Genomic DNA, 72,089 nt, shown 5'->3' with positions numbered 1-72,089 from the left:
CCCAAATTTCAAGTATAAGAGTGGGGACAAGAGCCCCAAGTTCTCGATGGGTCAGACTCTGCAGAAAAGAAGGAGAGGAAAGAAATGGGTGTCCACAGATGTCAGCACAGGAGAAACTCTAGAGAGCCAACAGGAGCTCACTGGAAAGGACAATGGACCTGTGTGGGGCAGGAGGCAACAGTGGGAATGTTTGACCCCTCTAAGAGCCAGTGAGTGTCAGAGGTGATTGTGAGCTGCAGGGGGAAGATGACCCCAGGCTATACAAATCCTCAATGCTAACATCCCCCTCCAGGATTGAGCCACACCCCAAGGAGAGTCTAATAGGAAGAGAATCGAAACTAAAGGTTCAGATAAAAGTGAGTGTGTTAGGGAAGAGGGTTAGAATAAGAACCAAAAGAATCTCAGAAAGGAAGCTACCATACCTGCCATGTCCCCAAAAACAACAGAAGAGGAAGGAAGCTCTGTGGGACTGGAAAAATTGTCCCAAAGCACATTTCCTTTGGAAGTTCAGGAAAATTAATTTCATATAAAAGTGACAATGGAAAAGTATTGAGGTCAGATCCCTTCCAATATTACAAGAGGAAAAATAGAGAACCCAGAACCAGTAACATTCTTACAGAGATGAAAGCATGGCAGAAAGACATACCCACAAAACAGATCAAAACTGCAGCCTACTACATTATACAATAAAATTATATAGGACATGAAGAAAAAAAAAGGCAGAGCACAAATCAGAATGCAGTAACTCAAAAATGAGGTAAGAGAACACAAACAATATTTACAAATAAAAAATATCCTTTAAAAAATAAAAGCTCAGCTACAAAAATATGTAATAGTAAATTAATGAGCACAAAAATTAGCTCAATACGTAATGCCTTAAGAAAAATAAAATTTTTAAAAATTAAAAAGAAAAAGGAAATAAAACATTTCAAAAGAGAGGACAAATATTAAAGATAGGCAGAGAAGATCAAAAAAGAAGAAGAAGAAAAGGAAGGGAAAAGAGAATTCCCTGAAGAAGAAAATCAATGCAAGGGAACAAAACAAATTCTAAAGCACATAATTTAAGAACGTTTCCTAAAATTAAACAAGATATATATTTTAAACTAAATCTTGAAGAGGCACACCATGTACTTGAGAATAGCAAACTGGAATGATAATCTCTAAGGACTACTCAAATAAAATCTGTCAGTCCATCAAGCAATAGGAATTTCATTAGACCACTTAGACAAACAGAGAGAGTTATTTATAAAGGAAAGAAAATCATTGTCATTGGATTTTTTGACAGTAACATTTTATGACAGAAGAAAATGAAGTACCATACTTTAAGATATTTCAAGGCTAGAAAATGTGAGCTAAGGATTTTATATCCAGCAAAACTGACTTCCGCATGTGAGCAACAGAAATTATTATCATCAACAGGCAAGAACTCAGGGCAAAAATCAGAATCTCTACCAATCACAAAGTTCCAGTGTTCCCATGTGATGGGACAAGAGCCACAGTCCTAAGTGGCTCAGACTCTGGAAGAAAGAAGCAGAGGAAAGGAATGGGTTGTCCAACAGACTTGAGAATAGAAGGAACCCCCAGTGCTACTTGAAGAATCTATCAAACAATCAAAATGACAAGAGGCATCTACAGGAGGACTGGAAGCAGAGATGAAATATACAATCACTTACGGGTGTGAGGATAAGGAGGGTTAAGGGGGGAGAATATGGTACACAATGACCACATGCTCAGACCCTATGGATAGAGTTCAACAAAAATGGGAGGGGGTGTCAAATGGGGAAAAGATGTGAAAAATCATTGTAACACTTTTAAGTAATCACATTGGTTATAGTGGTATTAGTACCGTTGTTCCAAGACTGCTTGGAAATGGACATAAAACAAATCAGTAATTATGAGATATAATTTTATCATCCCTTATGTCCTTGAGAACCAAAATTCTCAGCAAGGAGGAGGCAGTACAGATGTAACATAGAAGAGGCTGAGCAAAATTCTACACAGCTGAATTTGAATTGCAAATATCAGTAGAAACTCATATGGTACTTTATCTTCCTCTTGGTCCTGTATACTGTAAAAACCTAAAACCAATGACCAACCAAGTAGAAGGAGCATCCTTAGCCCACAGGCTGTAGTTGAAATACCAGTTTTAGAAAGCTCAGGCCAGGGGGTAGGGTTCTGGAGGAAAGAAGGAAGGTGAGTTTAGAACATCTTAAGCACTAGAAAGTGAGCGACCTATCAGCCATGTCAGAAGGACTCAGGAACCAACTTGAAAAGTCTTCTACTGGGAAAAAAAAGGAATAATTTGAGCTTCAGTAAAATAATAATTGCAACGGATTGAAATCCATCACATCCCTCATTGTGTCATAATGACATTAGTAATAATAACAATAACAATACTACTACTAATAAAAATCAAATGGTCTCCTAACTAAATGGAGGATGAGGGGAAACCAATTCATTATCCCAAAAACCAATTAAGAGAAATAATGGCACATTCATCCTGCCTTTTCTTTATGAACTTGCAGGAGCTTCCAGGAACTCAAATGGAAGATGAGGCAAAGTATCCCTTTTTAATAGTATTTCAAGTTTTATATAAACTTCAAAAGTGTATATATGTGTATGTATATATATATATATATATTTAGTGTATATATTAAATATTATATTAATTATAATACATTTATATATCACTAATAATATAATTATAATATAGTTGATAAAACTTATATTAATATAATTTATATATTATATTTAATACTTATACTAATATATAATTGAGTCAATCAGAGTATCAACATTTTATAAGCCGCGATGAATAATCAATAGGCATTATGCATTAGGCTGCATCAACCGCTGTGACATTAGAGGACAGATGATCGCACATCTCATGCCTCCTGATGAATGGATACACCACCACCAAGACTCTTGCCAGAGAGACCAAATCCAAGTCTGATCAAGTCTCTAGATTTAAATGTCAATTTGCAGGAACTATAGTGGACATAGGAACATGTAGAGCTGTGCCAAGAGGATGTAATCACAAAATCCAGACTGTGGAAAACTATGGATTAAATGGCCTGGGTCCTGCACAGGTAAACTGCAGTGAAAATAAAGAAATAGAGGGGGATCCTGTGGATTCAGTGAGACTTAATAGACATAACAACCACAAAAGAGAGACAAGACATAGGGATGAGCACTTGAGGGACATGAGTATTTTAAAAACTCATCAAAACTGTGAAAGTTAAGATAGAGAATCAGAAAATTTTCCTGCAGTAAATATTTTTTAGGCTTTGAGGACCAGACAGTCTCTGTTGCAACCACTCAACTGTTATGATGCAAAAGCAGCCATAGACAATAAGGAAAAGGATGACTGTGGCTGTGTTCCAATAAAACTTTATTTATAAAAACAGGTGGCAGGACAATTCCTGGTCCAGACCATGGTTACTTTGGGCAGAACGAGCGAATTGGACCTGAAATAGAAAACACCAAGAGGCTTCTGGGGCAACAAACAGAGTTCTATTTCTTGAGCTGAGTGGTTGGTTGTTTATTATAAGGGTATTTTGCTTACATTATGGCATTAAGCTATATAATTCCTACATGAGTCACATGACTCATGCAGACAATGACTAAGGATCTGCTATTCCGTTTTCCAATGAAAGAGACAAACACTTGCCTTCCATGTAATACTTACTTTTCCAAGAAGCCAAGTGAGCAGCTAATGGTGGCCGAGGTAACGTGTCTGGACCATACTAGGATCTGATCCCTGTTTCACTAGTACTAACTGTGATGGTTACTTTGGTGTTACCCTGATTTAGCCATGATACCCAGGTATTTGGTCAAATACCACTCTAAATGCCTGCACGAAGGTATCTTTTTAGGTATGCTTAACATTTAAATCAGTAGGCTTTGAGTATAGCTGGTTACCCTCCTTTAGTGGGTGAGCCTCACCCAATCAGTTGAAGGCATTCAGAAAGAAGACTGACATCACCTAAGACTGAGGGCATTTTTCCTCCAGGTGGCCATCAGACTCAAGCTGTAACATTACCTCTTCCCTGAGTCTGCAGCTTGCATCTGGCTCTGCATGTTTCAGACTTAGCCCCATAATCCCTTGGGCTACTTCCTTAAAATACACCCCCTGTTGATTCTGTTTCTCTGGACAACTCTAACCAATACACTAACTATGTAACCTTGAACAAGTGACCTACCTTCTCTGTACTCTGGGTGCCTCATCACTAAAGCAGGACAATAATCACAACAGATACAAAATTTTAAAAGGTACTTCCTTGCCCTTCTTGGGAGAGGGCCATTTGATGCCCCCCACCACTGTCTTGACATAACAAAAGAATACCAAGAGGAGTAGCAGTCGTCTTAGCCATGAAGATGAAATCCACATGCCGAGGGACTGCAGAGGAGCAAAAGAGCCTGGGTCCCTGACATCATCACTTAGCCATAGCATCTGGTCACAAGAGAAAACTACTAGGATGAGCCACCAAATCACTACGGTTCAACTTTACACACCCAACCCTAACCCTCACCTTTGTAGCTAAGCAGGGAAAAACAGAAAGAATAACGAGCTAATATTCTGCCCTTGGAACAATGCCTAGAACATAGACATCATCATCATTGATATTGTGTGTTGTCCCTCCATGCTGGACACCCACCACGGCTCAGTGAGACCATAACAGCTCCAGGTAATCATCTCAGTCTCAACTCCAGAGTAATGAAAGTACGTCTCACCCTCCAGCACCCAACAAGAGTTTTGGTCTTGGTCCTCAGTGGCTGTCGGAACTGCTGCTCCAGCTCAGACCAGTTAGAGCCCAGGCCTGAGGCTGATAGTTGGGGTTAGGGTTGCCTGATTTAGCAAATAAAACCACAGGATGCCCAGTGAAATTTGAATTTCACATACATAGTGAATGGTTTTTAGTAGACTATGCCCCATGTGGTATATGGGAGAAAGTTGTACTAAAAATATATATATATATACACAGTTTATCTGAAATTCAGATGTCACTGGGCAGTCTATATTTTAGGACATTCCTAGTTGCGGCCCATCACATCCAAACACTTCAGCTGGGAGGGACTGGGAGCTATAATTCATTAAATGAAATTCTGGGACTGTCTTTTTTTTTTTTTTTTTTAAGATTTTGTTTATTTATTGGAGGGGGGGGGGGGGGGGGGGGGTGGGGAGCAGAGGTGAGGGACAAGCAGACTCCAGGCTAAGCGTGGAACCCAACACAGGGCTTGTCCTCAGGACCCAAGATCATGACCTGAGCCGAAACTAGGAGCCAGATGCATAACCAACTGAGCCACCCAGGCTCAATTCTGGGACTTTTTTTTACTGAAAACAGGTGAATCGGGCAGAAACACACACACGCTCACAAATGCCCTTGCAAACATCTTATTTTTCAAAATAAAACAACTTACAGAAACTGCAAGTTGAATGCCTACAACCTATAGATCTGGGGAGATAAGTGGGATATGAAAACATAGGATATAAAACATAAAAAAATCTTACTTGTATATAAGGTAGTTGTGATAAAACCACAATGATGTTTATGACAAAAATTTTCTATTTCTTTTCCTCCAGTCATTCAACTGCTCGATGAAACCCCCAATAAGACAGAAAGGAAATCATAGCACAGAGTATAAAGATTCAGAAAGAATATAATTATATGATAGGTGTGTGTGCTGTAAGCTTGCACATATCTATCTTTCTTAAAAATAGATTGCATAAAGAAAATCTCTGATTTCATTGAAAACAATAATTATGTCAGTTATACTAAGAAAAGGATTATAATACTCAGAATTTGGAATACTTGGTAACTCACAGCTTAGTATTCTACATATTTGTTGCAAACTGGAATATTCTGGTATGATAAGTACCAATGTGTCTATATGTATATGTGTTTGCACATACACACTTATACACATAGATGTACATGGCCTTAGCCTGTGATCCGCTTGGATCTAGAAAAATCTATTTTCAAGATATCATAGGAATTAGCAATATCATGTGAGTTTCAATGGTCTGAAATTAGCTCTTAAGATGCCGGGATTCAAGTCCTTTGATTTCATGTAACTGACAACGTCTTCACAGCATTTTCATCAGGCAAACTCTACAACAATTAAAGCAGAACAAAAGCCATCTAGTACTGACATTATCGCAAATATATACAGGATGTACACTTAATTCTCTCCCTTTATAAATCCCACTAACAGCCTAAGTCTAGCTTCAGTTTTCTTGTCCTTTGTGCAGACTCAAGCTTTGTGACCATGGGGGAATTTGATGCAATTCTTAAAAAAAAAGAAAGAAAAAAAGTGATATTCCAAAATGGAGAAATGGGTTTGATATAGGACAACTGAAAGTTGTTTTTGGTCTAAAAAGAAACTTGAAGGAAATCTGTTTTTAAAGCCTCCTCACTGAATGAGGAAGATGGCATTATTCATTGATTCATTTCCCCATTCATTTTTCCAGGATTAACTGAGCAGCTATTTTGTGCCAACCCTAAAGCCCTTGGGGACACAGGAGCATATAGGGCATGCTGTCTGCCCTTCAGGGAAAAGACCGCCCTACCCCAAACTTCCAGGCTGCTCGTTGCCCCAGTCCCTAAAGTGCTTCACATGTTGTGGTCTCTTGTCCACTGAGAAATGCTAAGAGGATCTCTTTCTAGTGAGCCATGTTCTGCCTTTGTTGTCCAAAGGGTAGTATGTTCCCTTCTTGTACACAATAGCATTTTAGGTGAGACACAGATGGATAGCTCTAAAATTTCACTAACTCCATATATTTTTTTTTTATCAGTGCATACCTTTTATATGGGTTTCTATTTCTATTTCCTCATACAGCAGATTTTTAAGTTATTTAAAACAGAGTTAGAGACAAAGGTCAAGTAAGAAATAATAGAGGGGACATATGGATGGGCAGCTCGACTGTGACTGACAAGTGGGAAACTCTGTTTCATGTTATGCCTGGGATCCCAGAAAGAATGTTGTCTGCCTGAATTCCTCCTGGTGTGTCTGCTTGGGGCTGAGACACCTTTCATCTGAGGACAAAGTCCCTAAGTCCTTTCGCAGGTATTTCAAGGTGAGATATAAGGGCAAATGCTCTTCAGAGAAAGACCACGTTGGCTAGTGTTTATACAAAAATAGAAGACTGGGTGACGTCAGGCTTTCTGACATTTTTAGGGCACGCCACTGGAGACCTGAAAGGTGTCTAGGAAGAGGTTAAAGGGCAAAGAGAAGTGGTGGGTGGGACCCCCACGTTGAGCTCTGAGTAGTGGGGCCCCGCAATCACAGAGTGATGCTTAGAGTAACCAAAAGAATCTAGAACATTCTCGGTTCTTTATGGAGAGCAAAGCAGTTTGCACACTTTATTCAATCTCCTTAAATAATAAAAGCATGAAGGGTGCCTGGCTGGCTCAGCCAGTTTAGCATTTCTTTGGTTCAGGTCCTGATCCCAGGGTTCTGGGACCCAGCCCCATGGTCAGCTCCCTGCTTAACAGGGGAGCCTTGCTTCTCTCTCTCCCCGCCCCTACCCATACTTCTGCTCCCTTCCGCAAGTGTGCTCTCTCTCTAATAAATAAAATCTTTAAAAATGATAATAATAATAAAACCACCAAGTGGTATTGGCATACTCTCATTGTACCTTTGAGGACATAGCTGACCAGCCATTATGGACTCTGGCTGATATCACTCAGCTAAGCCAAACTAGAACCCGAATGTCAGTTCTCTAATCACCTATTCTGCCTTATGTTTAAAGGAATGCGGTTAATGGCTCCTTGCTACCCTAGAGCAGTCTGCAGACCAGCAACATTAGCATCACCTGGGAGCTTCTTAGAAATGCAGCATCTCAGGCTCCACCCCCGACCTCCTACATCAAAACCCGCATTTCACAAACCTCCCAGGTAATTCACGAGCACATTAAAGTCTGAGAAGCACAGCTGAAACCCTTCTTCCATTCATCCAAGATAGGAAACTGATTTTTTTTTTAATTTATAATAACAAAATAAAGAACAAAACCCACAGATAGGAAGAGTAGTAAGGCAGGGAAGGAGGAGAGATGGGGAGGGAAGGAAGACAGGTATGAAAGGACAAATTCCTTAGCAATCTGGAAACATAGACCTTATTTTCAAAAATCACTCTGAAAATACCCTTTTCCCATTCTCATTTTGGAGCACCAGTGTTTCGTATTTCATAGGAAGAGGGGCCAAAAGCCAGAGCACTATAGATTTGGTACAGGTGAGTTCTGAATGTGCTACAGAACCCCCAGCGCCTAATGAAAGCCTTTTAAGTAAATCTCAGGAAGCTCTAATCTCGCGGAGCCCGTCTGTGTTCTTCTCTGCTGTTCTTATTTAATTTTTAATAAGAACACTTCCACGCGGCTCGAAAGCACGGCTCAATTAAGAAATATTCCTACCAGGCATCTTTGAAATCATACAGCATCCTCTTCCTTCTGTTTCCTGATGACCCACAATTTGGTTGTGGAGAACGGTGTATGGGAGGAGGGGGAACAACCAAAGCTTATTTTTTAATTGCAAGTTCAATTTCACACTGTTCTTTGTGAGACGGCAAGACTGATTTTCAAAGACAGAACTGCAACTCGTGCGTCTGCTGCCAGAAGGCTACATTAAAATATCTTAGGATTGTATTTTTGAAATTTCAAGTGGCATCTTTGATCTGATTCCTTAGGTATTAGATGTCCTTGAAGTTATATCGAGGTCATGGGATATAATTTTAAATGAAACAATGGTTTCTGAACCACAGAAACCCAACTACAAGTATCTTAAAATAATCTAAACTTAAGTCCCTTATAATGCTGTAAGGTTTATCATGGAGGAAATATCGCCTGGTGATTCCTAGCAAAATTTACCTTGCATTAACATTTCTTTTCTAAAGACCAGTTTCCCAAGATTTAAATCTAGCCACAAATTTTCACTATCTGCTCATATTTTCCAGCAGAGAATTCATGGTTGCATCTGTTATCAGCATATTTATACATTAAAGCACATACACACATGTACACGTGTGTGTGTGTGTGTGTGTGTGTGTGTGTGTGGCAACAACAAATGATTCTGCCCGTGTTGGTTCATTTCAAAAGCACAAAAGAATAATGTATAATGTATATAATTATCTATTCATTATTTTCATCTGTAATCCATTCTCTGCCTAAAATGTAAGCAGTCTTACCAGGCAAGGTATAAAAGGGACAATTATATATAGAATCATGGTGGGGAATGGAAACATTAAAAACAGCCGCGACACAGACATCACCATACACCGGAGCTGCAGGTGCGCTGCCCATCAGTTTTACCTTCGCCTATCCTCATGGCAAAGACAAAAAGAAAACATACTCTACTATATGTCTCACACTTCCTCATAGGAGAAAACGACCAATGCACCGGAAGTAAAACGTTTTCATGGATCAAAGGAAATATTCATGTGGATCAATATTTTGGAGACCTCAAGCAATCTGAGAGCCTAAGTCTTCATATCTGGCTATACCAAGACAAAATACAGCAATTGTGGATTTCTATTTGAATAAACCCTCTAAGAATACCTCCCAGAGGGGATTTCTGCAGGTAGATGAGGCACTGCTGTCCAAAGTTCGTAAAATGGGCGATGTCAGAAATCTTGGAGTAGATCTGGTACAAAATGTCTAAGGTCTCCTTCAAATATCAGGGGGTACCTGGCAAATCCATCAAGGCTACTTCTCAGTTTAGCTAAACTGCTAAAAGCCCAGTTGACTTTGCCAGAGATTAACTCAGCAGTTCATTGAGTGAAAATTCATATAACATAAAATTTACCCATGTCAAGAATTTTTAGTAAATTTACCAAACTGTGCAACTATCACCATAATCTAGTGGTAGAATATTCATTACCCCCCAAAGATCTCTCATAAACATGTACACGTCATGTCTACTTCTACCCCCAGTCCTAGGTAATTACTAACTCACTTCCGTCTTTTTGAAATAGCTTTTCTGGATATTTCACATAAATGAAATCACACTATAGGTGGTCTCTCATATCTGACTTCTTTCACTTTGCACGGTGTTTTTGAAATCCAACCAAGTCATAGTATATGCTAGGACTCACTTCCTCTTTACTACCAAATAATACTCCACTATGTGGTTATACCACATTTTGTCCATTCAGCAGTTGACATTTGGGTTGTTCCCCATTTTAGTCATGGTGAAGCTTACCCATCTGAAAGAGAGACCCAAAGATCCTGGAGATGGGACCCATATTTGCTCAAAAAAGTACACTGGATTTGTTCAAGCACTTGGACAAAGAAGGAACATCTAAATCTCCCAGTTTCCAGAGTCATGTGACATGCAAGAGATAAATTAGGAACAAGTTTTGCCAAATCATAAAATAATTTTCTACATACCCCCTTTTTTCCCCTTTCCCTTAGCTAATGTTTAATAATTGCTAGTAAGAGCTAACATGTATGGAAGGCTTATGATCTTTGAAGCTTATGATAAGTTCACGTGTACTATCTCATTTCATTCTTACAACAGCCTAAGAGGTCAGCATTACTGTTGCCCTCTTCTTGAGAAATGAGGGAATTGAACACTTTGGCAATTAATTACTCAAGATCATGCTGCTGGGAGCGGGTCTGAGGAGGACTCAGAACTTAACAGTTTGATGCTAGAGCCTGTGGGTAATTGTGGTGTACACTGTTTCTTCATATCTTAAAGCTGACCTCCCTTCCTCAGGGAGGTCTTTTGGTGTATTGTGATGATAAGCAGAGTCCTTGGAAGTGATTTAATCAATCGGTTCATTTCCTTTAATGGGGTGCACACTAAAACCATGTCACGGTCCTGAGAGAACGCGTTCTTCTCTCCTAGTTACCAGTTGGGAATGTTTTTGCCTACACACTTCAGTTTTGTGCTATTGACATTTGGGGCCCAGTCATACTTGGCTGGGGGTCTGTCCTATACATTGTAGAGAGTTTAGCAGCATCCCTTGTCTCTGCGTACTAGATGTCAGCCGCGGCTGCCCTTCACCCCTACCCCAGGTGACCATCAAGAACGTCTCCAGATATTGCAAGAATGTCTCCTGGAGGGCACACTTGCCTCAACTGGGAACCACTGGTCTAGGTCTTTTCCTGAGTGTCACATGTATTCTTACAACGAGTCATAACAACCTCATGAGGCAGGTATCACTATTATTCCCATTTCAGATTAAAATGAAATAAACTTTGCCACTGAGACATTAAGTAAAATTTCCAAGGTCACAGAATTGGCACCAGAGCCTACTCCTTATCCAAGCCACTCTATCCTCTATTGCCTGTCGCTGGTAGAGGGTAAAGCTGTTGTCGCTCTTCACTGCATGGGGGGCAGGGGGCAGTGATATCACATCTGGCTGATACTAATCCATTGCCTTCATATATTAAATGGGTAAATCCATGTTACTGGCTTAGAGCAGTGCCTGGGATATAGTAAGAACTATTTACTAGCTCTGTAATCATTATTATTCCCTGGGTCTGAGCACATGGCTGCCCAAATGAAACTCAGGTTTATTAACAAGAGATAAGCTTGGGCTGGATGTCGTTCTATAGTATATCCTATAATAGCATAGGACACTATTAGCAGCACCCCATTTCCTAAAGCCGGGGGACCAATTTCATATAATGGCTCTACTAAGATACTGAAATAGAAGTAAAATAGGAAAGAAGTTAAGACATAGTCTTCTCTTACATCGTTCCAAACTGGAAATCCATCTGTCATAAGAACTTAACTGCCTCCTCTGAGCTTAGAAGTAATAATATGTTAGAGGCTTTAAGAAACCTTAAAAGCTTGTGTTTTATTCAAATAATATCCACCTTACTTCATCTATTGCTTCTGTCCATGAAGCCAAAAACCAGGAAGAAAACCATGATGCAGAGAGAGACAGAGGTGATCCTTAACCACTTCCTACTAGAGTAAGGACTAGTGACTGGTAATTGTGCCCAAACTAGCTTGTTACCTATACAAATAAATAAGAAAGCATTTAAATTTATTCACTTAACCATATATATGTATCTAGTTATTCATATATGTAAGCATACGTGTGTATATGTGTGTGTATTTTGAGGTCATACTCTGAATCAGACACAGTTCATGATATTGAGGCTACAGCAGTAAGAAAAACAAACACAGTAAGAAAAAAATTCTTACCCTCATGAAGTTTCCATTGTAGTGAGAGACAGAAAATGAACAAGTATATTCAGCTAAGTTTTAAACACAGGATAGAAAGAGGCCATTACATTTTGTCTTCCTTCCTTAAGTGATATGGAAACAAAAGCTTAAATGAGATTGATGAAAGCTGGAAAAATGTTATAGATAGCATCAAGCATCAAGCCAAAAAATGCCGAGAAACCCCTCATAAATAAGAAAATTGAGTCCCAGAGAAAAGAAGTGCCTTGCGAAAGGTCACAACTGTGCATTAACCAGAAATACCCCTGACACAAAAAGCAAAACAGACAGAAATACACAGATCAAACTCACTTAAAACACAAAGAAGGTAAATCTGGCTCCTATTGTTGGCATGTCCAGTAGGTAAATCTGGGCTTCAGGTAAGGTTAAATCTAGGACTTTAAGTCATATTTTTAGGACACTGATTCTCTGTCCATCTCTCCATTCTGTTTTCTCCCTCTGATGGCTTCATGCTTATTAAAGTTCACTCTGTGAGTTTACAAAAAATGACTGTGGGCAGGTCCTGGCTTTCATGTCCCCCAAGAGTTCAGCTCTGTAATGGACAAATGCAAACCCCAGCTCTATTATTTGCAAGCTGTGTGACCTCAGGAGTATTCCTCTATCTCCCTGTGCTTCCGTGTTTCCATCTGTGAAATGGGGACAGATGAGAGTACCTATGTGGCGGGTTGGAGGAAAGATTGAAAGAGAAAATTCACCAAAAAGTGTATTCTTCAAGAAGGGCCTGACAGGCAGTAAACACTCATTAGCTCTTACTATTGACAGTTTGTCAATCCCAGTGGGAAGAGCTTCTCCTTTCTCAATACCTCATACGAGGCCAGAAAGGTAATTCATCCTGTCTGGGTCATGGTCCACTTTGCAGCCATCAATGCAAGGAAATGGATGAGTCTCTTTTGAATTCCATAAACTGAAAATGGGAGGGAAATGGATTCCCCCAAAGAACCGGGTTGATACAGAGGGCAAAAATGGATGCTATTCACTTCAGAGAGTGTTGGACATGTAGGGGACTGAGACATGGGCAGAGAGAGGGGCAATATACCAAAAGAATTACCAGTGGAAATGCAGTGAGCAAAAACAATGAAAGAAGAACCGGGGGGAGCTTCTGCTCATGGCTTCATGCCAGCACAGGAAAGAATGTCCTGAGAAGTGAAACTGAGTTCAGTGAACTCTTCCTCTGACATCTTTTCTTTGGGTTACATTTTTGGTGAAAGGGATGGGGTGTTGAGTTTGTGGTTAAATTTGCTCTGAGACTTGGCTATTATTCTGCCCATTTTCTCTGTCCAACATTTTGAGAAAATTCCTGAAACTTGATTGATCCCTGATGTGACCAAATGGTTTTTACATGGGACAAAGTCGACTCTCAGATGGCCTCTTTGACCCCATGATGTTTTGTAAAAGTGAAGGTAAGCTGTCCAATATTTAAGACTAAAGAGACTTTGGAGCACCTAGATGGCTCAATCAGTTAAGCATCTAACTTTTAGTTTTGACTCAGGTCATGATCTCAAGGTCATGAGATTGAGCCCCCTGTGGGGTTCTGTGCTCAACAACAAGGAGTCTGCTTCAGATTGTCTCTCTTCCTCTCCCGCTGCCCCTTCCCTGCTTTCTCTTGTGCTCTCTCTAAATAAATAAATATAAAATCTTAAAAAAAAAAAAAAGAATAAATAGACCTCAAATTAATCACAACTTCCTGGTTCCTCTTCTGACAAATCAAGACATCTGCACACTTTGGACTGAATTTCCACACGGACGTGGATGGAGCCATGTTGCTCCCTTGGACAAAGTTGTATGGTATGTTCTAGTGTCCCCCCTACTCAAAGTGTGACCCATGGCCCAGGTGAATTAGCATTACATGGGAATTTGTTAGGAAGGCAGAACTCATGCTCCATTCCACCTTCTGGATCAGAATGAACAAACTCTCCAGGTTAGCTGAATTCAAACCCCAGTGTGAGAAGCACTGCATGGTCCCCATTTGGTCCTCTCCCACCTCCCTCCCTGAAGGTCAGGACCAAGATGAGCATTCAACAAGAGGAGGCATGGGGGCCATGAAATATAAGAAGACCTCGTCCTCAGGCTCAGGCCAGTGCCTTCCCCTCAGGGTGTGCAAACACGACATTGACACTCACACACCCTGAGAGTGTATATTGCCTTCAGCTGTGTGCTTGAGACGCTTCTCTTACCTCACTCACGTCCAGGTCTCATTGAAGACCTTTGATTTACTGCCAGTGGCCCATTTCTATAGTGTTAGGAATAAAAGAGGACACAGAAAGTTCCAGTACAATTCCATATTTTTGTAATTGGAAGCCCAAAACTGAAAAAGGAAATTCAACTGGCCCAGAGTTGAGTGTCTGATCAGTGGCAGAGCAGAGAAGAAAATCTGAGGTCCTGTCATTAGGACCACTGACACCCTTCCCACCACACCACAGCTGCATCCACACTGGCCACCACTTCTGGATATGCCTGTAGAAAAGCAATGAGACCTTGGAGGTAGGTTAAGGAACGTGAAAGTATTATTTTGATTCCTGAATCAACAGATCATTATAAACGGTCACTTATTGATCAATAACGTGGTTGCCTAAGTCATATAGATATGCGTAAAGGAACTTGAGAGGGTATTTTCTTTTACTTGATGAGAAAGTCAATTTTTAAAATAATCAAAAGCGAAGATTTCTTAGATACAATATCAAATCCAAGCGTGGGGAGAGATGATAAATTATCCTGGATCAAAATTAAGCAAGATGCTGCGGGGAGAATAAAAAGACAAGCTTTTGGCAGGGAGAAATTATCTCTAAATCATGCATCCATGGAGGGCACGTGATGTAATGAGCCTTGGGTATTACATAAGACTGATGAATCACTGACCTCTACCTCTGAAACCAATACTACATTATATGTTAACGGCATTCAAGTTAAAAATAATAAAAAATAATGATAAATTAAAAATAAAAAATGTAAAGAAAGACTTGTATCCAGATTGGATGAAGAATACTGAAAATGCAATAATCAAAAACCAACCAGGCTCATACAAAAAGCAGGCAAAAGATTTGAAGAGATACTTCACCAAGGAAGACATACGGAAGAATGCAAATAAGCAGGGAAAAGTTGTGCGTGATGCTGGCCATTAGGGAAATACAAATTAAAATTTCAGTGAAGTGGTACTACATAATTATTTAAATATCTAAAATTATAAAGCCGGCCAAACGGAGAGTTGAGGATGGTATGAAATAGCCAGGACACACACTACATGGCTGGTGAGAAAATAAAATAATGAAATATCAATTATATCTGAATTACAAAACATACTGAGAGAACAGTAACAAAACTATATTTAAACTTCCCATCTATTTGATGCCCTTGCTGTTTCTTTAAACACAACACACTCTATTGTTCAGAGCCTTCACATTTGCTGTTCCCTCTGCCCGCAATGCTCTTCCCCAGATATTCAAAAAGCTTGTTCCTCGTATCTTTACTATATCTGTTCCAATATCACCTTCACTTCATACAAGCTTACTCCTTTCCCCCCAGTGACCCCTTTCCTAGTCCCAGCTGTATTTCACTGCTTCCCACTTAACATCTGACATCGTATATATTTTGCTTTTTTATCTAGCTAATCATCTGCCTCTGCCCTCTAGAATAGCAGCTCTCTTGGAGCTAGGAGTTTTTGAGTGTTTTTATTCAGTGCTCTATTCCCAGCACCTGGAATAATGCCCAGCACATATTAGAAGCTTAATAGTATTTGCTGAATACTGATCCAGTTAAGTCTTTACTTTTCATGGGTTCACGGGCACCTTACAGGGGCATTTTTGTGCCTGCAAAGCAGGTATATATCATCAGATTCCACCATGAAAAAAGAAAATCACGGACTGAAATTCTTTTTGAGTTAGCAGCTCATACAACATTTGAAATCCCAAATTAAATATGTGCTAAGAGACACTACAGCATTTTATAAGCTGCAAAGCACTATGTTATTATATTTTTAAGTCATCTCTACGCCCAAGGTGGGGCTCAAACTCACAACCCCAAGATCAGCAGTCACACGCTCTACTGACCGAGCCAGTCAGGCGCCCCAGCACTACATTGTTATTAATGACAAGACTTATGAGTGGCCTCTGGCGAATTTTCTGAGTCGAGGTAACTTAATTCTGAGCAAGTCACTGCAGAGTGTCTGGACCTGAGTTTACTCACCTGTAAAACAGTAGCTTAAACTCAACAGTAGCTAGCATCTTTAGGGCAGCTTACCATAGTGCCAAAGAATATAGATTTTTACCAGACAGACCTGGGTTCTAATCTTGACTATGCCCAAATACCCACAGATTGTCGGAAGTCTCTTAACTTCTCTGAGCCTCAGTTTCTAGGTCTATAAAATGGGGGCAAACATCGTTCCTGCCTCTTTGGAATGCTTTATGAATAAAATAACACCTGAATATAAAAAGTAACCAAAAAGCGGTATGGGTTAGATAAGTGTGTTTTTCCTTTTTTCCCCAATCTTTAAAACAACATTGTTTTTATTGGATATTTCAGTCCCTTTGACCTTCAAGGAGAATTTCATTTTAATTTTAATTCTCATACATATAAATCTTGAATGAAAATGAACTAAAGCTGCTAGCCAATAAAACTTAATTCAGTATAAATGCTCCCAGGTAGAAAGTTTCCAAAAAAACATTGAGTTCCACCCCCCCATCTGGGCCTGGAGAGTCAGAAAGTTTAACAACACTGCATACTGCTCCTTTTTAAATGCCACAATGAACAGCACAGACTTAACTGCAATTAAGTAGTCCCCGCTGACCACTGAATATACAGTCCATCATACTCCAGAGAGGCAAAACTGTCAGATTAGTGGAAATTCATTTTGGGATTGCTGGGTAATTTCAAGAGCTGACAGCCAAAGAAAAATCCATGATCCCCTGAGTGGGCCGGCATAGATCATTCTCTAACAGCAGCTGTTTGGGAAATAATGCAGTAGGATTCCAGATTCCAAAGTTCACTTCCAGAGCAAAGTTGGAGAAGAAAATGGGAGTGATGAGATCACTGTTTGAATGGAGGAAGATGGAATGTGATCCTTCTAGTACCAACCTTAGCTAAACAAATAGGCAGTGGGTTTATAAAGCTGCATGGGCTTCTGTAGCCCATCACTTCTCCGTGAAGGACTTGGGTGGCGGGGGGTACTGACCTAGGGAAATGCTGGACATTATCAGTTCAGAACTCTATAAACAGCACCTTGCTGCTTTGAAGTCCTTTGCCTGAATGTACATTTTTTAGACAGTTTTCTAGAATTCACTTGGCCCTACATGAGAGTCTTCAAACTCTCCCCATCATCAGCCAAGCTGGTGCTTTCTAAAACATGAGAATTTTTTTGACGGGTAAAAACCATTTCCCTTAGTAGAAGACCTGGAGGGCTAATTAACATGCATTAACTGTTCACTATGCCCCAGGCACTGTGCTAAATGCTCTCCCTGTACTATCTTTCAATCCTTAGTTGGACCTTATGAGGTTAGCGTTCCTGTACCCATTATACAGATGAAGAAGCTAAGGCCCGGAGAAGCCCAGCCGCGTGACTGCCATCCTACCACCCGCACTCTAGATTGGATTCTAGGCCATCTGCTCTAGAGCAGCCGTCCTCAATCAGGGGTGATTTCACTCCCCAGAAGACATCAGGCAACATCTGGAGACATTTTTGGTTGTCACCACTGCTACTGGGGGACCGTGTGCACAGTCCGGGGTGGGGAGGGACGCTGCTGAATATCCGATAATGTAACATTGATTCATCCAGCCCCATATATCACCAATAGTGAGGTTGGGACGAGCTGCTCTGGGACACTGATTCTCAAGCATGGCCCCTAGACCAGCAGCAGCAGCAGCATCCCCGGGGGATCTTGTTAGAAATGCAAAATAGAGGGCCCCACCCCAGATCCACTGAGTAGGAGGGAGCAGCGGCCTGAGTTTCCACAAGCCTTCTAGGTGATCCTGCTGCAGGCCACAATTTAAGAACCACTATTTTAGGGCCATCTGGACCTGTGGACTTGGTTCCACCGGTCACCCCAAATGCTCACAAATTCCCCAGGTCGACACCAAAATGAACATCGAGAACTTTCGCTCGTCTAGTTCAAGCCCTATCAGAATTCAAGATCAGCCAGACCCCCTTCCTTGTGTCTGAGGCCACAGAATAATGCCACTAGCCTGCCCACAACCTTCCCTGTGATGTGCAGCAATCAGACACTATGCCATGACCTCATCAGGAGGACCTAGAGTCCCCCTCTCAATGCTTCTGTGATTACTAGGGTACTCCTGAAAGCAACTTAGCAGGGAACAAATACTGCCCCCCCCCCACTTAGGTCAGATCCTGCGAGAGTTGCCCATGTAGGCACCATCTCAATTATTTTCTTTAATAGGGACGATGATGAGTGCTGTTCGTGGAGGGACTTTCCTTGTGGCAGGCACTTTACCTGCATGACCTCATGTTTCACCACTGCTGGGAGGCTAGGTTCTATAATAGTGCCCATTTTAGAGATAAAGAAACTGAGGATCTATGTTAGGAATATTCTATCAGCTATAGGTACACTCTTACTGGGTTGCTGAACTCCAGGGTCCACCTCGGGGGATAGGAGAAGAGCACCGAGCTGGAGTTCATGGAAATTTTGCCACTAACAACTGCTTCTTCCTTGTTTGTAAAAGGGAAGATTTAAATTAAAAGCAACCCTAATTTCCTTCCACACCTAACCACTTACACTTGTAGTGGGTAATAACTGTTCTATTTCCTTGGGACCAGTACAATAAACATGATAACTATGTGCATTGGTGTTTGCATTGATTTCATTACATGATATTGATAGCGATTTACATTGATACAGCAGTTAAAATGTTTCCCTTGTGCTTTTCCATCCGCGATCTCATTTCGATTCACCACTGTTCTGTGAGGTCCGTGGAAGGCAGGTTGACTTCCTTTGATTTTGACCACTGGAATGATACATGGTCAGCAAACAAGGATCCTTGCTACCTGCTTGGCAAGTGCTGAGTGCTTTACGAGCCTTCTCTTTTATCCTCACGGTGACCCTGTGAGACAAACATAACTATATCCACTTTATAGATGAGAAAACCAAGGCTCTGAGACAAGTCTGGACCCAGGGAGCACGCCATCAGTGCTGTACCCGTGTTTGATCCCTACCTCACCAACCCCAAGCCCAAGATCCCAGCCTCACTATGCATGGGTCTTCCAGAAAACAGAGGCAAGGCAGAGAGAGAGCTGGGACATCCCGAATGAAATTTATCAAGGTGAAGCCTAGAATAAAATCCCAGCCCCTGCCTCCCTTCCTGTGGTCTTGCTATTAGAACATAAGTAGACTCGAATCTTTTGTTTTAGGGGTGCGGGTGGGCACGGAACCGTGGGCTGGATCACGTTCACCATGACTACAGCAGAGGCTCACCTTCAACCTGCTCTCTAGGTGGGGGTGGGGCAGGGGCGGAGCTGCACCGCGGCACTGGCTCCCTTTAAACGGATGCACTAGCCCCTTGGGAGATGAAGCTCGTTGGTTCTGTCACTCGTGAGTAATGCACCATAGCTCCCCGGTGGGGAAAATGCCAGATTATACAATAGCATGCTTTGGTGTGCAGCTGTCTTTAGAATAACAAATCCCCTCTTCTGCTTGTGAGCATTATGCTTTAATAAAAACCAAAACAGTGGCCACAAATCCCAGCTCTAGCTAAAGGGCATGCCTTGTAAATTCATGTTGGTTACACCCCTCGCCATAACCCCTCCCCCCCAAAAACACACACCTTTCATAATTCACAGGGAATGGCCCAGCCTGTGGGTCTATTTACCTTTGTTTTCTGGTGGGGGTGGGGAAGCAGAGGGCCTTAGCCTCAGCACTACTCCCTATTGACCCCTATTGGGGTCAGATAAATCTTTGTTGGGATGTTGGGATGTGTGTGTGTGGGGGGGGGGGGTTGCCCTGTTCCTTGTAGGATATTTAGCACCATCCATGGCCTCTACCCACTAGTAGATGAAAGAAGCCCCATGGGGCAGCCGGGGTCTCAGTCGATTAAATGCCTCGCTCCTGGCGTCAGCTCAGGTCATGATCTCAAGGTCCTGGGATTCAGCCCTGGGCTGGGCTCTGCACAGTCCACTCCGTATTCTCTCTCTCCCTCTCCTCCTCCCGCTTTGCTCCTGCCCACAGCCCTCTGCTCTCTCTAAAATAAGTAAATAAATAAATAATTTTTTTAAAAAGGAGGGACTCCTAGGTGGTTCATTGGCTCAAGCGTCTGCCTTTGACTCAGATCATGATCCCAGGGTCCGGGGTTTGAGCCCCATATCTGGCCCCCTTCCCCCTCTCATGCTGTCTCTCTTTCTCACTCTCAAATAAATACATAAAATATTAAAAAGGAAGAAGAAGCCCCTGACTCCAGTTGCGACAACCTAAGCTATTTTCCAGACATTCAAAAGGGGTGGGCAAAAAAAACATTTTCCCCGGCTGAGAACCCCTGTGATAATGAGAAAACAGCCAAGCTTGCCATACGTGGGTGTTGGGAGAGTTAATGCCTCCGAGGTGAAACTCTCCCTTCTTAAAGAAAAGACAAATACATTCATCTATGGAAGAAAACACTGATCCCAACCGTGTGCAACATAAAGCAGATGTCCCCGTGCATGGCCAGGGTTCAGCGTAGCCCTTTCTTCTCCCTGCTCCTCTGGGAAGAGTGGGGGTGCTGCCAGCACCCTGCAGAGCTGGGTCTGGAAGGCTTCCAGCCGGTGAAAGCTGCTGGGGTGGGGGGCAGGGCCAGAGGCCCAGACCTAGCTCCTGCGTGCCCATCCCCTCGGCGCCCACACCACCTTCACACGTTCCAAACTTAGAGGTGACAGCTCACAGGTGAGACGGGGGGGAGGAACAGAGCCCAGCAACACATTGGAAATAGCACGCGCTGGGGATGCAAGGGGGGATGGGCTTCTTGCCTGCCTGCCTTGGGGGGGGGGGGGGGGGGGGGAGATAAGGTCAAAATCAATCCCTATTTCAGAGATTCAATACATGCCCCCCTCAATAGGGACTTGTTTGTCCACAGGGTGTTTTAAAAACATGGGCTTTTGCCCAACATGGAAAAACTGGGATACCGCTTGTAAAAATTCAGGTGTCAGGCTTCTCAAGAGAAATAGGCAGTTCTGGACGCAGTCTGCGTGGTGACCATGCACTGGGGCAGAGTGGGGGCGCTCCCTGTCGAGGGGGAAGCTGTTTGGCCAACCCACTCGTTTTACACCTGCCTGCCCAGACAGAGTCTGCAGAAAACGAAATGAAGTGCCCCGCCCCCTTTGTTTCTAACACGTGTTGTATTCAGCAATGTTGGATATATTAAAAATGCATTGAACACATGTATAATTTAGGAAGCATAACAAAACCAGCATCCACAAACCTGCCACCTACATTTCAAACTAGAGCATTGCCTTGAATATACACATTATTTCCTCTCTCCCTCTCCTCCCCTCTCAGGTACTTTTTATTCTGAGTTTTGTGTTTGTCATTGTCCTATCTTTTTTGTATCCAGTTGTATCACACATGAATGCATCTCCAGGGGATAGGTCACTCCATCTTGCATGTGTTGGGCTTTATGACAGACAGCAGTACCCTAGTGTGTGTAGTCTTGGCTGATTCTCTTTGTCACCCAACTGCTTGCTTCTAAGACGCAGCCACGGTGTTGCCTGGAGCAGTGGGTCTTTCATTCTTCACTGCTGTATAATGTTCCACCATTCTGTGAGTATCTACTGCTGCTTCTTGTGGTTCCTGCCCCTGCATTTCACTTAAGTCACTCCTTTCCAGGGATCGGCTTTAGAATGACACTTTCGCAGACAACCTCAGCGGCCATCCATCAAAAGGACATGCTTTTTGGTTCTTTTAGTAGTAGTAGTAGTAATAGTAGTATTTTAATTCCAGCATTGTGTTGTATCAGTTTCAGGTGTACAATGTAGCGATTCTGCACTTCCGTCCATCACCCGGTGCTCCTGACAAGCGCCCTCCTTCATCCCCATCAACTGTTTCCCCCATTCTCCCATCCACCTCCCCGCTGGTGACCATCAGTGTGTTCTTTACATTTAAGAGTCTGTTTCTTGGTGTGTGTCTCTCTCTCTTTTTTCCCTTTGTTCATTCGTTTCTTACATTCCACACGTGACTGAAATCATATGGTATTTGTCTTTCTCTGACTTATTTCTCTTTGCATTATACCCTCTAGCTCTGTCCATGTTGTTGCAAATAGCAAGATTTCATTCTTTTTCATTGCTGATAAATATGTATATTATTACTTTAATCTTTACTTTACCTTCTTTATCTATTCATCTCTCAACAGACACATGGGCTGCTTCCCTAATTTGACTGTTGTAAATAAAGCTGCAGTACACATAGAGCTGCATATATCCCTTTGAATTAGCATTCTTGTATTTTTCAGGTAAATACCCAACAGTGCGATTAGGGCATCATAGGGCAGTTCTATTGTCATCTTTTTGAGGAACCTCCATGCTTTTTTAAATTTTACTCATGTTCTTGCTCATGGCTGATTTTCAGGAGACTGTATGTTCCATGAGGGGAGGCTCATGCTGGCCCGTCTCTTACTGTCCCTTCTGTGCTCATCTCTTTACACGTAACACTGAATTTGTTTTTCTCAAAATGTGGTAAATACTCATTGGCAAGGAATTATGATCACAACCCTGAGAAATGCTAGCTGGCCTGCTACGCGGGAGGGAGAAATCCAATATTCCTTATCCACAGTGCCTGGGACCAAAGTGCTTGGCAAATACAGGTTAAGGGCTGTGAGTAGAAGTGACACCTACAGATTCTAGGTCATGAACTTGAAACAAATGGCTTTGCCTGCTGCTCTCCATTTACTTGTCCCCACTTAGCAGAAGTGTGGACACAGTGGTAAACTATTTTGAGCCAGCCAGAGAGGGAAGTTGCCCTAGCAATGAAGGAGTAACAAGGAAGAAAGTGAGAGACAGATACCATGGGACTGCCACACCAGCCCCAGGCTGAGAGAGAAAATGAACTGCTCTCTTCTTTAAACCAAAGCTGTTCTGAGTTCCTGCAACAGCAGTCAAAGCTCTGTGCTCATGGAGCCAGTCAGAAACACGGCTGGGAGAGACTTGTCTCCCCCAAGGAGATATAGCCAACCACTAAGGAGCACTCTGACTCTGCTCTCCTACCATTGACCCCATAAAGGGGAATCCAGGGATCCTCCCCAAGACACCACCTTCTTCCCTTTCTCCAAGCTTCCCCACTCTGATACTTTCCTTGTTGATAGTACTTTTTTTTTTCTTTAAATTTTCTCTTTGGTTGATAGTACTTTAAAATGATCTCTCACCCCAGTTGATTCCAAACACTGGTGATCAGACTGCATCTTGGAATATCAGAGGAGCTGAGAGAAAGACGATGAGGGGAAGACGGCAGCAGGAAGAAGCTAGGACAATCCGGCTCCATAGCCAGAATGCCCAGATGTTACCCAGAGATCTGTTCTGAATCTGCCCCAGACACAGAATAGAGAGTCAAGACCCAGGAGAAGCTCGCATTTCCCAAATTGTGACGGCCTGAAAATGTTTAAGGCAGGCATCACGAGGTGCCCTCCTTGACCAAAACGAAATCTTAATAAACCATCTGTAGCTATAATAAGGCAACTTCCTGGAGAACCCGCCAAAACACCATTTGTGAAACGCACACCGAAGAAACTAAAGGAAGTGACTTTTTGTATGAAGTCGTTATTTATAAACCAGGAAAATGTTGAGGAACATCTGCCAAAAACAATAGCTTTAGAAGAGCAGGTCGGCGGCTGACCCATCTGTCAATAATTAACTAGCTGGAGTTGTTGTCTGTTCAGGTCACTCCAGGGTTGACATAATGAAGTCAGGCCATTTTAGGAATAAGAAAAGGCTTATTTCTCAGTCTCTTATAATATGGGGTTTGCCTACGGCTCATTTAGTAACAGTATTAACCCATGGAGAAACAAGACACAATGATAATGATAAGTGGCGGCCATGTTTTGAGGGCTTCCTATGCCCCAGGTAATAAGCCACACATTCCACCATTCCTGTTTCATCACAAGACTATGGCTCAAGACAAAACTATGACAGAGATTCTATCCCATGTCCGTCTGGGAGAACCAAGGTTTGCAAAAGCTAAACAATTTCTGAAGCCCACAGGGCATAAATTCAGGATTCAAAACCAGGTCTATCTCTCTTCTTAACAGGACATGTTCCTCAAACTTCATCCATTTGTACATCTCATACATAGTTTTTGCCATATCTGCCATATAACAACGGTTATAAAGATCTGGAAGACTTTTCTTCCAGTCAGTCTTCCTTTTATTTTTACTTCGCTAAATTTATTTTAATGGAAATGTTATATGAAAACCATAAAGGCAAAACACCAAGAATCATCTGCCTTAAATAGATAACCACCTTGAATATATCACAATATAAACATAAAGAATATGCTATTAAATTCTACCTAGACTTAGCTGCTGAAATGTTTGAGCCTGAGAGTTGGTCTTCTTTGTTAAATGGAGAAGATTCACAAGGAAGAAAGTGATGTTAAACAATTACATGAGCACCAAGTAAGACTTTGTCCCCAACACAAGCAGAAGGACCCAAAGAGAATTCAATGGACAAACCTTTCTCACTGTTTAGGAATGTGTCAGTGTTGTTTAATGGTGAAAGAATGTACTCCCAAGCCATATTGAATATCGTATTTTCTGTTTAAAGAAATACCAGAGGCACCAGGGGGACTCATTCATTTAAGACTCCAACTCTTGATTTTGGCTCAGGTCATCATCTCAGGGTTGTGAGATTGAGCCCCACATAGGACTCTGCACTGGGTGTGGAGCCTGATTACGATTCCCTCTCTCCCTTTCCTCTGCCCCTCCCCTGTCTTTAAAATAAATAAATAAGAAAGAAATACCATCTTGTTCTCTGCTCTCATCCAAGATAAATATGTTGGAAACACAGACTCACACTCCTGGACATTTTTAAGATTCTACACCCATTACCTAAAATCACTGTCAACCTTGCTCATCTTGAAGACCATCGCTAATTCCTGCTTATGGACTAAACATCTGAGAAAAGCAGTAGAAGTCAAAATTAATCTACTCTTCTTCAAGATGGAGTTATCCATTAATTCACTGATTCACTTATTCAGTGAGTACTCACTGAGAGCTCTAATTGCTGAGAATAAATCGATAGGCAATACAGACATTGTCCTGCCCTCACAGTGCTTATGAAACATGAAAATGGTGTCATAGTCACTAAACTAGATGGTAAACAGGTATCTAACAACAATGGGAAAATCCTGTGCCAAGCCTTCCTGTTCCTTAAGTAGAACATGAGACTGAGAAATTTGACAGGCAGAGAGAGGTGTAGAAGGAGGGATCATAACCCAGGGTAGTGACAACAGTCACTGACAACAGTCAGGGTAACCGTCCTTGGTTTATTGGTTGGAGAAGAGCCAGTCTTCTAGATGTCTAAGACCTGAGTTTCACCACTCAGTTTACTCACTGTGTTTATCCCTCAAGTGGGAGAGTCACAGAACCTTCTCTCATCTCTAGGAAAACAGCCGTGATCAACCACTTGGTGTCTGGAATCCAAAAGTCCTAGCCTCAAGACTTGGCTCTATGAGTGCCTATCTATACAACCTTAGCAGGTGACTTTCCTCTCTAAGTCCCTTTATAGAATAGTCTCCTAATAATAATTGTCTGGTGGAGCAAAGCTGTAAGGATTGAACAAAGCAATTCTCTGAGATACAGCTGCCTGATGGCCAAAGACAAGGACCCTACCAAGAGTTTACTGAAGCCTGAAATGCCAGCCACATAGAAATGAATGTGCCAAGACCCTGAGTTCCTGCAGGCATAAAATGTGAAACAAAAAAAACCCACTGGGATTCATACCTCAGGGGCTCCGAGATGCCTTGCTCCTGGAGAAGAATCGTGAACTGCCCTGAGCATGCGCCAGGGAGTCTTGTCGTGTAGGGATGGGCCACCACGACCATCTTCCCGTGTTGAGACAGGTCCCACTTGTCCTTCGCTACACGAGTGGTTCTCAGATAGGGACCATTTTGGCCCCAGGGACCATGGCTAGAGATATTTCTGTTTGTCACAACTGGATGGGAAGTACTACCAGCATGGAGTGGGTAGAGGACAAGGACGCCACCCCACAACCTACAAGATGCAGGAAGGCCTCCCCCACGGAGAATTATCACGGTCAAAACATCAGTAGCGCGCATGCTCTGGAATCAGGTGCACTTCACCAAGCCAGTGCCTGGTGGTGAGCAAACCCTTGTGCTTCTAAGTCAGGACACCTGTGACCTGATGGAACCAGCTGATGCAAATGGGCATAACAAGAACATTGCCAAGGGAAAGAGGAATCCGGTGTGGGAAAGCTTGCTGACAGTGGGGGAGGGAGTGGTCACTGCACCAGTCTGAAGAGCAGAAGATAAGGTCCAGCCAGTAGCCTGGGGGCAGTGTGCTGCTCCTTTCAGTGGAGACTCACACAGGGACCTAAACTAGCAAGGGTTACATTTAACCAGAGATGTTCATGAGTAACCCTGAAGTGTGATTCAGTAGAATGTTTAAGGACCTTGGAGGGGAAGTCGGTGCTGTCTGCCAAACATGGTTTGTGCCCAACTCTGTGACCTATGAGGGTGAATCAACTCAATACAAGGACATAAGTACCAACAGAAGTGAGGACCAAGGTGGAGAGGCCGCTTGGAGTTTAGATTAGCTCTCCACAGGTGAATGGAGAGAGCTTGGAGGGCAGCAGGCACAGCAGCGCAGAATCTGGGCTGGAGAAGAAGTCCTGCCTCCACCACTTCTTCTCACTAAGTGTCCAGCTCTATTAAAAGAGATGCTGAGCACAACCCCTTGTGTTGCCGACCGCAGGCGGGGTGAGGTAAGACATGCACAGTACAGGGTAAGGATGCCACTAATGGCAGCCATAATAGTAGCTTGTTAGGCAAAGCCCCAGCTAGGTTTGAAAGAGGCCCTGCCACGAAACCCCAGTAGAACAGACTGTCAGCTTACAGCATTCCTTCTGGTCTGACAGATAAGGGGGCTTCCATGGGGTCTTACGCTCTGTACTTGAGCACTCTAATTGGGGGAAAGAAGTCCAAATCAGGAGAAATCACAGATATGCAAACTTTCTATTTTCTGTATAATTCACAAGCCAGAATTTCCACTGAAACTTTGGAGCTTATCCTACCTTTTTTTAGCATAAGAAATGTTCTTGAAACAGAAGAAATTGTAGACAGCTCTCATTGCCTTCTGGGTAATCATGTCTTTAAAGTAAACTCCTGAGGCTTATTATGAAACAAATTGCATCTTACTCGTGTCCTCGGAGAGACATTTTAGACGGATGGGTGTTGGTGTGGAAGCTTCCAGAAGCTGATCTTGTTTCAAAGGAAAAGAATGTGCTTTCACTTTTTCATGGTGTACAGTGAATTTTTATGCCCATTCCTGAGTCTTTCACTGGAACACATCATGGCTATCTGCTGCCACAACAGTGAAGGAATTTTCCACTCTAATAACTGTGATGTTGTCTCATCTTTATGAGGTGCAGAAGGAATGAGTGTTTGCCTGGAATTAGCAACTTTTGACCCATCTTCTCCTGGGAGTTCAAGATTAAATGGTAGCATTTAGCCAACATTTACTGAATCCCTCCTATGTGTGTGTTGCACTGTGCTAACCTAGAGCTGCGGGGTGTAGAAGTCATAGTTACGCAGTCACAGTCACTGGAGTGACTTCTAGAGAAGGTGGCAGGGACCAGGATTGGGAACAATGATCCAATCAGTCAGGGTCTTGAAAGAAGTGGGTTGTGCATTCCAACTGTGCAGGGTAAGGAACATTTGATAAAGGAATTGTCTACCCAGAGAGAGACAGTGTCTAGGGAAAGATACAGAGCTGTACATCTAGATTAGTGACAACCATTCACACCCCCCAAGCCTGAAAGGACAAGAAGAGAAAGTGCCACTAGAACCCAGAGAGGCAACCACATGAAGTGGGACACCAAAAGGACCTGTGGCCTTTTTTGGAGTGACAACCAGCCCATAGCCACGCAGCAGGGAGGGAGGCAGGGGGGGAAATACCCCAAACCCTTCCCTTCCCACCCGCTTGTCTTCTTTGGTACCCTTAATGCCCAAGCCCAACAGGAAACTAGTAGGCAAAGAGCCCATCGTCACAGACTGAACAGTCAGCCTCCTAGACCACAGAGTGGATTGGCCAGGACATGGGCCTAGAAAGACAGATGAAACCCTTGGTTGAACATCTGTGATGTCTGACTTTGTACAAGGAGAATGCATTCAAGTGAAGTAGGTGAAGGACATGTGGGAGAAAGAGGAAGAAGAGGAAGAAAAGGCAATAGCAGGTGAAGTAGGACAAGTAAACAGGTCATTAAATTAAGAGGAAGTGTGTCCCTGCAGCCAGCACCAGTTGCCAGTTGCTATAGGAACACCAGGAGGCATCCCTCCCTCAGGCACCGAGGTCACCTACCACAGTAGGACCAACTGAGGAAGGAACATCTGAATTCACACCTGAAGAGCTGGTGAGAATTCACCAGTCTCAAGGGTAGAGAATGGCACTGACAAAGGCCCCCAGGTGAACCAAAGTTCTTGGAGGTCAAAGGTAAATGTGGGGAGAAGCAAGAAGTAAGACTAGTAAGTCAACAGAGCACCTAGAAAGACCATCGGAGATGACAAAGAGCTTCACCCTAAAGCAAAAGGGGAAACATGGTCGAGAGTGACAAGAGTAAATTGGCACTTTGATGTTTCCTCCAGCTTTACTCCCAGGAAGTACATTTGATGCTGTCAACCTTTCAGCAAACACATACCTGTTTGTCCCAGTACTTGACAAAAAGAAAGCGTGTGTGGGAAATTGGTTTGTCTTTTCAATCCATGGCAAAGATCCAAAGGGCCCAAAGAACACCACAAGTGGTTCTTTGGTGAGGTGAATGTTTCCATGAGAAAAGAAACTGGCTCTCTACTCACCACTGCACACCTGAATAGAGACACCAACTTTTTAAAAGGCAATCTGACACACCTTTGGCATTTAAGAAATGGAAGTCTTAAGCCTTGGCATCATGAGCTGGGCCCAGATTAATGACCTTTCAGACTATAGGCTCAAGGAATTAGAAATAGGTCAGGCTTTCAAAGAATTTTAAGAAGTCATTGAACCACAGCAAATCAGACTTCTCATTGGTTCCACCCACCCTTACGCAAGTGGCCCTCCCCCTATCCTGGGAGCCTTCATTTCCCTGCTCCCTCCATTTGGAAGTTGGGAGAACAAATACAGATTTCCCGCAAGGACACTACCTTTGCTGCAAAACAAAGGACATACATAAATAGAAGCATGTTAATTCCTCATTGGATTCCTCATTTCCAGGCCACCCGTTCATGGAGGAGGGCCAATTTTCAAAACTCATGTGAATGTCCTTTGCATATTTGCTTTTTTTAATGAGATACGTTTCACAATAAATGAATCATGCAATATAGTGATCTGACAGATTAAATTCCCAGGTCATGGTTTGTTTTTATCTTTATCTTGGTAAAAAATTCATTCTGCAATTATGAGTTCAGAAATAGAAACTTTCTTATCATGCCCTGGCACTAATAACCACCGGCAGGATCCCCAAAGTCCTAAGACAAACAAGTGTGTGATCCACAGGTTTAGTCCATATGTCTTTTAAAGGACAGAAGGGTCCTACTGATTTTACCTTTTGCTGGATTTCCAGATCTTGTACGATATCAACAGCAGCATTTACCTGATGCTGTTTCTTAATAAACATGACAGATATTCTCAAACTATATCTCACCTCCTTGCCCTGACTATGCTAAATGTTTACCAACATTTAGATTCACATTTCTGCGAAGGACAACTCTGGGGGAGCTATGGCTGTGCTATAAGGGTTCAACCCAAGATAGCTACCCCTTCTTGGGTCAGTGGTTCCTCCCCTACTCCTCCATCTTGTTCTGGTGATGGACGTTGGTCACAGCACCCCATTGCCCTGCCTGAACATGTGAGTGAACACCGTCTAGACAGTAATCCCATCATATCCCCTGGCCATAGTGGTTGGTCCAAGGATGGCATAAGTCCAAAGTCCAAGGCCAGTCGCAGAAGTAGAGATAAGACCCTAATAGTGAGACTTCAGACTGAGTCAAAGCCCTTGATCCATGCACATCTGAAACCAGCTGGTTTGATTAAGTAAGATAATAAATGTCCTTCTTTCTCTTAAGATAGTTGGATTTTTCTATAACCTGTAAGTGAGTGAGTCCTGAGGAATAGATCATGTTTGTCATGCTATATATTAAATTTCTTTACCCACAAAATGCGAACAGGTTCTTGGTATCGCTGTAGGGATGAATGTCCCCTCATCCTCCAAGCCCTTTTTAAAAATTCACAACCACAGATATGTGGGGCTTTGCTTTGGGGGCTGGAAGGAGAGGAAGGAGAGAAAGCTAGAGGAAAGCCAAGGACATCAGTGCCTCCCAATCCTAGGGACTAGATTTGACCATCTCTGGCAAGAGGGATGAAGCCCAGAAGCTCCAGGACTTAGTCCCAAGAGAAAATGGGCAAAACCCTGGGCTGCTGACTTCTGCCTTCTACATGTCCAAGAGGCATAAAGACAGAGGCACAGAGGCAGTGATATTTCCCCTCTCTGCACAGAACCTGGGACTGACTCCATGGGCATGTGACCTATGCAGTCACAAGGCAGGAGGCCCCTCTTGATCCAAGCCCCGCTACCACAGTCCTGATATTTTAATCACATTTGAAGAAAAAAAAACCCGCATTCTAATTCTGTGCTGGGCCCCACCAGTTATGCAGCTGGTCCAGAGAGATCCCAGCCCTTGTGAACATCCCAAAGGTAAAAAGGGAGGGGCTGGAAGGCAAAGTTGATGCCCCCACCAGAGTGGCAGCCCTCCTTCAACTGGAGATGTCACGAGGAGACACTAATGAGTCAGAGGGAGAGAGCAGACCACGGCAGACAGCGGCTGATGGAGCTGGTTGTGGCCTCCAGAAAGGCACTTTGTGGGGTGGGGTGGGGGTCCTAGAAAGCACAGGGGAGAGACTCTCTCAGGTTGGGTGGGAAGGGTGAACTCTGGTCATACATTCAAGTTGGTGGGGGATGTTCTAAACGGAAGACTAATATCAAGACACCTCTGGAGGGAAAAAGTCCTTAGAGGCAGGATCTCTGGAATCGGACTGCCTGGGTCTCATTTCGGCTGCTGCAGAGCTGGGTGACCTGAACCAAACGACCTGACCACTCTGTATCTCATTTTCCTCATCTGTACCATCAAGCTAACAACTGCACAGATCTCATCATAGTTTGTCAAAAAGCATATTAGGTGGCAGACGCGAAGGAGACAGCACAGTATCTGGCACAAAACAAATCATCACCAAGACATCATCATCATCATCATCATTATTATTATTATTACTATTAGGCATAATTTGGGAATAAACAGTTCTAGTTCTGTGAATAACTAGGTAATAAAAGAGTTGGGGATAAGATATCTTTTACTGTATACTAAGCAGTGTTCTAAACCAGCAATTCTCAAATTTCAGGTCTCAAGAAGTCTTTACAATTTTACCAATCATTTCGCTTCCTGAAAAGCTTCTGTTCGTATGGCTTATTTACTACAAGAGGAGCTAAAACCAGGAAAGACTATGGACTCCAGGCATCAAACTGAGGGGTTTAGAGGGAAGGGGGTGGGGGGCATGGCTGAGCCCAGTGATGGGTATTACAGAGGGCACGGATTGCATGGAGCACTGGGGCTTGTACGCAAACAATGAAACATGGAACACTACATCAAAAACTAATGATGCGGGGCACCTGGGTGGCTCAGTGGGTTAAAGCCACTGCCTTCGGCTCAGGTCATGATCCCAGAATCCTGGGATCGAGCCTGGGATCGAGCCCCCCATTGGGCTTTCTGCTCAGCAGGGAGCCTGCTTCCTCCTCTCTCTCTCTGCCTCTCTCTCTGCCTGCCTCTCTGCCTACTAGTGATCGCTCTGTCAAATAAATAAATAAATAAATAAAATCTTAAAAAAAAAAAAAACCTAAACTAAATTAATGATGCACTGCAAGGCGACTAAAATAACATAATAAAAAATCATTTAAAAAAAAAAGAAAGCTTACAAATACCTATTTTCGGTTCATGTTAAATTCCCAATAAATAAAGATAAATCATAGAAATAAATAAGAGTAAACCTATACCATGTTCACATACACACCCTCTGCTTATAAAAATGCAACTCTAGTTCCAAGAACATTTTTGTAGAGAGATGCACACCTTTGAAGTGTGGATGCCGACGAGAGCTAGGCTCTCCTACCTTCTCCTGCGCTCAGTGCTATGTAGTTCTGGTTGAAGCAAGCACAGTAGGAAAATCACACAAGTATGTGGTTGGACAAGAGATAAGTACGGAAGCTCTTCTCTTGTATTACACCAAAACTCTACCGGTAATAAAGTTGAGTAGCAATGTGAAATCTGAAAGCAAATCAGTTTAACATTAAACAAATCCATTTGGTGGATCCTGCAATTTGAGTTGATCTTACACATGCCTGATCTTGTGATATCATAGATCGGGTGCCTGGAAACCACAGACTTACCAACGTATAAAGTGATTCCAGATATTGGTGCATTTCACACCCCACCATCCTCATCAGAGAAGTACTGAAGTATGAGAAGGCTGTCCCGCTCAGAGTGGTGGCGTCACATTTTCCAACATTCTAATTTTTGCTCAAAAATAAGGATCTTATCATTGGGAATAAATACCATTAGCTGTGTTCCTTGTATTGGCGGCATATTTTGTTCATTTCCAGAACAAAACAAAACAAAAAATACATCTACCAGATCCTGAGATCTGAACAGCCATCTGTCGTCATTCATTCTTCAAGTAAAAGTGGTGCTTCATGAAAACATTGGTGACTTCATCATCTAACTCCATCAAACAAGTATTTTTCCTTAAAGGCACTATCCTAATTCATTGTACAGCAGAAGTGCTTTATATATACCTCCCGTTTCATCAGACGGAATATTAAAAATGTCAAGATTTAATAAAATTAAGACCCGTTCCCCTCTTCAAGGGTGCTCTTAAACTGACATCTGTTTTGCTCCCTGCAAGATGGCCATGACCGCTGGTCCGGCTGCATGATTCATGCTGAGGCTCTGTAATATCCACTGCGTTCTTGTACCATCAGAACAGACGTCCACTCAGTGAGAAAGGCAGAGAGCTGCTCAGTATTGTTTTGAAAATACTTTTGCCTTGGCTGATCCTAGGTCTCTAGGATCAAACCACACTTCGAGAACGGCTCTTCCAAACTACCCCACACACTCAATCCTCACAAGGGCTCTGTGGCATGGGTTTTTCAAAAAATATTTTTATTTTAGGGACAGAGAGAGCATGAGCAGGGAGAGGGCAGTGGGGGAGGGAGAGGGACAAGCAGACTCCCACTGAGCACAGAACCCTGTGCCAGCTGGATCGCAGGACCCTGAGCTCTGGACCTGAGCTGAAACCAAAAGCCAGATGCTTAACAGACTGCCCCACCCACGTGTCCCTTTCCTCAGTTTATAAATAAGAGAACGGGCCAAGTGAGATCACTTCCAATCATCAGCCACTAAGAGGAAGGGGCAAAATTGGGCTAAAGCATGGGCTCCTCATCCTTCGTGTGAGAGGAGGGGGTGCATTTACCTGCATGTGATTTTCAGCTTTTTAAGGCATATGCTACTGTGATAAGGGAAAAGGGGAAAAGAGCCTCAAGTGAGACAGACGGAAGAATAAAAAGATCAAATGGAGGAAATTAGCTCTGATGAAAGATTACCATTTATCTACAAGAGTAAGAGATCTTCCCCCACACCGCCAGAACACAGCACCTGTAAAATGGCACTGATGTAAAATGCAATTTAGGTTTTCTAAAAATCAGGTAATATAATAATGACAAGTGTAAACCGAAAGCCTGGGATGATACCCTTGGGTCAACATCAGAGTTCAAGGAGACGATGCTCAGGGCTGAGCCAGGTTCTCAGTGAGCTGTACATGCCTTTTCCTTTAAGAGCAATTTACCAGGACTTATCCAAGCCTGTAAGAGCAATCCCTTAAGACCATCCAATTTCCTTTCTTTCTAATTCCGTACTTAGCAGAGCAACCTTCTGATAATTAATTTGGTTTCTCAGGTAAGTCAATACCAGGAAAGAGACTGGTTGAGTTATTGTGCCGGCTGTATCGTGGGCTCTAAATGAAAAAATTGGTTTGTGGATTTATCAATCCACTTCCCGAGTTCAGTTTGCAAATCCCGCTTTTCCTAGGGTGCGCTGACATTAGACTTGTAGACCTGCAATGCTACGTGACCACAGTGAGGAGGGGTGTTTTAAGACTTTTATAACCCTGGGCACTCTAATCCCAGGGGGTCACCACCCCGTGTTAGAGCAACTACACTAAACCGCACACGTTCCCAGGTCAGCCATATTGCACAAGCCCAGTTGTGAATGGAACTTCCTGGAACTGTGACCGTCAGTGGCCCTACTTCTCTCCATATTAAATATCATTTATTTTGTTAAAAATAGGTGGAAAGAATTTTTGTAAGGTTGCTTATTTAGCTATATGTCACGTATTTGATTTGTTTGGGGCTATAAGCTCCCAGCCATCATTAAGTATGTTGGCAAACGCTAACTGCTCCCTGGGTCCAGTCTCCATTTCTTCATTCCCTAACCTCCGACTTGAAGATGATGCAGAATCATTTAGCTGACGGCCACCCTAAAGGTGGCCATGGTTTTAAGCCTGGTGAGTTGGCCATGAGTACTCAGGATATGTGTGACTTCCAGATCACGTTCCTTAGAACAGAAATGGGTTCTTTTCTTTTGATGTGACTTGAAACTGCTTAGTCGAGGTCAAGAAGGACAAGGCTTCAAAGGCCGCTGGAGCAAGGAGATGGAAGGAACCTGGGCCCCTGGATGGCATCACGGAGCAGAGTCGCCCCTCCCTGGACCACCCACCTACCTTCACATAATCACATGGGAGAGAAATAAACTCCTATGTTGTTGTGTTATTTGGGGGCTCTCACTAGCACATAGGATTGTCTTAGACCCCGATGAATAGCAGGGACTACAGTGAAGTGAGAACATCACATTACACATTTTTAAAAATCTAACAAAGATTTTTATGATTGTTAAACAAAGCCAGCATCCTTTCTACTCTCCACCAGCCGTACACTGCCTGGCCCCTTGCTCCTCTGACTTCATTTCCTATTACCACCCCAAACATACCCTCTCAGACACACTGGGCTCACTGTTTCTCATCACATTAAGCACCCTCTTGCCTCGGGACCTTTGCACGTGCTGTCCCTTTTGCATGAATACCCTTCCCCCCGTGAAACTTTATGACAAGTTCCCTCACCTACCTCAGGCCTTTGTTCAAATGTCACCTTCTTTGTGAAGACTTCCCTGACCACCTGATTTTAAAGGACACTTACCCATGGGGTGCCTGGGTGGCTCAGTGGGTCAAGCCTCTGCCTTCAGCTCTGGTCATGATCTCAGGGTCCTGGGATTGAGCACCGCATTGGGCTCTCTGCTCAGCAGGGAGCCTGTTCGCCCCCACCCCCACCTGCTTCTCTGCCTACTTGTGATCTCTCTGTCAAACAAATAAATAAAATCTTTACAAAAATAAATAAAAGTACACTTACCCTTCCTCTCTCCCAGTCACTACTTGCCCAGTTGTTCCTCCCCTGCCTTGTTTTTCCTGTGGGACTTATGAGCATAAACGACAATACATCTTATTTCTTTTATTGATTATCTTTCTACTTTGATCACAAGGAAAGGTATTTTTGTGTTTTGTTCATTGTAATAACCCCAACACAGAGAACCAAAGGGAATCTAATATGTGCTTACAAAATATTTGTTGAATTGGTAAGCTAATCATTTTGAAATTAATTTTTTCTTTATATGTTTAACGTTTTTTTTTCTTTTAGGTTTTATTTGAGAGCTGTCTAGACTGCAAGCACTGTGTATAGAGGGCCTGAGACATGCTGTAACCCAGAATGCGGGAGTGACAGGGAGGTCCCCAGCTCCCGGCTCCCCCCTTGCAGACACAGAACCCTTGGCACCCCTAACCCAAAGCAGCAGACACTATGTCCCTCTCACATCCCCTGAAGCCCAGTCACACCCTCTTTGTGTGCCCCGCCCTCATCCCTCCTTGTACCCACCCCCAGTTCCTGCTGTGAGCTCTCCGGGCCCTTTGGACACATGGAAGAGAACCAGCTCCTGGGAGTTTCTGCCCCTTCCAACTGGCTCTCAGCCAGTGAACAACGGGCGAGGGGCGCAAAGACCCAATCCTTTTGCCACCAGTCAGGAAGAGCTCTGAGGTGTGATTGATGCTCTAGATCTTCCTTCTGGGTCAGGCTGAGGCTGGGATTTGCCTGTCGCAGGGCACACCTTGCTTGGCTTCTTTCTCTCCCCTCTCCTGCTCCCCCTGCATCTCCTCACACCATTCTTCTGGGAACACATTCTCTATAAATCCCTTGTACGTGAATCCTTGACTCAGGTCCTGCCTCTGAGAAATCTGACCTAAGACACCCTGAACAGCCTCCCCCACGCTCGGCTGCCTGACTTCCTAATTGATAAAGAGCCAAGGTGGTTCCAGTGGCTGGTGACTGCCACCCACCAACCATGACCGAGGCAGCCACGCACAACATTCCGCCATGCTCCTCACGGCGGTAACAGCCTGCGCACGCAGCCATCACCCCACAGATCCCTGGGAAGAGGAAGACATTGTGGGATGAAGCCGGTAAAGAAGGTAAGCACGTGATGCTCAGAAGCACTAAGGTTGGAAAAATAAGGCCAAAATACTGAGAAATGGGTTCAAGCTCAACTCACCTACAGCTTTGTTATGTGACCCTAGCCGGGCCTCCATATGACCAATTCAAGCTATGCCACCCTCCAGGGTCAAGTCTGGGTTGAGCTCTCGGCTCTTCCAAAGGAAACATGTACCACCGTGGAGCTCTTCTTTCCAGCCTGCTTGTTTGAATTAGAGCTTTGCAGCATTTTAGTTATGGTAACTCTGGGGAGGAGTGAATATGTCAGTGTAATTAACTCATCTGATGAGAGAGGTCTTGTTTATTTCCCCTACAAAATAACAGGTGGTGGCTAAGCCCCGATACATTACGGTGATATGAAATGCATTTAGCATAAATCATATTAAATAAATAGGGAGACAAAATGATTTCAAGGTACATTTTTTATTGTTTTAAATTAAGTTTTGAAAGTGAACATCTGCATGTCCAAAAGCCACAAAGCTGTTACCCACCCCCCCACAATGTGCTCTTCTGAGAAAGAGTTAATGACACTCTCAAGTTCAACCCACTAAGACTAATAGAAACTTGAGCATTGTTCTCAAATTAGTATCCAAACAATCACTAGCTTCCTAGGACCCTCTCTGTGCATGGGAAATAGCAGTCTAATCAATTTGGGTAATCAGTTAAAACCACCTTATACAATTCATTTTATAAAATCCACAATGACATTCATTTAATAAACATGTAAGAGCAACACCATGTGCTGGGCATTAAGTAAATAAAGACAAATAAGACAGAGTCTTTGCCACTGAGAGTTCCCAGTCTAAAGAAGTAAGGTAAAGGGTGCCTGGGTGGCTCAGTGGGTTAAAGTCTCTGCCTTCAGCTCCGGTCATGATCCCAGGGTCCTGGGATTGAGCCCTGCATTGGGCTCTCTGCTCAGCAGGGAGCCCACTTCCCCCTCTCTCTCTGCCTGCCTGTGATCTCTGTCTGTCAAATAAATAAATAAAATCTTAAAAAAAAAAAAAAAAAAGAAGTAAGGTTGACAATGAGGCGCTTTCAGGGATTAAAATGGCAAGGGGTATTCTTCTCTAGAAAAACTTAAGAAATTTTAAGAATTGATTTCTTTTTTAGGGTCAAGGGACTCCCAATATGAGAAAGTAGAAGAAACCTTGTCAGTGAACCGGAATGTTGCAGAACTCCTGATGTGTCGGATTTGCTTTGAGGATGTTAGGTGGGAGGGAGGAAACCAAGCAGAAGCGGGGTGGGGGGGAGCTCAGGGAAGAGGAGGAATAAGATGAGAAAGGGAAAAGGAAAGAGTTGGGAGAGTCGAGGGCTGGCCCTGGCCTCAAAGATACTAACCCCTCATGCCCTGGAACCTGTTCCTGGTACCTGACGTAGAAAAAATGCATAGAATGCAGATTGTGTCAAATCTTGAGATGGGGAAATGATCTGGGATTACCCCCTGGACCCTACTGCCATCCAAGTGTCCTTATAAGAAAAAGGCGGAGAGCGATCTCACACCCAGAAGAGAAGACAGTGTGACCACAGAGACTGTGGAGGATGTAGCGCCGACTTGCTGTTATTCCTCAAGAAGAAATTCTAGAAGGAGAAATTATAAAACAATAATAATAACATAAAAGTCCTCCTCTAGACACATTATGATGGAATTTCAGGACAAAAGACAAAAATACAGTAAGTTGAAAATATACCAGAGAGCTAAAATAGCTTACCTACATGATTAAAAGTCTGATTCTCATTGGATTTCATTATTAACACTGTAGACGGGAAGACAGGATCTTGTGTCCAAGATCTGGGTTCAAATTCTGCTAACACTAGCACCTACCTGGGAGGCCAGCGTAGCACACGACCAAGAACTTAAGAGTCTGATCCCACTGGGAGCCAGTATTCAGTCTGCTCAGAGGCCAACTGTTCAAAGACGGGTAGGTTAGTCAACCCAAGGAAAGTTCTTCACCGTTAGTTACGACACGCCTCAACTCTACAGAGCCCCTGCGTGGACATCATCCCTGAGAGCAAGTTAAGGCAGCCTAACAGAGCATCCTTGTAAACCCTAAGTTACAAAACAGAGAGCCTGGATCTGATCTGGTGCAAAGACCTATTCCGTTGCTCAGGAGGTAAAAAGAAATTAAAACTCAGGATATCCACAGTCACCCAGATTTCCCAGTTAACTTAAGGAAATATGTCAATGCTGAGACCACGTTCCAGCGAGGCAGCAGGCAAATTACGCTGGCTTTGGCTGCCACTGTTGACTCCGACCCAGATCCACAGGCTGGGAGGATGCAGTTGGCCACAATCCTCTCTAGTCTCTTCTCTCTTACCCCTGCCTGCTTCACCCACCTGCACCTGCTGACAGGTCTGGGAAGTATCTGAATTTGTAACCTCTGCCAGAAACAGGAGACTTCCGGTAGCCAATTCTGGGCCTGAGGGAGTAAGCTTTCTCCTCTCCACCCAGTCTGGAACCCCAGGCTCAAGAGACCAGGGTCCTTAGTCCCTGATAGGCACGCTACATACTCACAATGTAGCACATTATCATTTCATTTCTAAGGAGTGACTGCTGGAATTACATTTTCCAAGTAAAACAATAACACAATTCCCAGTTGATCAGCAAATAAATAAGAGAAAACAGCTTTGTAATTATTTCAACAGTGGTCTGATTAAAAAAAAAAAAGAAGAAGAAAAACCAAAAAACCATCAAACCCCATGTCATGAGAGACAAAGCAGGAAGCAGCCCTGAGCAAACATTTTACCTGACTGGAGCCCAGCACAGGCTACCCCCGAAGATGACTCCTGTAATGAAAAGCTGTCGTTCGCAAATGACTCGTCACGTGAAAACTGCTGAAGATGTTGAGAGGTGCGTGGCGCATGTGAAAATGAAATTAATCAATATGAAGATGAAGATCAGCGGTCTATCACAGCCGAGCCGTTTGATAATAATGAAACCGGGGCGGGGGAAAACACACAGGGCTCCAGAAACTCACGAAAGTGCAGGAAATGTCAGTGGTAATCACGAATTAGTAACTATGGCTAGAAATGGGAGGAACAAGAATAAGCAGGCAAAGGAAAAAATATTGTCAGGAAGTAACCACATCAATTCCTACGTCCCTAGTCCAAGCCACCAACATATTTTCCCTGAAGTATGACAGTGAATGACCCACTTCCTTGTCCCCTGCACTATGTTACCTTAGCCAGAATGGTCCGGTTATAACACAACTCACATCGAGCCACCTACTCCTCTATCACACGCTCCCGCGGGCACCCAAGTCACTTGTTCGTAAAAGGCCCTATCCCCCCACGTGACCTATGAAACTTGAATGACTGGGTCCCATGTCACCTGTGTCCCCTTCACTTCCTCCATGCCCATTAACCAGACACGCCATTTCTGAAACAGCAGCCATGGCTTCCTCTCCGAGGACCGGCACGTAGTCTTCTGTCCTTCTGCAATTTGCTTCTTTGGGGCACCTCAGAGCTTGCTTCTCATTCCCTTCCAGTCTTCCTGTAAAGGCCACCTCCCCACGCAGCTCTCCCTAGCCAGTCTCTCTGAAAGAGCCATCTCTTCCCATGCACACTTCCCATTTCCTTCCTTCCTTCACTTTCCTCTTAGCATGCGACTCTCTCCAAGACAAATATTTGAGACAAGCATCTAATATGTTGTCTGTCTCCCTGGTTAGACTCCAAGATCCAGGAGATCGGAAAGTTTTGCTTATGTTGTTCTCTGTTGTATCCCAAGTACCAGAAGAGTGTCTGGGTTGTAATAGGCGCTCAATAAATATTTGCTGCATTCATGATAATTCAGAGATAAGCAGGAAAAGAATGATGACAACATGCAAAAGGATTTTTTAACTCTTCCATCCCCCAAATGGCCCCCTCTGCCTCTAAAAGGATTTGTAAAGGTGGTGACCAGTACATCAATTTTCTCCCAACAGAACAGATAAAGTGGAAGTTCTAGAGACATAAGCATGAAGATCTGTGTCTGGAACGATGACCCTTGCCCCTTTTTCCCCTGGGGTAGTTCAGTGGTGAATCCCAGCCTAAAACCACCAGTCTCCCTCTCTCCTCCTCCTTCATTAAGAATGCAAATGATTTGATTCGTAATTCCATTTGACAAACACTTGTTTGCTGAACTGAATTTGCAACGACGTTTAGGCTTTGATATGACAGAAAGGGAAAATTGTTGTTAGTCTTGGAAGGAGTTTTTATTCCACTCATCTGTGAAGATTAACAATGACTATTAGGCATTAGTCCGATCACATTGTATTTGCGTAATCTCCTGTAAAAACCATTGATAGTCATCTGGCAATAGGGGATGCTTTTCTGCAAAACTATAGCAAGGACAAGAGTGAAGAAACAGAAAAAGGTGCATTTGCAAAGTCCATTCTTCCAGGGTATTTTCTGCTTCTGGGCGGGTCCTCTCCGTCTATCTAGGAAACTGGGCCTCTTAGAGTGTAGATCACTACCGCAAGACAGGTATGTGAGCCAAAGAGGTGGGGCCACAGCAGCTGACTCCCCTTAGAAAACCGTACTAAGTCAGTAAGCATGGTTTTCATTTTCTTTTCTCCCTCTTCAGTTTTGAAGAGATACCTGAAAGATTCAGGAAGAGCTTCTAAATAATCATGCTTGTGACCAAGTACTTGGCATTCGCTTCACTAGTACTCGGGAGCAGGGTTCTCAACTACAGCACTGTTGAAATTTGGGCCTGGAAAATTCTTTGCTGTGTGTCTTTTGGGGGGTGGGGTGGGGGTCAGGGTGTTCCTGTTCATTGTAGGATATTTAGCATCATCCATGACCTCTACCCATTAGATGCTAGTAACACTACCTCCCACTGAATCAAAAATGTCATTAGACTTGGCCAAATGTTCCCTGGAGGGTGGAATCATCTTCAGTTGAGAACTACTGTTGGAGAATGATCTCTCTGCAAACTGAATTATATTTTCAGCACTACAATTAAAAATAAGATATGATTAAGTCCTATCAATGGATTACTGTGGTATGTCCTATGGTCATCCCTTTTTCTCCTTATGCGTTACTGCCACCATATTTCAGGCTCTTAGGAGCTCTGTCTTAATCGGGGAGGAAATCTGATTGCAAAGAGAAATCCAACTTCGTGTGACCAAGTAAAAAAGTATTTGTCTTAAGTACACAGAAAAATTTCTAAACCAAAACAAACCAAAGGGAGGGTTTCCAGGTTATACAGCTGGTCAATTTCCTCCTCTCCTCCGCTCCGTTCCTTCGTCCCTTCCCCCACCACCACCTGCCTTCCAGATAGCAGCAAGAGGAGATCCTTTAAGATGTCATACGTCATGGCTTTTGCACCTGTCCCTCCGCCACAGTGTTTTCTCCCCATATGCCCATGTGGCTTGCATTTTTCCTTTATTCAAGCTCCTCTTCAAGTAGGACCTTTCAGAGAGCCCATCCTTGGTAGTCTATCTAAAAATAGCAAAATCCCCTCCTATTATTCTCTGGGTCCTTATTCTGTTATCCTTTCATCAGAGCTCTTAACTCTACAGCATAATTTCAAGCAGTGTTGTTTATTCTCTCTCTCTTACTTCTATAAAGCAAATTCCAGGAGGTGAGTCCATTTCACTCCCATATCCCCAAAGCCTAAAACCTCAGAGGCTGACCCTTCTGAATCCATGTTTTTTCTCAATCGATATTTGTCAAATATTCCTTCCTTCTCTGAAGACAGACTCCTATGTTCAATACCCTTATAAGTAGGTCATCACGGATATTCCCAAATGTCAGCTTAGGGCCCCAACTTGATAAGAATCTCTAGTTTGAACTCCATGCCAGTTAACTAGTGCAGTGTCTGTACCATTCTGAATTTGGAGAGAAAAATCATCTGATCTGATTATCTTGTTCAGATGCCCACTCTTTGTCCAACCAGGCTGGGGTCAAAGATCAGGCATCTAGGGAGACATCTACTAAGCCATGAATAAAGCTGATTATCTAAGAAAGGGGTGTGAACGGGTCAAAATGATGTAATGTTAGGTATTAGAGATTTCAGCTTTCTCACTGTCCTTCCTCCAAGAGCTTATGGACTTTCTTGGAGATTCAGAGAATGAAGCTCCCTCACAGAGCCTAAAACTCAAGTCATGTTGGCAGGGCAGAACGGCTAAGGTGATACATAAGCTCAAGGCCATGGCAAGTGGGCAATATCCACTCCCCAACCCCTACCATCCTTGGATCATTAATAGGAGTTTTAATCTTGAGCTCAAAGAAAGTTCCCAAGACTAAAGTCAAAGGAGCCTAACTGAGAAGGAGAAAGTAAATTATTCTCAAATACTGAGAAACCAACTAGAAGCTATGTACAAACTTGAAGTCATAGTCAGGCTGAAATGTGGTTGGGTGTTTACCTGGGATGTGTTATGAGGAGAGGAGGGAATACCAATACTTGCAGAACCAAGACAAAAAGAAAGACTTAAGCCTATGGGTTGAGCATGAGGAAATTGGTAAGATAAAATCCTTCCCTATTATTTGATAAGGAAATCTTTCATAAGAGGGTGGGCAGGTCAGAGTCCCTTAGCCACACTTTAATAGGAGTCTAACTCTGGGCACCAGAGAGGATGTCTGCAGAAGTCCTATATGCTTTTTCTGAGAAAGTAAGCGAAGGGATGTGATGTCTCTTGAACAAAAGGCTGATCTCAGCAGGAAGTAATGATGTAGCTGGGCATAGGCCCAGGGGATTTCTCATGGTCCTAATAACCAGCTCCCATCATGGGCCAATCCATCATATACACTATTTCCATGTTAATGATATTAAAATGACACTTACAGCATGTCACTCGTTTGTTCAGAAGCCATCAATGACTCATTGAGGCCTATTGGATGAAGTACAAATGTCTTGACCCTGCACTTACAGTCTCCCATGATTTACACTATAGAGTTTATTGTCCAAGAGCCAGTGAAATGTAAGACTGAGTGATATGGGTTAAATCATGTCTCCCCTAAAAGATATGTTGAGATCCTAAATCTCAGTACCTTAGAATTTGACCTTACTTGGAAATAAGGTCTTTGTAGAATTAACCAAGTCAAGATGAGGTCATTTAGAACGGACTATAGAAAGGACTGGTGTCCTTGTAAAAAAAGAAATTTGAGGGGCACCTGGGTGGCTCAGTGGGTTAAAGCCTCTGCCTTTTGGTCAGGTCATGACCTCAGTGTCCTGGGATCAAGCCCCGTATCAGGCTCTCTGCTCAGCAGGGAGCCTGCTTCCCCTGCTCTCTCTCACTGCCTAATTGTGATCTCTGTCTGTCAAATAAATAAATAAAATCTTAAAAAAAAAAAAAAGAAATTTGCACACAATATAGAAAGGGAAAACTATGTAAAGACACACAGGGAGAAGATGGCCATGTGGTAACAGAGGCAAAGTTGGACCAATGTATATACTAAGCCAGGGAACACCAGGGATTGCCAGCCATCATCAGAAGCGAGAAGAGCCAAGGGAAAATTCTCTCCTGGAGTCAGTAGACAGATCCTGGACTTGCTAACAGCTTCATTTCACGCTTCACAGTCTTCAGAGGGGTGATAGAATTCATTTCAAGCCACCCAGTTTGGAAAACTTTGGTACAGCAGCCCTAGGCAATGAACTCCCTAGGGAAATGCTACAATGATGGCACACAACAGGAAGGTAACCAGTTCTCCCAGTTTATCCAGGACGGAGAGTTTTTCACAGGGACTTTCAATACCAAAACCGGTGAAATCTAAGTATACTGGAGTGAACTGGTGACCTTCTATGGCACTTCCTCCCTTCCACAGCCAGAACTCCAGGGAGGAAGCCGACGAGTTGGCAGAAAGAACCAGAAACTCCTTTTGAGACTCAAGTTAGGGAAGATGATCAAGGTACAACTTTGTGGCATCAACCAAGCACAGTGGCAAAAAAAGGGGGTGATGGGAAGACAAAGAGACACAAAAGGATAAATTTAACAAGAAGGTCCCGTAAATTAAGATCAGGAAACTCATTCCCACAAGGGCTGAATCAGGAGAGAGATCAGGGAGATGGTGAGAAACAGAAAATGCCCTTATCTGCCCTCCCCACACACCCCACGCCCCCGGAGCAGATTCACCATATCCTTCCAAGCATTGAGTAATTTTTTAAAGTATTTAAAGATTCAAAGATTGATGGATGGATGGATTGCTTTGAGAGAGAGAGAGACAGAGAGGTTGGGAAGGAGCAGAGGGAGAAGGAGAGGGAAGCAGCCTCCCCACTGAGCATGGAGCCTGACTTAGGACTCCATCTCAGGACCCTGAGATCATGACCTGAGCAGAAGGCAGACACTTAATGACTGAGCCACCCAGGAACCCTGAAATCTTGTTTTAATATGAATTTTTTTTCTTATTAGGGTTCAACATTTTCAAATGTTTATTAGCCTTTTGCATTTCTTCTTGGAGGATTGGAATAGTTGGTCTTTTGCCCACTTTTCTCCATAGACCTCGGTCTTCAATAACTGGTTTGCGTGGCTTTTGAGCCACGTATGTTGCCCATATATATCTATATTTATAATGCGCCTTTTCATAGGGTTTATGTTACTTTTTTAAGTATAGAAATTTTATTGAAATTGTTAAGGTATCCTGTGCAATTTCAATAACTTTTTTAAGTTTAGACAGTCCTTGCCCACATGGAGAACAAATTAAAATTGCTTCTAATTTTTTAATAGAAAATGTTAATATTTTATCTGTAGACATAGAGAACCATCAGGTTAAAATAGTTATTTTTCCATTTCGTTATAAAAAGCCATGTCATCTTTACTTGTTCTATTAAATGGCTCTCCCTTGTTCTGCCCAGACCTGGCACAACGCAAACCAGGGCCTGGGCTACAACAGAGAGAACCAAAGATGGAATGTTGGAGAAAACAGGGAGAGGCATAAGATAATGAAGTGACTTTCAAAAACCAGGTCAGAAATAAAAGGAGGAGGAATCTTCACAAAGGTGGAGTTGTGAAGATGAATTGGAAAGCTATCATCTCCTTGTTAAGGAAAGCGATAGATCCTGGAGATCATATGAAATATTGCTTATCATTCTGCACTTCTAGAACTAACTTTTAAGGAGATATTTCCTGGTAAGCCACACTTCACATTTCTGTTGGTGAAGTCTCTGGCTAGGAGAGAGTGGAGGCCTCCTGTGGACGGAGGCTGTCCTCTGTCCTGCATCTAGTCTCCCAAATATCCACATGGACCTGAGGAGCTGGCTATGGGTGTCCCTCCCACGTTCTCCTCCACCCGCATAAGGTCCTCCTTCCCAGTCTCCTTGCATAACTTCTGCCTTTGATGTTAGAACTTACAGGCTCCTGGGGCGCCTGGGTGGCTCAGTGGTTAAGCCTCTGCCTTTGGCTCAGGTCATGATCTCTGGGTCCTGGGATGGAGACCCACACTGGGCTCTCTGCTCGGCGGGGACCCTGCTTCCTCCTCTTTCTCTTTGCCTGCCTCTCTGCCTACTTGTGATTTTTCTCTCTATCAAATAAATAAATAAAATTAAAAAAAAAAAAAAAGAACTTACGGGCTTGTAAGATTCCCCCTGCCCCATTCCAGGAGTCAGGAGTCCACCTTTTAAAAGAGGAATGATTATATAACATCTTTTACTTTTTCTTCATTATTTATGTAATTTATCTTAAGTATTATTTACTTGTATGGAACTGTATTCATGAATTTGATGTGTTCTATATTCAAGATCTAGGAATAGGCCTCATGTTCTTTTAGTTCTCACTAAACTCAACTGAAAATAATGCTCACGTATACATTTTTTTCTCAGTAAGTTGTGTTTTCTTTTTTAAAGATTTCATTTATTTGTTTGAGAGAGAGTGAAAGCAAGAGAGATCATAGAGGGAGCTGAGAAGCAGACTCACGGGTAAGCGGAGAGCCCAACACAGGACTCAGTCCCAAGACCCTGAGATCATGACCTGAGCCAAAGGTAGACTCTTATTGACTGAGCCACCCAAGGCGCCCCTTAATAAGTTGTATTTTCTTCTTGTGTACCCTCAGCATCTGTCAAAAACTAACTAGCAACTGTTGGTAAATTGTCTATACTTTACTAATAAATTGACTTTTTTTTGTAATATCACATACAGAGGAAAACAAATCACTTTCTGCTGACTTTTCTAGAAGGCAACCTTGGCATGTATTGAAATCCCCTATATTTACAGAGCACACCAGGCCAGTACTCTGAAAGGTGCTGGGAATTTGGATTAATAAGATTGGTGTGAACTTTACCATCAGGAAGCTCATTTTGGAACATGTTTTAGGAAATATCTTCCCTTTTCTGGCCTAGCAGTCCTACTTACCAGTTTTGCAGTACTTAGTTTAGGAACAGGAATGGCCCCATGGGGTCCTAGAAAATTCGATGTGGAGCAAAAAAATCTCACCTCTATTGTTTTCTGGCAGGAAGGAGTAGTGTAGAATAACTCACAACTGTATGTAACAATTTTCCAAGAAAGATGCAAGACATTGCTGATACTGTCAACACTTTGTTGATTAACTTTCTTTGGAAGAGTATCTATAACAACTAATCAATAACAGGGCCAAATTTTCTCCCACTACCGACTCTGGTTAATTGAAGTTAAAAAAAAAAAAAAAGCAACTTATGTTTATGCAATTTTTAACAACTACCAGAACAAATCCTGAGTCAGTGTTTGACAATCCAAATCCCTTTAAAGGCCTCATAGGGATTGTGACTTGTTTATTGATCAAATCCTTGTGTTTGGCAAATTACTTTCTCTATGAAATTGAGGGAAGATACTCCAACAGTATGAATGAGTTAGGTTTTTTTTATTTCTTCTGAGTCCAATAACAAAAAAAAATTATACAGAAGAATTTTATATGAATCAGCAAGCAAGACAGTGAGACTGATCTTCATAGGAGAAAATCTAAATATTTGTCCAATTGAAAATAGTCCTACTTGTCCCCTGTCTGTTAAGGCAAAAAGTAAACAAGAGACAGAGTACATTAATCCTAAAAAAGAATAGTTTGAGAATGAAGATTTAAAATTTTCTCCAAGAAAAGGAATGAAATGGGAAGATTTTTCCCATTTTTTTCTTTAAACTGATAACATACAGTGAAATTGCACAACTATAGACATTTATCACGTGAACCATTAGACAATCCTTTATTGTATCTCGTTGATTAACTATTACTTTTAGGCAGAATAAATAGCAGAATAATTAACAATCTAGGCAGTACCATCACTGGCCAATCAGAGCAGGGATTCCCTGCACACAGATTAACCTTTTAGCTGCTAGGGGGTTCTAGGGTAGAGGCTTAGGTGGCCAGGAAAGAGCAGGGAGCTTTTAGAGGGGCTTAGAGAACTCTAAGGAGCCATATACAAACTGGTATGGCATTGCCAATCAACCCTGCTGAATATCAACTCTAACTTCAAGGTCAAGCCCCATTACAAAGAATGTTACAGAAGCATCCCAAATCTTTTGCTGTGATATTTTGTCCTAAGAGATTCCATTCTTACCATAGCCCCTAATTATACACTTTTGACTCAAAGGGGACAGAAAGAAAATAACCGAGGTGCAGTCTCTTTAAACGTCAGCGAGGAAAAGCAAAGGTCAAAGAAAGTGGAGAGGAAGTTCAATGTTACGTACTTGTCAGTACCATCGCTTCCTTTCTCAAGAGCTTAAATCTTTCAGTGGGCTGCCTTTGGTTTGGATAGTGTAGGAGTCAGGAATCTTCAGAAAAACAAAAACAGGTTCTTCACTGAAAACAGGTTCTTCAAGAAAGAAGCTTCTTCAGAGAAAAGAGAGCTTTATTTTAAGAAATTTGCTCACATGATCTCAGGGGCTGGCAGTGCTAAGATTTGTAGAGCAGACTTGCAGGAAATTTAGGTTAAGGGTTGATGTTGTAGCCTGGGGTCTGACTCTGAAGGACATGCCGTCAGGCAGAAAACTCATGTTTTTGCAGAAAACTCATGCAGAGTTTCTATGTTGCAGTCTTAATTCCGAATGACTTCTTCCTCAAGAAAGCTCAGTTGTTGCTTTTAAGGCCTTCAACTGATTGAATGAGGACCACCCACAGGATAAAGGGTAATCTGATTTACTTAAAGTCAACTAGTTAAAAATGTTAATCACATCCACAAATAGAGATGCGAGGAATTCACAGCAATATCTAGACTAACATTTGAACAAAAAGATGGTGCCCAGCCAAGTTGACACACAAAATTAATCATCACAGGTGGGTATTTTGGAAGGTTACTGTTGGGCAGGATGGTGGAGATGCTACTCTATGGCAAATTCAAAAGCACATGACTAATTCAGTGTCTTAAAGCATGTACTCTACTCCAGACCCAGTGCCAAGAATGTCTCTCATTCATACCTCACAGTAGCCTGGCAGGATAAATATTTTTATTTCCTTTGCATATGATCAAACCATGGTTTAGACAGATAAGGTTGCTTACTGTGCTAGTTTACTATTGTTGCTATAACAAATTAATACAAACTTAATGGCTTAAAATAAAACAAATTTATCTTACAGTTCTGGAAGTCAAGAATCTGAAATGGGTGACACTGGGTCAGAATTGAGGTGTCAGCCGGACTGCATTCCTTTGGGGCCATGTCCTTACCTTATCCAGCTTCTGGCATTGGCTTATATCTCTTAGCTTGTGGTGTCTTCTTCAACCTCAAAGCCAACAGCACAGCATCTTCCAATCTCTGTCACTAACTGCAATCCCCCCTACCTGATGATATTGGGCCCACCCAGATAATCCAGGATAATATTCCACCCCACAGTTCTTAACTTAATCATATCTGCAAAGTCCCTTTTGCCAGGTAAGGTGACATATTGACAGGGTTCGGGGCCTAGGGCACCCATATCTTTAGGGAAACCATTGTTCTGTCTCCATACTTGTTCAATCACACAAAGTAACAGTGCTAAAGACTGTATTCCAATCCAGTTCTAGCCAACCACAGGGCCTACACTCTGGAGTATGGTGGCATTTCATCTCTCACACATAGCACATAAACAGAATGAAAGTCATCCGGGTGATTGTTTATTTCTTGACTAGAAGCAGGAACCACCAAAAGAGTAGGTCATAGAGAATAGTAAGCAGGTTAACAAAGTACTGTTCAGTAAGTTATCCCAAGGTGCGTGGAAATGCTTTGTTATAAAGAATGCGCTTCCATCATGGGATCATACTTTCATGACCCACTGAAAAAGGTGAATTCTTCAGGCTTCCAACACTACACTGAATCACATAGATTAGCTATAAAGCCAAATTTGGAAGAGACTGGATTAAAGCGTGCTTTTGCCGGAAGAGAGAAAGGAGACAAGAAGGACCCGTTGATGCTGAAGCTCTGACAGTTGTCCTCACACAAAACATCCCCAAATCTCCAGGATCAGTTTTCAAACTTGACCAACTCTAAGAAGCCGCATGGATAAAATGGGGTTTGGAGGATTTGAAAAATAAAGCTTGGGATCTCCAGGCTTGTGACAGAGAGAAGCGGGATTTGTTCACTTGGGTGAGGGGACTTCAAAACAGAACTCTAAGACATCATGAATAAAATAGCCCAAGGAAGTGAAAAATAATCCAACAAGCCGTTCCATACAAGCTCACCATCGCGTCTCAACCAATGGTCTTTTCACAAATTGTGCAGCTAAGCGAGCTGCAAAGCAACATGTAAACACAATGCCAATCTGTTCAAAGGGCATGCACCCGAGTGCAGTAGGCAAGAATGCCTACTTCATGACACAGATGTGCAAAAAACATCTTACTTTTCAATGACTTGATTCCCCCTTCTGTTTTCTCTGCACTGAAGAATATTTGGCTGTTGATTTATAGATATGATCAACTCCAAAATACTACTTCTCTTCTTTTGCTGGAAGATTGAACAGTAGAGAAGAAAGGAATTTTCATCTGTGTTCTACATTCATGTCCCAGGAAATACTGACGGCCTTATTATAGACTGTGGATGATCTGTAATGGGGCCCTTTACACCTCAGTGAACCCTCAGTAATGTCTGGAGATCCTTTGGGTTGTCACAACACAGAAGGTGGGAACAGAGGAGGGAGAGGTGTTACTGGTTTCTAGCGAGTAGAGGTCAGGGATGTTGCTAAACATGGTATAATGCCCAGAACAGCCCAGGTCAAGGAAGTATCCAGCTCAGGATATCAATATTGACAAAGTTGAGGACCCCTGATGTGTAACGTGTAGCAGCAAAGGCCAGGGTTTTGGAACCAGGAAGCTTGTGTTCAAATCCTGGCTCAGCCACAGACAGGCTGAAAACCTTCAGATTTGTTTCCTCATCTCTAAATTAGACAAAGAAGGTGCCCACCTTGTAGGGTGTTTGTGGGGATCAAACAAATTAAGCTAGGTGAGTCCTTTGAGTACCACCTGGCACAAATTACACCCACACTGTACAATAGGTCAAATATAATACCAGAATCACTGGCCCCAAATTATTTGTTATTTGCCCCTCTCCCCCAACTCCCTCACTAAACTGTGAAGATCAGAAGGGCAGAACTTGATCTGAATCATCCACACCATCTCAAGCACCAAGCCCATGACCTAAATAGACTTAAAACAGAGCAGATGCCAAAGACACAACCCACTGATAGAACTTTTAGCCAATGTCAACCAGTGTTTACCCCTGTCAGCTCAGCCCTTGTCATGTCCAGGCAGGCTGCCCTGATAGGCTTTGTGCCCAAGGGCGTTCTTGGCTTCCAGGTCCACCATTTCCAAAACCTGGCAGGCCTAATGGGCCAGAGCACTAATGCCTCTGGGAGCAGCCCTCAACCACTGACTGATGGAAACATGTACAAATATCCAGCCCCTTTGCCCCTGACACGGAGAAGTCAGAACTCAGAGCTGTGTCTTCTCTGTCTCCAGGGTCCCAGGCAGGAGTCAGCTTCCTGGACAACATGCCTTCCTATCCTTGTCTTTGGCTTCTCCAAACCCTGACCAGTGTTCATTGGTTTCTTCTCTTCATGAACCCCTATACCCCAATTCCCATCACAGGGTTGGCCCTGGTGGGGGTCAGGGAGCTCCAACGAGCACACTCTACAGAAGTAGATTGGATCAAACCGCCAGGCAGTTGGTGCCCTTGACTTAAAATAATTCTGCATATTCGTCGGGCTCGGGCTTTTCTCCTGTTCATTTCTCATTTCCCGGGGAATGCGTCTCCATCCTCAAGATGGCAGGACGGAAATGGGAAGTGGAAGGATAATCCGTTCTCAGAGCAGGAAATAAATAATTTGCCTCCAGCTATGAGGCTGGTATTAAATGAAACTTGAGGTAATCTTCCGAGCAGAGCTCGGGGGCACCTGTGACTTTTAAATGGAGCTACTCTGTTTCTAGGGAAATACACACTTTTAAAATGAAGCTCAAGGCTAAAAGCTTCCAACAATAAATCTCCCTGAGGCACACTCCTCTAGGGACAAATATATGGGGAAATTTTCAAAGAGGGTGCTTGGTTTATCACTTGGTGACTCTTTTTCACGGAGAAGGAAGTCCCTTTGTGTCCCCTGAGAAACCAAACTCCCCTAAACCTCTTTGATGATTCAAGAGTTTTTCAGTCGTCTCCACTCCGCCCCTGAAAGACCTCATTTCAACGCATTTCCTTCTGAAAATCATCTTTCAGGAATGGAAACAGATAGCCTGTTAGTAATCATTGCTCTTCCTCATATCCTATCCTCATGACCTGACAAAAGAAAAAAAATCAAACACACCATAATAACAAAAGCCATCCTGCTGTGTAATTAAAACACAACCTCAATCTGTTCTCTTATCCTTCATAGAGAACTATGTGTGATAACAGTAATAGAAATTTGTGGAGCACTTACTATGTTTCAGGCATTCAAGTTCTTTTTCTCACTGGACAACTCCATAAGTAATATCATGCCCATTTTGCAGGTGGGAAAGTTTGAGAAGGAGAGCTTACAAAATTGACCAAGTTCCGGTCACACAGCATAAAGAGTAGAGCTCGGATTTTTTTAATCTAGAAGACTCTAACTTTAGAGGTCGACACGCAGTGGTTACCTTATGTGAAACTGCAGTGCAGTTGAACTGATAAACATCATCGGAGTAAAGCCGATAATTATTCCCTTCAAAATCAGGCATGAAGACAGAGAACATATAAAAACTGACAATCATCAGAGGGAAAAATCCAATAAATGGGGAAGAAAAGCTACAGATTGCCAGTGAGTTTTCTAAGAGTCTAACAATTATCAACTGTATTTCTCTTATGTATGTCAAACATGCAAGCACCCACAACAGAAGCTTGTAGAAAGATAAAATTAGAGCCAGAAGTAATTGAATAAATAGAAAAATGAGACTTTCAGTAATGAAACAGAGCCGGGCCCCACAGCACGAAGGCCAACACAGGAATTGTAAGACCTCACAGATTTCACAGAAGCGAATGTGCTAAACCTTCACATTCCCCATCTGCCTCTCACTCTGAGCCTGGTGTCAGACTGCCCTAGATCAACTCAGAGCGCCAACACTCCCTAGCTGTAGGGACTGGAGAAGTTCCCTCCTCTTTTGTAAGCCTCTGTTTTCTCACTAAAATATGACCAGGGATAACACCTCAAATTGTTGTGAAGACTGAATGAGAAAATTCATGCAAAAGGCATGACTTGATGGTGGCATGTAATAAGCACTCAATAAATATTCAGAAGGATCCTTCTGCCTCCACTGAATCCTGGTGCACGGTCACCTCTGGCCTCCAGCTCTACCCAGATGCCCCGGCACTTGGCTCCCCTTCCAGCCCAAAACAAAGAAGAGAAACCTATGTTCTGGAAACTGGCATTGAACTCCAGGGAGGGGCTAACACAAGGAAGGTACAAGAATTCACAGGACTCCAAGGTCGAAGGAATCCCCTCTTTGGTTCCCAGCCTCTCTAGGATGGGATCTTACAAGGAAGATACTGGAGGACAGTCCAGCTGTGGGCAGAGGAGGTCTCGTGGTGCTTGGAGGAGCCTGAACAGAAAGAGAATGCTAATAACCAGGAGAAGGTATATTTAGATCAGAATTTGAGAGACCAATGGGTGGCCCAGAGCATAGGCCTTTCCTCCAGAGGCTTATAAAAATATCCTCCGCTGACCAAAGACACTTTATAGAAATTATTCCTTATCCTAAGTAGAGAAGCAGCTACCAGTACACCATGTTTACAGTTTTGATCGGTCTCCAGGTTCAACTAACCTACCACAAGGCCCTAGTTAGGAAGAGATGCATTTGGGACATGAATTCAGACATCCTGGCCCAGAACCTACAATCTTCCTCCTTCCTCTTCTGTGTCTCTCTTGTGCGATTAGCGTTTCTATAGATTTACCTGAAAACAGCATGTTGTAGACACAGAAAAGCACCATTTGCACCTCCCTTCAAGGTAAGACTTGTTGCCTACCTGTCTCTCCTTGAATCCAGGAGCTTCCATAACTGAAAAATGCCAGCAGGCCCCGGGTCCTGCCCTTGGACCAGCTGGTATAATAATAGAGCCAGGCAGGGTGGCAGTGTGATGGTTTGGCCATTTCTGCCCAATGTGGGATGCCATGATGGACAAACCCAGCCCCAGAGCTCCCCACAGGGCTGGCCAAGTCTCTGCTGAGTCTACATTTTGGCTTGACTTGAGCTTCTGTGCAATTCTCCTTCCTTCCCCTTCTTTTTATAGGCCTTGATCCCAATAAACATCTTGAACCTCCAGTTCAGCTTCCAAAGAACCCAACCTGCATTAGGAAGTGAGGCTGTTAAACCACAGAAAAGTGGGCTCAAATAGTTGGGTTTCAGGGCAAAAGACCCCATTCGGATCCTAGCGCATCGATCTCTATCACTGAGTCAGGCAAGCCCAGTAACTTACTGAACTTACATAAAAATAAAGATGAATATTTCTTCATGGATTCAGCCAAGACAATGTGAATAAAAATCACAGCACTTCTTACAATGACCATCACTGATCCTGCAAGAGCCCCCCTCACTCTGTTACAGAGGAATAAGAAAGATTATTTTGTGGCATGGGAAAAATGCTCCTTCCCACCCTCGCCTCCAATAACTCAAACCCCCTCTCTCAATCCCCCTCTCTTTGTCATTCTTTTCCAAAACTCTCCAAAATCAGCATCCCCAGCAGTGGCAGAAAGTAAGAAACATTGTGATTCTTGGAACAGCAGAGCTGTAGCATATAATTAAATCATTAAGAGGCAAATTAACTCCTCTAGCGATACTCTTCTAAGTATTTGTGGGCAAACCCATTAGCATTGTGCCAGTAAATCCTGAAATTTCTTTGCAGGCAGGCTGAGCAACTACAGCATCAAAGGCAAGGGGTGGGTTGGGGAGTGCGGTGCACAGGTGGTTTGACCCCCCATGGAGATATGTGGGCCGGGAAAGGTGGGGTACGTTAATGGCATGTTGTGACTATATTTCATAAACCCTCTGCAAATACAACTGCCGAATTTCCCCTGCTCAGAGCCAACAATGAATCTAGTCTTTTTCCCAGGAAAACCATGTTAAGAGCTTTTGGGTTCTCCTTCATTCACTCTTGTCCTCATCAGCACTGCTTAATTCTGTTGAATTCATTCAGGTTGGATTCTTGGCTTTTTGGAGGGGCTTGGGGAGGGGGCTCTTGGGTCACTAGGGAGGACATCTTCCAGGGGTATACTTTGTGGCTCTTTATTTAGCTGGGTTTTCAGAATAGCAAATACGAAGTGGGCTTCGATTCTGTGGCCAAATATGTATTTGTGCTATTGACTCCAGTTCAAGCTGGTCAGTCTGGTTGGCTGTCTGTGGCCTTCAATTCATCCAGCCTTGAGTATTTCAGTCAATATGTTGATCTTTTATATGATGACCCTGCTTAAACCATTTAATAAAATGTAAACAACACAGAAGTGTATTGGAAGTCAACACAACTCATTATTGCCGCTTATACACTCATCAAAATCCTGAGGGGGGGGGGGGGGTTGCCTGACCTGATTGGAGGTTTCCTCCAGAGTCATACAATAATTTTAGCTGTGAGAGGAAATTTTATGGCATGTGAGATTAGCCCACACTAATGCAAGGTCAAAAATAATAGAATCAATAGGCAAACTCAATACTGTTAACATTTTGAGAAAATTACTCCCAGAAAACAATGTCAACAACAGATTGAAATGGGTCTCCAAAGTCGTCCCATCGATTTCCTTTCACTTTGGTGGCAATCTCTTTCTTTTATGCAATATGGAATTTTCTTAGTCTCTTTTTTTTTTTCAGCTCTGCTTTAAACATGGAATATTTCTGTTGTACTTTTTTATTGACTGATGTCAAGTATTACACATGTCAAAAAAAACTACATGGGTCATTCATATTGAAGAGAACAGAATATAGAGAACTTACTTCATCATATGAAGGCTTTGGTGGGTCTTTAATTTAGGACTCAGGTGATAAATTTGGGAGTTATTTTAATTAGAGAGAGGTGTTCAAGTGCAAACAGTGTCATTAATCAATTACTAACTAAATAAAAATCTTATACTAGAAACACATGGCCTCAAAAGTGGTTTTATATGAGATACTTTGTGTGCCATGTCACCATCTTGATGTTGGAAGGGAAGACTGTGGTTGGACAGATCCATGTTGTTTAGTGTAGATCAATTAATCAGTAAATATTAATCAGTAAATAGCCAAGCATTAGCCAGTAACAGAGAAATCCTACCCCATTCCCCAAATGTTCTGCTCCAGACTTTCTACTTTAGCCAATGAATTCATCACCCCCACCACCCCAATGACTTATTCAAGCCAAAACCTTGGGAATTCCCATTAATATCTTTCTTCCCCACAGTCAATCCATGAGCAAGTTTGGGCAGTTTTACCTCCCAATTATATCCTGAATCCACTCACTTCACCCCACCCCGGGCCATTCATTGCATGAGCTTCTTTCCTGTTCTTTCAAGTTCCATTTTTTTTTTTTTTTTTTTTCTCAACAGGCCATAATGATCTCTTTAGACACAAATTAAATCCCATGTTCTCATCCTTGAAACTCTGTCATGGCTGCCATTGCACTTAAAATCAAATGCAGACCTGCTTACTGGCCCTACGTGGTCTGGGACCTGCCCACATCTCTCTCCTCATCACATCCTCAGCCTCTCCTGCCCTGACCTCCCAAGCTCCAGCCCCACTGGCCTCCTTTTGTGACCTAAAACATGTCAAGCTCAATCACTTTTCAAGGCCTCTGCCTGAGCTGTGTCTTCTTCCCGGCACACTTGTCTCCCAATTTTCCTCTCACTGGCTCCTTCACTTTAGCCAAGACTCAGTCCTCCTGGCAGACCCTCATCTGAACATGTTGTCAAAGGATGCTCTCAGCCTCACCCTCATCCTCCTAACTACTTTTCTCATTTCTATAAGGAAGTTGACATTTATATCTATGACTCAAGTGTGTAAAAGAGTGATGTGGAAGTAGCAGAGTATCATTTTCCTTAACATATTATGCTTTGTTCTTTTTTTTTTTTTTTAAGTAGGCTCCACACCCAACGTGGAGCTCAAACTCATGACCCCGAGATCAAGACCTGAGCTGAGATCAAGAGTCGGACGTATAACTGGTGCCCCAATAATCCTTTTATTCTGAAGCTTCATTACTGAGCTGTGTCTTCTTCCCGGCACACTATCATTACTCCTGATAGCAGAAATCCTTGAATTTAACAGTTAAGGGCATCACGTCTCTTCTTGTTTAATTTTCTTTTCAGTTATCTTCCAGCCTTTCAGGGCTCTCTTTAGTTTCGGATGCCTGCTCCCTGAAATGTATCAGGGTACCATAGGAAGGGTATGCCCTCATAGTCCTGGGAAGTTCAAGGCTGGCCCTTGAACTCTCCTTCCACATTGGTTCCTCCCATTCACAGTCTTTGGGTACCACCCTCCATCCTTACTGCAACTGCCATCACATAGTATGGCCCCCTGCTCAAAGAACCTTCTGGGCTAGTGTCTACTCATCTACTCTTTTGGGCTCTGTGTTGGCACTCTGATGTTAGAAACCATGGATCTCATGGGCATAAAGTCTGAGTCACTTAAACTTCCCTTTCCTGAACCCAACCAGGCAAATGGTTCAAAAACTCTTCCACATCCCCTTTGGTATAGAGCTTGACTATACCATGGGTATGGAAGGCTCTATGATGAGGCTGCCCAGGTGGCCCAGTAGTATTCTCCTGCTACAAGCCAAGTCAGAGGCACCCTTGTGCCCAACACAGTGCTTCACTGGAGGGCTGATGTTTTCCTCAAACTTCTAGCTGAAGAGTTGTCCAGACCCAAAGTTCTAGACAACCTCAAACCTAGAACCAGGATACTCCTTTCAGAATTCCTGCCTTTCTCCATCCTGCCACATTTCTGGGCTCCTCCTTCTGGCCCCCAAGGGCTTTTCCCATTCTATGTGATCAGAAATTTCTCTGAATCTATAACCTCACCTTTCCCACTCAAAGTTTCCCTTTGTGGTCTGCCCACCAAGCCTCGGTTCCTGAGATATAAAAGCCCAGTTTGGGAAATACCCAGAATAACAGTGGTTTCCTGTAAAAGCCGGGCTTTTAAGACCCCGGTCTTACAATAAATATCAATTTTGAAATTCAAAGCTAAGAATTGTAATTAAGATAATTATTCAGTAAGTAAGTATTGCTTGAGTATTTTATTATTATTATTATTATTTTATTTTGAAGCCATCTCAAAAGTGCTGGGAAGTTACAAGTCATAAAAAGGAACCCTTTCCCCATCCCCGGTCTGTAAGAGTAAGTTGATGACTTTCTGCCCTAAACCATTTACTGTATATTTCCTATAAGGAAATTCTCTTATATAACCACAATCAACCATCAAAATCAGTAAACTAACATGATATATTCTTACCCCCTATTCCTCAGATCCCATTCACATGCCTCCAACTGTCCTAACAAAGCTTTTTGTAGTAAAAGAGTCAAATTCAGAATCACCTATTGCATTTAGTTCTTAATGCTTCTATCCTCTTCAGTCTGGAACAGTCCCTTGGTCTTTCCTTGACTTCTGTGACCTTGACAATGCAAAGTTATGAGGCAGTAATTTTGTAGACTTCCTGTGGCACTTCTGCTGCTGCCCACTGCTCTCATGTGTAAGATGCTATTAGCATCGTCTGAAGCTGTGGGTAAGAAGACAGTCTCTAAGACACCTCTGGGGTCACAATCTCTCTCCCCCACTCTTGACAGTGTGGTCAAGTGCAATTTACATAATTGCCCTGTGCCTCAGTTTCCTTGCCAGGAAACTCATTTCCTGGGGCTGTTGTGTGAATACTCCTATTCCAGAATACTCAGAGCATGAGTTGTCTGAGAATCTAGTACCCCTGGCTATGACCCTTACAAATGACTGATGGATGCAAGGAGCAACAATACCCCAGCTCTCTTGCTCCTGACTGGGGAAATGTGAAGTGACTTGGCTAATCCCAAGTCACCTTCCCCAGGACTCACTGAGATTACATGCTTGTTCCATCTCCTTCTCTTCCTGGCTAATTTCCCACTCCTCTTTCATCTCCCCTGGAGGCACTTCTTTAAAAATTGCTTTCATACAAACCCTCATCTCGGGGTCTGCTGCGGGGGAATACAACCTAAGAGAGTTTCCATCTTTTAAGAGAGCAGTTTGCCTGTCAGGTCAAGAATGGAGAGCATGTAGAGGGGTTGGAGTTGTCCAGATGGGACCACACGGGCAGAGAAGTAAACACACACAGAATCTATGTGAAGGTGTAGTCTACAGGACAGGCTTTTAAGTATGATAAAGGAAATAAGGGAAAGAGACAAATCAAGGATGAATTCTTAGATGTATGCAAATTATTCCACATGAGGAGCAAACAGCACTTCAGCTATGGAGAGCTGATATTCTTAGAATCTCAGTTAATAACGCGACACATCGTCGGTAACAAGGACTGTAGACACACAATAGAATTTAATCGCGGGTACCACGGTCTCACAATAGGAAATTACAATGCCTCAAATTTAATGGGTTTCATTTTTCAAAGTGAATATTTTGCTTTTACAATCTCTCACTGCCAATGATGCTCTCAGATTAGAACCGATGAGAGTCTTCTTTTATCTAGAAACAAGGCTCTTGGCTATTTACACAGACTGGTTAGCTTTGTCCAACTGAAACAAAGACCCCTTGCATTCCTCTTCTTTCTTTATGTTCTAATCCCCTTGATTACTTTAGAAAGAGCTCTGAATTCTTTTCATTTCAGCAAGGCAGTGATGGTATGGGGAGAAAAAACATGAAAGATCTGAATGCTAGCCCACCATACCCAGAAATTGGGTGGGTCACCTGAAATCTGATCCCCAGCCTCCTCCACTGACTTAATAATTAATCCTATATATATTTATCAATCACCTCCTACTTATCAGGCTCAGTTACACATTTGGGACACAGTGGTGCAAATATGCATCCTGGCTTCTGACTTCACAAAGCTCATAGGAAGACAGAGCGCCCCTCCCCATCCACAAAACAAAATAGATGTTTGTGCTATAAATGTTTCATAAAATTAGGGGATGGGCAAATATAAGTATTTGCATTTGTGTAATTTCTCTATCTGTAATCTCTTAAATGTTTCCATGAAATTTCTGATGTTATCAATTACAGTTCAAATGCTTTTCTTATGCATTCTGACGAAATGGTCATGTAGGGTTGTGCAGTTCCATAATCGTCCATCTGGAATATCGTAGGACCAATATAACCCAAATTCAGGTTTTACTTGGGTCCCAGCAGATTTGGGGAATTTATTAAGTTAACACTCCCAAAATGGACTGGGACAGATCCCTGTAATCAAATCCAGTATTTCTGCAGTAAAACATGAATGTTCCCATTCAGTAGGGTAAATTTTTAAAAGAAATTTTTAAAAGAAATATGTATGTATACGTGTGTGTGCGTGTGTATATACGTATATATACTCAGAGCATATATATATACGTATATATATACACACACACACATATATGTAAATAACAAAAACATATATAATGTATATATACATATATCAGGCTGTTTCACTGTTTCAGGTGGTTGTTTGGATTTCAAAATTGCATTTAAGGAATCATGAGCCTAGAGCACATATTGTGTGAAATAAGTAGGACACGTGTTGAGGCTTAAAATCCAAATTTATCAAAGATATTCATTACAATTGCATTTGCTACAATAGTATTTGACCTATAGATAACCTAGCTTTGAAAATACACTTAAAGCACTGTCAGGCCCATTAATATTTCATTGATCCATAAAATACTCCCAAGTACTTATATTTATCAGCCTCATAGAAAGCTGTATCTGATGTGAAACTGCGAGTGCATGCACACACACACACACATAACTCCAGACTCTGCTACTATTTTCACATGGTGGTTTTCTCCTTGAGTATCTCTTTGCCTCTTTTTACAAGGATGCCAGTCATCTTGGATTAAAGACCCACCCTACTCAGTATGACCACATCTTAACTAATTGTATCTGTAACAAACCTATCTCAAATAAGGTCATATTCAGAGATACTAGGTGTCAGGATTTTAACATCTCTTTTTTGGGGGACACAATTCAATCCATAACAACTGGTGTGGCAATAATTAAACATGTTGGTCTTTGAAGAGAGAATGAGAGAAATTCAATCATATTTGTTCAAATGGAAGAGAAGAATGCATTGGTTTACATACCTGGGCATACCAGGAGTAGATGTAGCTTCAGGGATAGCTGGATCCAGGAGCCCAAATGTCATCCTACAAACTTCATTGCTCTCAGTCTTTAAGCTCTTATTTTCACTGTGCTTGTCTTCATTTTTAGGCAATCTCTCTCTGTTTGATAGGCCCTAGAAATTTCAGAATTACATTACCTAGAAGTCCTACTAAGTACAAGTACAACAGATGAGAACTATTCTTCTGGTGGTTCCTGCCAAGTGCAGAACTGAATATTAATGTAATACTTTGTGTCCAGTGACCACCTGAACCTGTTGCTGGGTACAGAGTCTGCTTGAGATTCTCTCTCCCTCTGCCCCTCCTGCTTATGTGCTCTATCTCTAAAATAAATAAATGAAACTTAAAAAAAAAAAAAAGAAGTTTATGCTCAAAAAAATCTCAACCATTCATTTCCTGCCGTTCTAATGCCACTTGATGAACAGATGCTGCACAAAGAATATGTCAATAGCAGCTGGGGTCACCGGCTTTCACCAACACATCGTAAAAGAGTTTGTGATTTTAATCAAAATTTGTCATCCACCCAGAACTTAAGAAATGAATTTCCATCAAAAGGAAATTTAAGTTTCTAAAAGTTGCCTAGCCCCAGAGCCATGAGGGTGAACTCTAGGACCAAAAAGAAAATAAAAATCAGTCATGACAATTATTTTATCAACCTATTTTAGACTGCAGGGTGCGGAGAGGGCTCCAGGAAATGTCAGCTGGCACACGCACGAGCATTGCTATCCCCGTCACTGGCCTTCTCTTGTTAAAAATGCATGTCAATATGCAAAATGGAAGTGTTTCATATCAGAGCCAAATGCACTCTCCCTTTCTAGAGGTTCCCAAAATAATCTGTGGCAATTGGAATTTAAGGAGAAAATTCTGTTTTGCTAGGGATATATGCAAACAACCTTTATGAAAACAGTCTTATTTGAGGGTTTGCACCTTCCTCATACCTGCTCTTATTTCAGTGGATACAGACCTAAGCTTGCTTCAAAATAAGAGGGAGTTGAGTGGGATGCCCTGGTCGCAAAACGTTCTGCAGTATCACATTCGTACAGCAATCACTTCTCTGGCATCTTCCACCCTCTAGAATATAACCCCAGAAAAACCCAGCAAAATGCGAAAAGAAACGGTCCTCAGAACAGCCAAAATAGATGTTGCCAAATCCAACCACTTTGCTAATGAGAGAGTGGCCCTTAGAATCTATAGTCCCTTATTTGACTATCAGTAAAAATCTAACCACCTTAGTGTATCCGTCAAGAGCGTATCAGAAATCAGACAGAAGTTTCAAATTAGGATAACTCACAGACAGCTTAGCGAAATTTACAAAGGAGCATGGTGTAGGGAAGTTGAAGGAGCTGTTCCCATCTCTAGTACTGATGAAGAGGAGGAGAAGTTTCCAGAATCAAAAAGAACAGCTATGCAGAAAAGTCTAGCCTGAAAGGAGCAGTAGGCATCAAGGAAACAACCAGCCGAGACCACCCCACAGGAAGGGAGTCGAGGAAATAAATTTTCCAGCCTCACTCTCTTCCTTCGTATTTCTTGCCAGCTTGCCCAACTGAAAGTTGGAGAGTAAAGGAGCCGGTGGATCCCACCCCTAAAGGCTGGGAGTGGAGAGCCTGATCTACAGATGTCTGGCACACTTGATGGATGCCTGTGGGTATCTCAGCCTGTGGCATGTGGGGAAACCAGAAAGGACTGCTGGTAGATTCTGCGTGTGGCTATGTCTGGAAGCACAGAACAGTGAACAAGAACACAAGACTCACAGCGGACACCAAAATATCCCAATATGTGGATAGATCATTCCAAGAGTACAAATTCTCTCCCCAAGGGAATTCAAATAAAAAACATAAGTAAAGAAGACATACAAATGGCTAACAGACACACGGAAAAAATGTTCATCGTCATTAGCTATCAGGGAGATTCAAATCAAAACCACATTGAGATACCATGCCACACCAGTCAGAATGGCTAAAATTAGCAAATCAGGAGGGAACAGGTATTGGCAAGGAGGTGGAGAAAGGGGAACCCTCCTACACTGTTGGTGGGAATGCAAGCTGGTGCAGCCACTTTGGAAAAGAGTGTGGAGATTCCTTAAGAAATTAAAAACAGAGCTACCCTATGACCCTGCAATTGCATTGCTGGGTATTTACCACAAAGATACAGATGTAATGAAAAGAAGGGCCATCTGTACCCCAATGTTCATAGCAGCAATGGCCACAGTCACCAAACTGTGGAAAGAACAAAGATGTCCTTCAATGGACGAATGGATAAGGAAGATGTGGTCCATATATACAATGGAGTATTATGCCTCCATCAGAAAGGATGAATACCCAACTTTTGTATCTGCATGGATGGGACTGAAAGAGATTATGCTGAGTGAAATAAGTCAAGCAGAGAGAGTCAATTATCATATGGTTTCACTTACTTATGGAGCATAAGGAGTAACACAAAAGACAATGGGAGATGGAGAGGAGAAGTGAGTTGGGGGAAATTGGAGAGGGAGATGAACCATGACAGTCTGTGGACTCTGAGAAACACACTGAGGGTTTTGGATGGGAGAGAGGTAGGGGGTTGGGTGAGCCTGGTGGTGGCTATTAAGGAGGGCACGGATTGCATGGAACAGTGGGTGTGGTGCATAAACAATGAATCTTGGAACACACATAGAAAAAAAACTAAATTAAAATAATTTTAAAAATAATATATAAAAGGAAGGCAGCTATAAAATAAAATTTAAAAAATAATAAAATTAAATAAGTAAGTAAAAAAAAAAAAAGGCATAAGGAATGGGAACATTTAGGGTAGGGATCCAATTCTCCATGGTGCCAGCCGATATTACCAAAGTATGGATACCTCGATAATTTAACCACAAGTAACCCAGAAAAGTTTACAAAGAATTCCAAAAACTCATCTTAGGCAAGCAGAGATATGTTTGGGACACATTATAAGATTTCTCTCCAAAGCGGTTAAAATTAATTTGCTAACTCACAAGAGACACAATAATAACTGACATTCTCCTGAGTTCTTACGATGCACCAGGAATTACACATGTGAATGTCATTTCGTCTCACATCAGCCTCATGAGCTAATATGTTGGTACTTCTCACAGGACAATTAGGTGAGTAACTGCCCAAGATCCCATAGCCAGGAGGCACTCTGCGATGCTAACCAGACCTAGAGCCTCGAGCCCTCAGCTCCAAAAGCTGCTGTCTGTAAAACACGATGCAAAGGAGATGATTTTAAAACTGAAAGAAAGAAAAAGAAGAGGAAGGGAGGGAGGCAGGAAGGAAGACAGACTGTGGTGGCCCTTCCGTGAGTTTACAGTATCAAAAAGGCACCTCTGGGATATAGGTTTATATTATTTTGTGACACCTCACCATCATTTCAGCAGTTTACAACTCCACGCAGTCATCAGCCATCCGTTCTGTAGACCAGAAGTACAGACATCGTAAGGCTGGATTTTCTGCTCAGGAGCATTCAAGGCTGAAACCCCGGCGTTTTGTCTCTGGAGGTTCTAGGGAAGGATCTGTTTCCTAGCTCATTCAGGACTGTTGCCATAATTCAGTTCCTGAAGACGGGAAGAACTCTAGTCCTCATTTCTTGCTGGCTGCCAACAGGGAGTGCTCACGGCTCATCGAGGCCGCCTGCTACTCCTTGCCACGTGGTCCCCTCCATCTTCACAGTCAGCAAGGGAGACACTCCCTCCTGTCGAACTGCTTCCATTCCTTGAATCTCTTTCATCATTCTTTTTCAAGGACTTGCCTGATGAGGTCAGGCCCACCCAGGACCGTCTCCCTATTTTAAGGTCAGCTGACGATGCATCTTCAGTTGCCCTGGCAGAATCCTTCTTTCTGTAGAAGTGATATTTCACCACATTCACAGGTTCCTCCCGCACGGAAGGGAAAGGGATTATCCAGGGCAAAGATCACTGAGAGTCATATTAGAAATTTGCCTACAATCCCTGGCATTAGCACAGGGCAATCGCAAAGCCAGAGCTGGCCCACCCACTTCCAATAATGTATACATAGACATCATCCACTTCGCAACCCAGGACCTGGACTCCATGTGTCCTCCCTAAACTCAGCCTCTTTCATTCAAGTTAGTCATTTCTCTGACCATCAGAGAAATCTCTTTTGCTGATATTAGGTAATTCAATAGTGTCTAACCTCACAGGGTTGTTGTACAGAGTGAGGAGTAAATCCACGTGACTCCCGAGGCGTCACCGTGAGGCTCTTAGCTATGAGAATTAATAAAAAGCATTTCTGTTTTAATATCTTTATTGCTATTCATAATTGAATTATTTAACCAGAATTGAGAGAAGCCCGGACCGCGTCTTCATAGCACAGCTGAAATATCTCTGTCGCCCGCGTGTTCTAACATGGATTCTGGGAGCAATAAGCCTGGTCACTGATGCATCAACTCAGGAATAAAAGCAAGTGGCCCCTGGCAAGAAAGAAACAAGAAAATCTCACATTCCAGCTCCATTTACAAGCCGGCTTATCGCTCTTTATAGATTCCTCAGACAACAAGAGCACAAAGGCTTCCAGAGAGGAGCGCCTGAGATATTCTAATATAGAGACAGAAACAGTTGTGAGATGCTTCAAAGCACAGAGTTTCTACCCAAAGCAGACAAGCAACTTAAACCTGCCCCCTACCACCCGTGTGTATTATGGAAAGCTTCTCTTTTGCATTTGCTTTAATTGAAACAACGGTGTTTGTTAGGCTACTTCCTACAGGATACCAGGATACACTGTGTCTGAGCTCCTTTCGCTTCTTCACTCAAGGGAAGGCAGGAGAGGAGGTAGGGGTGGGGCTGGGCGTGCTGGCGGAGGCATCGCCCTCTTGAACTGGTGAGGGGGAAGGAAGCGTTTTCTGATTTTGTCTCAGGCAGTGGCCTCCAAATGGAAAACAGAAAGAAAGACAACATCAGACTTTCTATTTACACTCATTTTCATATTAAAATGAGAAAGAAATGGTGCTTTCTTTTATTTTAATAAAGCAGCTTGATGCTTGTCTCTCTCGCTCTCTGTTGGTTGCATATGGTCCCACCAGAGACCTGGCAGGAAACAGGATTTCTACAACCTGGGGTGGGGGGGGGGGCGGTGGGGACAGGGACAGTGGAGTTCTGATTCCCTCTAGTCTGCAGCTTCTGGAGGCTTCCATGTGCCCAGTAAGGTGGATGATCATACCGCAGTATTTACGCTTCACTGGAGCACCTCTCACAAAAAGGACTAGTGGCTTCCAAATTGCTACAAAGAAATCTGGATTAAAGAAAGTACCAAGAATGCAGGCATTGAAATACAACAAGGAGGGGACAGAGGATTAAAGAAAGTACCAAGAATGCAGGCATTGAAATACAACAAGGAGGGGACAGAGATGCAGCGTCTCCTGCCCCAGGATGAAATTTTGTCAGTTATGTTGTGCTACAAAAAAAAAAAAAAAAAAAAAAAAAAAAGTGATGATGAACACAGATCTGTTAAGAAATCAAAGCAAAACCCATAAAGTTATCAAAAAGATTATTGAAATGATAGGTTTACATTAGCTCCATGGTCCAATATTTTCCATACTAGAATACAGGCTCCAGAAGGACATTTCTTTCAACACCGTTTCCCCATAGTCAGCCTGACACACAGTAGGCATTTTATAAATATCTATTCCTCAGTGACAGAGTCTGTAATGATGAATGGGGCAGATTATGTTTTCCAAGGATATCCCTGACAATGTCTCCCACTCCACATGTTGGTTTATATACAGTGGTTTATAAGGAGTAAATAATATGGTGTTATTATTTGCTTATTAGGAAGCCCGGTGAATTCCCCACTTTGTGCCTCTGGGCAGGTTTATCACTGTTTTGATGAATATTTTATGGAGCGACTTTCGAGCCTAAGACAAGCAAAGCCGTGCAGCTTACCTACTGGTTTCTCTTGGGATGCCTACCTTGGGAAGCATGCGGCCAGGTAAGAAGTCCGGGTACCCTGAGACCAGCAGGGTGGAGAGGGCACATGAGTGTGCTCTGGTCACCAGCCCTCACTGAGTCCCAGGGCTATGAGCCATGTGAAGGGAGCCCTTGGATGTCCAGTCCATCAGGTGTTCACACAGGTCGACACTGGACCATGCCACATGAGGGGCTACATGTGCAACCACCCAGTTGAATCCTCATTCCTGACCAGGAAACCTTGTACAAAATAAATTTGCTGGTTTCAACCACTGAACACGCGGGTAACTGGGTACCCAATCCTAGGTGACCGTAACAATGGACCTCATCCCAAGTACGTGTTAGGTCTTGATGTTTTTCAATAATAGTATAAAACCATCATGACTCATCAAACGTGTAAAACTAAGCATGCATTTCATGATTAATGCTAATTTTCTTTAGAGAGAGCAAAGAGGGTTCTGCACTATTCTTGAGTAAAAGAATTTGATTGTAAGTCATTGATTTCAGTTTGATCTCATTTAAAATTCTGAATTTTTATTTTATGGTATACAGTGGGCAATAAGGCATCAGTACACTAGTGCAAACACATAATTTGTAAAGAAATATACAGATATTGGGGATGCATGTCCGAACTATTTTTAAAATTGGGGCACATGATTAACTTACTAGCCACTGAGAAACTAACGAAACAAACCTCGCCCAACTCTGCAAAATATTTCAGATGGTTCTTGGACGTCTCTCACCCAGGCCTGAAGCTCACTTTAAGAAATCCCATCTTGGGGCACCAGGTGGCCCTGTCAATCAAGCACCCAATTCTTGATTTTGGCTCAGGTCATGATCTAGTGTCCTGACATACAGCCCCTAGTTGGGTCCCAGCTCAGTGCAGAGACTGCCTGCCCTTCTCCCTTCCTCTCTGCTCCTCCGTCCCCCAAATAAATACTTAAATCTTTAAATTAAAAATAAAGACTATTTGACTCCAGTGACTAGGGACAAATCGCAGTGGCCATCAGTCATATCAAGGTTTCATCCTCTTCTTCCCAGTAGGAGGAGGATTGCGCCAAATATTTCCAACGAGCTCATGAAGAAGGTGCAATAGTAAAGCCCGACTGTCCCATCAAACCCTATGGGAATGGGCTGGGTGTCCACCATCTGCAATTATTTTCTGTAAGCATAACAACTTTTGTCTAGAACTTTCGGTGAGGCACTTGAACACTGACAGTCTCACCGTAGCTCTGGGAGTGAGCCAAATCCTTCCCCTAGTTCTCTTTCCTAATCCTCTGGAATGTGACGTACTTATTCCATTTTAACAGAGTCTTAAATCACATAAAAAGGTAAACATGTTACTTAGCAAAAAAAAAAAAAAAAAAAAAAAGCCAAACCATAAATAAGGTAAGAAGATAATAATATACAAGGAAGAATGCTTGCAACGCGTTTGACAGACTGACAGTTAAGGAGCAAAGAATTCTTACAAATAAATAAGAAGAGGACGAACAACCCATTAGCTAAATGGGCCATTACAGGACAGGAAATCTAAATGATACTAAAACTTCAATAAAAACAACAAAATAAATAAATAAACAAACAAATAAATGCAATATGTTTCACCCATTAAACTGACAGTATTAAATGCAAAAAACATACTGGGCTGGCAGTGGTTTGGGGCATAGACTGGTGGGAAAGTAATCTCTGTTTACTTAAACAGAGTGTACACATACCCTTTGACCCAGTGATCCCACCTTTGGAAATACACCTAAAGCAACAGTTTACATGAGTATGTAAATAAAGAGCTGTGTGGGGCGCCTGGGTGGCTCAGTGGGTTAAAGCCTCTGCCTTCAGCTCAGGTCATGATCCCAGGGTCCTGGAATCAAGCCCCACATCGGGCTCTCTGCTCAGCAGGAAGCCTGCTTCCCCCTCTCTCTCTGCCTGCCTCTCTGCCTACTTGTGATCTCTCTCTCTGTCAAATAAATAAATAAATAATCTATTCTTTTAAAAAAGAGATGTGTGTATTCACACATACACACACACACACACACACACACACACACACACACACACACACGTGTGCTCGTGTTTGGTTATCAAACCATAAGAAAAGGAATGGAATATGCATGAGGACGTTGATTTCAGTAATAACCCCGAGTTGAAGAGAGGAGTAGAGAAAATAATCCCCTTTGCTACAGCGCTGGGCTTATTATAATGAAGGAATGTTTGCTTTGTAACTTTTTCTTTAAATGAAGAAAAAAATAGACACCTTGTAACTATGCTGTGTGATCTTAAAACAAATAAGGTCTGGATCACACCCTTCCCTGCACCGAGAAGAGTGTCCGGTCTTTTAAAAGCTGGACTTCTGCACGGTGGACACCCTTGACCGTGGGGGGGATGGGAAAGGCCGGTAGGGCAGGGCAGGAGATAGGAGGGGAGATTATGAAAAAAGTTAAACTCTTGGAGTTTTGCACTTCAAAGCTATGTTAAATAAACCAAATAGGTAAGAAATAATAATAACTTTTTTCACATGAAATACCTTCTTATACTCCACAAGTTAGAAATATATTTGCCAATGGCCAAGTACATATTTTCCAGTATCTACTTATTTATTTTTAAAGATTTTACTTATTTATTTGAGAGAGACTATGAGAGAGGGGGAGAGAGAGAGAGAGCACGAGAGAGTGGGAGGGTCAGAGGGAGAAGCAGACTTGCTGCTGAGCCGGGAGCCCCATATGGGACTTGATCCTGGGACTCTGGGATCACAACCTGAGCTGAAGGCAATTGCTTAACCAGTTGAGCCACCAGGTGTCCTTATATTTTCCAGTATTAAAAAAAAAAAAAAAAAAAAAAACGCAATTTAGGTAAAGACTCAGAACATTTTTAAGCACCTCCTGCTAGTCAGAATTCCTCCAGCTGCTCTCAGATAGTGCCTTAATCTTCAAAACATGAGTCAATACTTCCTGTGGCTCACACCTTAGTTCAAAATACCATTATGAGCCAATCATTCTGAGGGAGATTTTTCTGGAACACGTGGGATTTTTGCTGGAAGGTGATGTTTTATTTTAGAGTCTTTGGGCAGCAAGTGTCAAAAACCTAATTTAATCTCACTTAATCATAAAGGGGTCTATATTTTATTTCATACAATAGAAGTTTAAGTGATAAAACTACCTTCAGGTAAGGCTGGATCCAGCAGTGCCAAGATTTCATCAAGACCCTTTATTGATTCCTCATCTCTGTTTCCCTTAATACTGGCTGTGTTCTCTGGGTGACTCACCCCTCATAGTAACAAAGCACTAGGCTTCCATCCTACAGATTTTATGGTCCTGGTGAAAAGATGGCTTCTTGTTCCCAAAAGAGCCCATTAAATTGTCTGGCATCACTATCATTGGCCATCACACCCTGAGCAGGAAGAGGAGTCATACATCTCCAGACCTTGTGGATAGAGATGAGGGCAGCATGAGTCCCCAGAAGGAGATCTGAGGACGAGACTTAGGACAAGCAATATAACAGATGTTCTATTTCAGAGGACACAGAGGAGGAGGGATTCAGGCCATGGAGCCCCCTAGACTCTCAGGTGTCATCCTGGGGCACAAAGCCTACCATGTGGAGAATATTAAAATAAATGAGAAATCAAGGAACACTAGGAAGCCAGGCGGTCACACAAGGATAATGGAAACATCTGACCCGCCAATTCAGAATGACTGGTGAGGCTTGCATGTGTTAGCACTGGTGAGCCCTGGGATCCAAACTCGGTTCAAAGAACACCAAGCTACCACTGTCCATAAACCTGTGGCTGTGTGACTGGGCGGGGTGCTTAACTTCTCTGCACTTCATTTCCTCAGATCAGGAAAATGGAGCTGAGTCCGGGACCAACCCCCCAGACGTCTGGCCAGCGTTAAATAAGACTACATTTTTTCAACAATTGCGTAATGGAGCGGTTAAGGAGGTGTGGGGGAATGGAATCTGACTGGCTGAGAGGAGTCTCTATTCTCCTGCTGCCTGTCTAAGGGAACTTGGGCAATTTATTTAGCCTCTCTGAAATTGTTTCCTTGCCAGAAAGAAGGAAAATTAATAATTGTACTAGCTTCCTTATATTTTTTTGTGGGATTGACAATGCAGGGGTCGCACATCATTCCTGGCATTACTGAATACTCAGTGTACGGTACGTGTCAGTCTTATGGGTCTCTACTCCCATGAGGGAGTCCTTGTGGGCCTCACTCCCATGAGAACAAGGGTTTTCCTCCATCTTAGCTGCTGCTCTAAGTTAGAACAGAGCCTGGCACATAATAGATGTTCACTAAAGCCCTCCTTCTCATGTATAGCTGCCCACACTCCCTACATTTTCTGATTGGGATTCATAGTCAGTAAAGAGTTATCAAACACCTGTTTTATTTCAGATACTGCCCTACACTCCGGGAATAGAGCAGTAACTAAGACATGCATACTGACTTCTCCCAGGAGCTTACATTCCCACAGAGAGAGGAAGAGGGGCTATACTTCAGAAGGAAATAAGGTCTATGAAAGACACGAGCGCTCCCAGTGATAACGAGGAACTGGGTTGAGGGGCAGGTGATTCAGAGGGTAGGAAGGCTCCTGAGAA

The sequence above is a fragment of the Mustela nigripes genome, chromosome 7, assembly GCF_022355385.1.
Source record: "Mustela nigripes isolate SB6536 chromosome 7, MUSNIG.SB6536, whole genome shotgun sequence".
Taxonomy (NCBI): Eukaryota; Metazoa; Chordata; class Mammalia; order Carnivora; family Mustelidae; genus Mustela; species Mustela nigripes.
Note: the sequence above shows the minus strand (reverse complement) of the source record.